A 72,089-nucleotide genomic window follows, 5' to 3' on the forward strand; every position below is an offset into this window, starting at 1 on the left:
GCTCCCAGTGTCAATCTGCTCCCAGTGTCTATCTGCTCGCACCATCCATCTGCTCCCAATGTCCATCTGCTCCCAGTGACCATCCGCTCCCAGTGTTCATCTGTTCCCAGTGTCCATCTGCTCCCACCGTCCATCTGCTCCCAGTGTCCATCTGCTCCCAGAGTCCATCTGCTCCCACCATCCATCTACTCCAACCGTCCATCTGCTCCCAGTGTCCATCTGCTCCCCATGTCCCCCTGCACCCAGTGTACATCTGCTCCCAGTGTCCATCTGCTCCCACCGTTCATCTTCTCCCAGTGTCCATGTGCTCCCAGTGACCATCTGCTCCCACCGTCAATCTGCTCCCAATGTCCATCTGCTCCCACCGTCCATCTGCTCCCACCATCCATCTGCTCCCAGTGTCCATCTGCTCCCAGTGTCCATCTGCTCCCAGTGTCCGTCTGTTCCCACCGTCCATCTGCTCCCACCATCCATCTGCTCCCACCGTCCATCTTCTCCCAGTGTCCATGTGCTCCCACCGTCCATCTGCTCCCAGTGTCGATCTGCCTCCGCCGTCCATCAGCTCACGACATCCATCTGCTCCCAGTGTCCATCTGCTCTCACCATCCATCTGCTCCCACCGTCCATCTACTCCCAGTGTCCATCAGCTCCCAGTGTCCATCTGCTCCCACCATCCATCTGCTCCCACTGTCCATCTGCTCCCAGTGTCCATCCGCTCCCAGTGTCCATCTGTTCCCATTCCCCGTCTGCTCCCACCGTCCATCTGCTCCCACCGTCCATCTGCTCCCAGTGTCCACCTGCTCCAGGTGTCCATCTGCTCCAGGTGTCCATCTGCTCCGACCATCTATCTGCTCCCAGTGTCCATCTGATCTCAGTGTCGATCTGCTCCCAGTGTCCATCTGCACCCAGTCTCCATCTGCTCCCAGTGTCAACCTGCTCCCAGTGTCCATCTGCTCCCACCATCCATCTTCTCCCACCTTCCATCTTCTCCCGCCGTCCATTTGCTTCCAGTGTCCATTTGCTCCCGCTGTCCATCTGCTCCCACCGTCCATCTGCTCCCAGTGTCCATCTGCTCCCACCATCCATCTGCTCCCAGTGTCCATCTGCTCCCAGTGTCCAGCTGCTCCCACCGTCCATCTGGTCACAGTGTCCATCTGCTCCCAGTGTCGATCTGCTCCTAGAATCCATCTGCTCCCTGTCTCTATCAGTTCCCAGGATCGATCTGCTTCCGCCGTCCATCTGCTCCCGCCGTCCATCTGCTCCCAGTGTCTCTCTGCTCCCAGTCCCCATCTGCTCCCACCATCCATCTGCTCCCACCGTCTATCTGCTCCCAGTGTCCATCTGCTCCAATTGTCCACCTTCTCCCAGTGTCCATCTGCTCCCAGTGTCCATCTGCTCCCACCGTCCATCTGCTCCAAGTGTCCATCTGCTCCCAGTGTGCATCTGCTCCCACCATCCATCTGCTCCCACTGTCCATCTGCTCCCAGTGTCCATCGGCACCCAGTGTCCACCTGCTCCCAGTGTCCATCTGCTCCCAGTGTCCATCTGCTCCCACCGTCCATCTGCTCCCAGTGTCCATCTGCTCCCACCGTCCATCTGCTCCCAATGTCCATCTGCTCCCACTGTCCATCTGCTCCCAGTGTCCATCTGCTCCCAGTGTCCATCTGCTCCCAGTGTCCATCTGCTCCCACCGTCCATCTGCTCCCATCATCCATCTGCTCCCACCATCCATCTGCTCCCACCATCCATCTGTCTATCTACTCCCAGTGTCGACCTGCTCCAAGGGTCCATCTGCTCCCAGTGTCCATCTGCTCCCACCATCCATCTACTCCCACCTTCCATCTTCTCCCGCCGTCCATCTGCTCCCAGTGTCCATTTGCTCCCGCTGTCCATCTGCTCCCACCGTACATCAGCACCCAGTGTCCATCTGTTCCCACCACCCATCTGCTCCCAGTGTCCATCTTCTCCCAGTGTCCATCTGCGCCCAGTGTGCATCTGCCAAACCCTCTATCTGCTCCCACCATCCTTCAGCTCCCAGTGTCCATCTGCTCCCAGTGTCCATCTGCTCCCATTGTCCATCTGTTCCCACCGTCCATCTGCTCCCACCATCCATCTGCTCCCACCGTCGATCTTCTCCCAGTGTCCATGTGCGCCCACCGTCCATCTGCTCCCAGTGTCGATCTGCCTCCGCCGTCCAACTGCTCCCGACATCCATCTGCTCTCAGTGTCCATCTGCTCTCACCATCCATCTGCTCCCACCGTCCATCTACTCCCAGTGTCCATCAGCTCCCAGTATCTACCTGCTCCCACCATCCATCTGCTCCCACTGTCCACCTGCTCCCAGTGTCCATCTGCTCCCACCGTCCTTCTGTTACCAGTGTCCACCTGCTCCAGGTGTCCATCTGCTCCCACCGTCAATCTGCTCCCAATGTCCATCTGCTCCCACCGTCCATCTGCTCCCACCATCCATCTGCTCCCTGTGTCCATCTGCTCCCAGTGTCCATCTGCTCCCAGTGTCCGTCTGTTCCCACCGTCCATCTGCTCCCACCATCCATCTGCTCCCACCGTCCATCTTCTCCCAGTGTCCATGTGCTCCCACCGTCCATCTGCTCCCAGTGTCGATCTGCCTCCGCCGTCCATCAGCTCACGACATCCATCTGTTCCCAGTGTCCATCTGCTCTCACCATCCATCTGCTCCCACCGTCCATCTACTCCCAGTGTCCATCAGCTCCCAGTGTCCATCTGCTCCCACCATCCATCTGCTCCCACTGTCCATCTGCTCCCAGTGTCCATCCGCTCCCAGTGTCCATCTGTTCCCATTCCCCGTCTGCTCCCACCGTCCATCTGCTCCCACCGTCCATCTGCTCCCAGTGTCCACCTGCTCCAGGTGTCCATCTGCTCCAGGTGTCCATCTGCTCCGACCATCTATCTGCTCCCAGTGTCCATCTGATCTCAGTGTCGATCTGCTCCCAGTGTCCATCTGCACCCAGTCTCCATCTGCTCCCAGTGTCAACCTGCTCCCAGTGTCCATCTGCTCCCACCATCCATCTTCTCCCACCTTCTCCCGCCGTCCATTTGCTTCCAGTGTCCATTTGCTCCCGCTGTCCATCTGCTCCCACCATCCATCTGCTCCCAGTGTCCATCTGCTCCCAGTGTCCAGCTGCTCCCACCGTCCATCTGGTCACAGTGTCCATCTGCTCCCAGTGTCGATCTGCTTCTAGAATCCATCTGCTCCCTGTCTCTATCAGTTCCCAGGATCGATCTGCTTCCGCCGTACATCTGCTCCCGCCGTCCATCTGCTCCCAGTGTCTCTCTGCTCCCAGTCCCCATCTGCTCCCACCATCCATCTGCTCCCACCGTCTATCTGCTCCCAGTGTCCATCTGCTCCCAATGTCCACCTTCTCCCAGTGTCCATCTGCTCCCAGTGTCCATCTGCTCCCACCGTCCATCTGCTCCAAGTGTCCATCTGCTCCCAGTGTGCATCTGCTCCCACCATCCATCTGCTCCCACTGTCCATCTGCTCCCAGTGTCCATCGGCACCCAGTGTCCACCTGCTCCCAGTGTCCATCTGCTCCCAGTGTCCATCTGCTCCCACCGTCCATCTGCTCCCAGTGTCCATCTGCTCCCACCGTCCATCTGCTCCCAATGTCCATCTGCTCCCACTGTCCATCTGCTCCCAGTGTCCATCTGCTCCCAGTGTCCATCTGCTCCCAGTGTCCATCTGCTCCCACCGTCCATCTGCTCCCATCATCCATCTGCTCCCACCATCCATCTGCTCCCACCATCCATCTGTCTATCTACTCCCAGTGTCGACCTGCTCCAAGGGTCCATCTGCTCCCAGTGTCCATCTGCTCCCACCATCCATCTACTCCCACCTTCCATCTTCTCCCGCCGTCCATCTGCTCCCAGTGTCCATTTGCTCCCGCTGTCCATCTGCTCCCACCGTACATCTGCACCCAGTGTCCATCTGTTCCCACCATCCATCTGCTCCCAGTGTCCATCTTCTCCCAGTGTCCATCTGCGCCCAGTGTGCATCTGCCAAACCCTCCATCTGCTCCCACCATCCATCAGCTCCCAGTGTCCATCTGCTCCCAGTGTCCATCTGCTCCCATTGTCCATCTGTTCCCACCGTCCATCTGCTCCCACCATCCATCTGCTCCCACCGTCGATCTTCTCCCAGTGTCCATGTGCGCCCACCGTCCATCTGCTCCCAGTGTCGATCTGCCTCCGCCATCCAACTGCTCCCGACATCCATCTGCTCTCAGTGTCCATCTGCTCTCACCATCCATCTGCTCCCACCGTCCATCTACTCCCAGTGTCCATCAGCTCCCAGTATCTCCCTGCTCCCACCATCCATCTGCTCCCACTGTCCACCTGCTCCCAGTGTCCATCTGCTCCCACCGTCCTTCTGTTCCCAGTGTCCACCTGCTCCAGGTGTCCATCTGCTCCAGGTGTCCATCTGCTACCACCGTCTATCTGCTCCCAGTGTCCATCTGATCCAAGTGTTGATCTGCTCCCAGAGTCCATCTGCTCCCAGTCTCCATCTGCTCCCACCTTCCATCTTCGCCCACCGTCCATCTGCTCCCAGTGTCCATTTGCTCCCGCTGTCCATCTGCTCCCACCGTCCATCTTCTCCCAGTGTCCATCTGCTCCCACCATCCATCTGCTCCCAGTGTCCATCTGCTCCCAGTGTCCATCTGCTCCCAGTGTGCATCTGCCAAACCCTCCATCTGCTCCCACCGTCCATCTGCTCCCAATGTCCATCTGCTCCCACCGTCCATTTGCTCCCAGTGTCCATCTGCTCCCAGTGTCCATTAGCTCCCCCCGGCCATCTGTTCCCCGTGTCCATCTGCTCCCAGTGTCCATCTGTTCCCACCGTCCATCTGCTCCCACCATCCATCTGCTCCCAGTGTCGATCTGCTCCCACTGTCCATCTGCTCCCACCGTCCATCTGCTCCCAATGTCCATCTGCTCGTACCGGCCATCTGTTCCCAGCGTCCATCTGCTCCCAACGGCCATCTGCTCCCACCGTCCACCTGCTCCCTGTGTCCATCTACTCCTACCGTCCATCTGCTCCAAGTGTCGATCTGCTCCCAGTGTTCAACTGCTCCCACCGTCCATCTGCTCCCAGTGTCCATCTGCTCCCACCGTCCATCTGCTCCCACCGTCCATCTGCTCCCAGTGTCCATCCGCTCCCACTGTCGATCTGCACCCAGTGTCGATCTGCTCCCAGTGTCCATCTGCTCCCAGTATCCATCTGCTCCCAGGATCGATCTGCCTCCGCCGTCCATCTGCTCCTGACATCCATCACGAGGGCAGCACGGTAGCCTTGTGGATAGCACAATTGCTTCACAGCTCCAGGGTCCCAGGTTCGATTCCGGCTTGGGTCACTGTCTGTGCGGAGTCTGCACATCCTCCCCGTGTGTGCGTGGGTTTCCTCCGGGTGCTCCGGTTTCCTCCCACAGTCCAAAGATGTGCGGGTTAGGTGGATTGGCCATGATAAATTGCCCTTAGTGTTCAAAATTACCCTTAGTGTTGGGTGGGGTTACTGGGTTATGGGGATAGGGTGGAGGTGTTGACCTTGGGTATGGTGCTCTTTCCAGGAGCCGGTGCAGACTCGATGGGCCGAATGGCCTCCTTCTGCACTGTAAATTCTATGAAACTATCTGCTCCCAGTGTCAATCTGCTCCCAGTGTCTATCTGCTCTCACCATCCATCTGCTCCCACTGTCCATCTGCTCCCAGTGTCCATCCGCTCCCAGTGTCCATCTGTTCCCTGTCAGGCAGGGAAGAGATGGTCGAGTGAGGGAACCATGGTTGACAAGAGAGGTTGAATGTCTTGTTAAGAGAAAAAAGGAGACTTATGTAAGGCTGAGGAAACAAGGTTCAGACAGGGCATTGGAGGGATACAAGATAGCCAGGAGGGAACTGAAGAAAGGGATTAGGAGAGCTAAGAGAGGGCATGAACAATCTTTGGCGGGTAGGTTCAAGGAAAACCCCAAGGCCTTTTACACATATGTGAGAAATATGAGAATGACTAGAGCGAGGGTAGGTCCGATCAAGGACAGTAGCGGGAGATTGTGTATTGAGTCTGAAGAGATAGGAGAGGTCTTGAATGAGTACTTTTCTTCTGTATTTACAAATGAGAGGGGCGATATTGTTGGAGAGGACAGTGTGAAACAGATTGGTAAGCTCGAGGAAATACTTGTTAGGAAGGAAGATGTGTTGGGCATTTTGAAAAACTTGAGGATAGACAAGTCCCCCGGGCCTGACGGGATATATCCAAGGATTCTATGGGAAGCAAGAGATGAAATTGCAGAGCCGTTGGCAATGATCTTTTCGTCCTCACTGTCAACAGGGGTGGTACCAGGGGATTGGAGAGTGGCGAATGTCGTGCCCCTGTTCAAAAAAGGAACTAGGGATAACCCTGGGAATTACAGGCCAGTTAGTCTTACTTCGGTGGTAGGCAAAGTAATGGAAAGGGTACTGAAGGATAGGATTGCTGAGCATCTGGAAAGACACTGCTTGATTAGGGATAGTCAGCACGGATTTGTGAGGGGTAGGTCTTGCCTTACAAATCTTATTGAATTCTTTGAGGAGGTGACCAAGCATGTGGATGAAGGTAAAGCAGTGGATGTAGTGTACATGGATTTTAGTAAGGCATTTGATAAAGTTCCCCATGGTAGGCTTCTGCACAAAGTAAGGAGGCATGGGATAGTGGGAAATTTGGCCAGTTGGATAACGAACTGGCTAACCGATAGAAGTCAGAGAGTGGTGGTGGATGGTAAATATTCAGCCTGGATCCCAGTTACCAGTGGCGTACCGCAGGGATCAGTTCTGGGTCCTCTGCTGTTTGTGATTTTCATTAATGACTTGGATGAGGGAGTTGAAGGGTGGCTCAGTAAATTTGCAGACGATACGAAGATTGGTGGAGTTGTGGATAGTGAGGAGGGCTGTTGTCGGCTGCAAAGAGACATAGATAGGATGCAGAGCTGGGCTGAGAAGTGGCAGATGGAGTTTAACCCTGAAAAGTGTGAGGTTGTCCATTTTGGAAGGACAAATATGAATGCGGAATACAGGGTTAATGGTAGAGTTCTTGGCAATGTGGAGGAGCAGAGAGATCTTGGGGTCTATGTTCATACATCTTTGAAAGTTGCCACTCAAGTGGATAGAGCTGTGAAGAAGGCCTATGGTGTGCTCGCGTTCATTAACAGAGGGATTGAATCCACCACCACTCTTCTGACTTCTATTTAAGAGCCGTGAGGTGATGATGCAGCTGTACAAAACTTTGGTAAGGCCACATTTGGAGTACTGTGTACAGTTCTGGTCGCCTCATTTTAGGAAGGATGTGGAAGCTTTGGAAAAGGTGCAAAGAAGATTTACCAGGATGTTGCCTGGAATGGAGAGTAGGTCTTACCAGGAAAGGTTGAGGGTGCTAGGCCTTTTCTCATTAGAACGGAGAAGGATGAGGGGCGACTTGATAGAGGTTTATAAGATGATCAGGGGAATAGATAGAGTAGACAGTCAGAGACTTTTTCCCCGGGTGGGACAAACCATTACAAGGGGACATAAATTTAAGGTGAAAGGTGGAAGATATAGGAGGGATATCAGAGGTAAGTTCTTTACCCAGAGAGTAGTGGGGGCATGGAATGCACTGCCTGTGGAAGTAGTTGAGTCGGAAACATTAGGGACCTTCAAGCAGCTATTGGATAGGTACATGGATTACGGTAAAATTATATAGTGTCGATTTATTTGTTCTTAAGGGCAGCACGGTAGCATTGTGGATAGCACAATGCTTCACAGCTCCAGGGTCCCAGGTTCGATTCCGGCTTGGGTCACTGTCTGTGCGGAGTCTGCACGTCCTCCCCGTGTCTGCGTGGGTTTCCTCCGGGTGCTCCGGTTTCCTCCCACAGTCCAAAGATGTGCAGTTTAGGTGAATTGGCCAATGATAAATTGCCCTTAATGTCCAAAACTGCCCTTTGTGTTGGGTGGAGGTGTTGAGTTTGGGTAGGGTGCTCTTTCCAGGAGCCAGTGCAGACTCAGGGGGCCTTCTGCACTGTAAATTCAATGATAATCTATGATTAATCTAGGACAAAGGTTCGGCACAACATCGTGGGCCGAAGGGCCTGTTCTGTGCTGTATTTTCTATGTTCTATCCTCACTATGTGCTGAGTGCATATAGTGCACGATCTAACATCGTGTTAACCCACAGTGAAAATATGTTTAACAGTTTCTAACTTAATAAAATAGTGTTGCACCGGCCGCGGGCCGCTCTACGCGGCTGGCCCGCCGATTCTCCGGATGGGCCGAGTGGCCGTAGGAAAAGAGCCGCATCCCGCCGGCGCCGTTCTAACCTGCTCTGGGCCGGCAGGACCTCAGCGTGTAAGGGTCGGGTGGCGGCCTGTGGGGAGGGAGGGGTCCGACCCTGGGGGGGGCTCTCCGATGTGGCCTGGCCCGCGAACGAGACCCACCGATCGGCGGGCCGGTCTCTGTGGCTGGGGGCCTCCTTTCCTACACGTCGGTCCCTGTAGCCCTGCGCCGTGTTGCGTCGGTGCCGACACATTGAAGGAGGCCACTGCGCATGCACTTGTTGGCGCCGGCGCCACTGCGCATGTCCTCGTCGGCACCGGTGCAACTGCGCATTCGCGGATCCCACGGTGCACAGTACGCGGCAGGATCTGCAGCTGGAGCGGCGCGAACCGCTCCAGCGCCGTGCAGACGTAAGAGCGGCCCATTCAAGCCGTCGTAAAACGTGACGCGTTTACGACGGCGTGGACACTCTGCCGCGGCATTGGAGAATCCCGCCCCACGCCTTTATTTTTATATTTTGCGAGACAAGGGGCAGAGTCTCTGTCCCGCCGCGCCAGGTTTCTGGTTCAGCGCACCGGCGGAATGCTCCGTTTCACCGGCTGGTCAATGGGGTTTCCCATTGTGGGGCAGCCCCATGCCGTCAGGAAACCCCCGGGCTGCCGGCAAAATGGAGCATCCCGCCGGTGGAGAATTCAGCCCAAGCTGTCGAGCCTTTTCATAAATTTACAAGTACATCTAATTCATACATGCAGCCAGTTAATTTAATATTTAATTTCTTTCAGATTAGAAACATTTGTGAATATGCAAATTGTTTCGAAAAATCTTTAGCTTCTTCATCAAACGGGTATCCAGGGCTGATGTGAAAAGCCAGATGAGGAAGAAGTGGACGAAGAAGCAAAAGAATTGAAACCTTTATTTTTCTTTTTAAAATTTTCTTATGTTTGTGAAGGACACCCTCCTTGAACAATTACTTCACGGCGTTTTAAATGTATGGCATGCTCTCAGCTGGTTAAGAGTGGAGCTTCCTGGGATTGGGGTAATGATTGTGGAGAGTTGTGCTGAACTCAGAATCAAATCATATGAATTTGCTGATGGCCTCCATTATCTGCAGTGCAGTTTAACAGTCTCCTACCGCCACTGCGTCGGGGGTGTCGGGGGGCGGGGGGGGGGGGGGGGGGGGGGTGGGGAGACACATCTCTGTGGGAGAACTACTAGAGTCACTGGGGTTCGCAGTTACTTACTTGGGTAGCTGATACACTACAACAACAGACCTTACTCTCATCAATTCACATTTCGTCTACCACTGCCTCCATTCTCTCCAACTGCTCCTCAACAGGGGTCCAAACTCATCTGTATAGGCGAGGGAAAGCCGGCCTCACTGTCAGCCTCCACAATGTCCCAACTGCGATAGTCACAGCCATAGTGACCCAGACAGTTATAATTAAACCAACACACTGAGACACTCCTTCCTGGATCGTGCAGATTTCTGGGCAGGCAATTGTCCTTCACCATTCCCTGCACCACCTCTGTCTGGCCTTAGCCTGTTTTATGTGTCCACACACTGGCACTGCCTCATTGAATAAGAGGCGGAGCAGAGACACAAGTAGTCTTCACTATATTTTTCTCGCAAAGGTCTAGCTTTGGGGACAGCAGCCATGAGTGTCCGTTGTTGACAAATTCATGCCTGAAGCTTTGATTTGAGCTGCACAGGGGGAATGGTCTTTCTTTGAACATAAGAACATTAGGACTAGGAGCAGGAGGAGGCAATTTAGCCCCTCGAGCCTGATCCACTGTTGAATCCGATTATGGCTTATCTCATCATGGCCTCATCTTCACCGTCCTGCCCGTAATCCTTCAACCCATTAATAATTAAAAGTCCATCTAAGTCCTCCTTAAATTTACTCAAGGTCCCAGCATCCACTGCACTCTCAGGTAGTGAATTTGACAGATTCACGACCCTTTGGTAGAAGTACTTACTCCTTCCTATAGTGACTCCTATGAACAGCACCTTGTATAGATTGGTAGAGTATGCGCCACACCCATCTTTACATCGACAGTGCAATCAGGTGGACCTCACAAAACAGCAGATATCTCCCACTGTTATCTAGGTAGGCTTGAATTGCCCTCCCATCCTGCAAGAGCACTTCTCCCACCACCCATCCATTCCCCAAAGTGACACAAGGGACCTACTGTTTTCTCACAGTAGGATACATTTGTTATTTATGTTTTCTACATTTTCTTAACTTTGCAATATTAATGTGCATTTTTGTCACCATTGGAAGGGGTCACAAGTTCAATGCAACTCTTCAGCGGGTCATCTATGTCACTCTAGAACAAAACAAAAAGGCCTTTTGAGATTATCTTAGCTTCAAACTCAATCGGCATGACTTGTGAAATTAGGAAAGGTCTGATGAAGATATGCTTGTTTATCAGTCTTGTAAAATTAAATTTGCTGCACTTATCAAGCTGAGAGTCTAAAATACAGGACCAGCGAGAGAGATCACATGCCCTGATGCTTCATGTCTTTCCAGGTCCCTTATTCTCCACAACCCTCCCACCATCGCCACACACACACTTGTCGCCTCTATGATGCATTGTCTGCCCCAGACAAGGACCGATCCGGTTCCCTGTTGAAGTCTTTGAGAAACAGAATTGTGCATATGCCAGCAAGAGGATCAATTCTCCTTCCTGAAGGATATTAGTGATTCAGTCTGGCAGATTGCATAATTGTTTCAATTGAGTTCTATTGAGCAATTGGGCATACTGGATTTGTACGCCTGACTTGGGGTTATTAGCCTTGTATAATCAGTAGTCAGGACAGTATGACCATTCTGCGCCTAATTTGCCAACCTAATCCCTCCCTCACACCCAATGCATGCTCCACATTGTTGTCTCCATGATCATCATTTGTTTCTGATAGGCTAACAAAATGTAAGCTCCTGGCAATGTTTTGTGTGGGGCAATAGGTAAATAAATTGATTCAAAGTGTGTGCGGAGACACTTCGTGGCAAGTGTACTTTGAGCGGATACATGGCATTTGAAATAGTTTTTTTCTGGTTTTTGTTTGAGAACTTTTACTGGAAACCAGTTACTCATTATCAACTTTTGTGACGTCCAGAGAATATTGAACGGTTGCAGTTCAGGAAAGTGAAACTTAAGGGTATGAAGGAAATGAGTGAAAGGTGAATGAGGCAGTATTTTCAACCCTCCAGTAACGGCTGGAAAATCAGTACAAAATCCTTGAAAATAGCAAATTGTTATAGCCGTTCAGTGACAGCATTTATCTGAAGACTCACCATCCACCAATTTCTGTCCATTGTGTTTGAGTAAGATGCTCCTTTTGTTTAGATTCATATTTTTAGGAATTGTAAAAACACAATTTCTGCTTTGACAAATGATCCTACATGGTGCTTGATTTTCATTGGATAGAAACATGGAAAATAGGAGCAGGAAGAGGCTGTTTGATCCTTCGAGCCTGCTCTGCCATTCATTATCACAACTAATCATTCAACTCAATAGCCTAATCCTGTCTTCCCCCCATATCCTTTGCTCCCCTTACTCCCAAGTGATATATCTAACTACTTCTTGAAAACATGCAGGGTGCAATTTAACCACCACGTTGCACCCGGCACGGTTCTGGGTGGGCCAGTTAAATAGCGGGAGATACCAAAATCGAGGTCCGTGTCAGGCGCGAATCAGTTCACTATCGAACCGGCCCGCTCCTAGTGGTGGGTTCCGGATTCCGCCCAATCATCGCAAGAAGATCAGAGACTCAAATTAGCACCAATCTCTATCTCATTAGCGAGATAGAAGTCCAATGTAACCTTTTCCCGGGAATTAACCGGCTCCCAGAGAGAGGTTATGCGACCGTCAATTAGCACTCGCTTTTAAAACGTGAAGCTGGCGCAATGGCTGCTGAGGGGGACTGAAGTGATGAGGAGCCATTTCCATGCAGCTCAAGGCCATTGGAGATGATGCCACAGTGCTCAGGTGGGAGGGGGGGGACGCCCGGGGGTGATTGGTCTGGTCGGGGAGGGTTGGCCGTCTTAGGTCGAGGGTCAGCATCCTCCATCATTGTGTATACCCATAACAGGGGCAACTACAGCTGCTGCCTGTCTGTCTCACCAAACACTTCCAAGACGGAGCCCTGCTCTTGGTTATATGTTGCAGGCCACTTTAACTCCCTCTGACTGTGAGCAGCCTCTAGTTCCACAGCTGAAGGCTATTTAACCACTATTTAAAGGGGAATTGGCCTTATTAGTTATGTGGGCACTTCACAGCTCTCAAGTGTATTCTCCCCAAGCCACCTCGAGGAAATGCCCTCCGTGCCCTTTCGCACTGCACGGAGGACTTTCCTGTTTGGGCTGCTCCTGCACACCTTTCACCTCCTCGCCCTCGCCCATTGCCAGGCCTTGGCATGCCGGTCCCTCTAAGGAAGAGTCATTCCCCTCAATCTTGGAAAACTGGGGTCGAGGGTGTTGTATGCAGCAGTACCATGAAACCGTCATTGGCACGGTTCACGGACTCTGCTGATGCCTGCCCTTTTTGTGGTCTTGCAGCATCCGTGGACCATGCCTATGTTAAATGTTTTAGGCTGCACCTTTTTAGTTTCCTATCAAAACTTTTACTGAAGTTTGGTTTGCATTTCAGCCCCACACTTCTAATCTGTGGGCACCCGGTGAGGAGCGGACAAGGAGGAGGTCCTCCTTGTGAACCTATTCCTGGGCTTGATGAAACTCACCATAAACAGGTCCAGGCCTCGAGCAGTCGAGGGGGTCGTCCAGCCCGACTGCCTGCCCCTCTTCCGTGGCTTCCTTCATGGCCAGGTGTCCCTCGAGAGGGAGCATGTGATGTCCACTGGCACCATGACGGCCTTGCGTGCTCAGTGGGCATCGCAGGACCTGGGGTGCTGAATTGATCCTTTTACCCACATTTTGATTTGAGTTTTTAAGCCTCCATTGCTGGTTGTTGTAGTTTGGACAGCACCCCTATCAGGGGTGCCCTCTTTTTCTTTGTCCCTTTTTTTTTTTACTTTTGTTTACTTGGTTGAGCTTCATGTGCATCTGCAGGTGGCCCCAGGCTATCCTTGCTGCTTGCTCCTGCTGTTAGCTGCCACTGCCTGGAGGTCGCATGCTTATTTGCTGCCACCTCTTCGGCTCTGTGACCGGGAGTGCGGTTCTCAAAGATATGGGCTGACCTGCTTCCAGTGCTGGACTCGGACTTGACTGAGCACCTTGATTTAGATTTGGATTTATTTTCACGTGTACAAAGGTACAGTAAAAAATATTGCTCTGCTTACAGTCCAGACAGATCAAGCTTACGGAGTGTGGTGCTATTCAATAAAGATATGTGGAGAGATCAGTTCAGTCCATAAGAGGGTCATTCATGAGTCTGGTAACAGCGGGTCCAGGTGGTCCAGGGCGAAGAGAGTCTGTGAATGGGAGGGTAATCAAGTGCGGATCTACCAGGACATCGGCGCGGAGGTGGTGTGCGGGCTGCAACAAGGCCAAGGTGGTGTTGTACTGACGGCAGATTCGGTTTGGGGTGTTGTACCCAGCCAAACTCTAGGTAACACATGATGGCTGGGAGTAATATTTAGAGACGCCGGAGGAGACGAATGACTTTAGAAGGGACCATCGGCTTAGGGAAAGCTGTGGGGTGGTAAGGAATGGAGTAGTTAAATCTGCATAAGTTGGGAGTTGCGGTTATTTTGGGTTGCCGATTGGGGGGGGGGGATGGAATTTCAGAAGTTTGAAGTTTGCAAGGGGGCGATCGATTCCCCCTCCCGCCTTTTTGTTTTTTGGGAGCAGGTTATTTGTGAATTTTGTATCTTTTTCATGTAAGGGGCGTGTCCGAAGGGGGCGTTTGCGTTGTGTTGATGGTTGGTCATTATTTAGAGTGGTTGGGGGCCTGTTCGGCAGGCTAAGGTGGGGTTGGTGGGGGAGTGGTGGGAGTGTGAGTAAGGGGGCCTTCGGGTGGGAGAGGCCACGCTAGCAGGCAATGCTAGTGAATGGGTGTGTGGTGGGGGATGAAGGCCGTGAGAGTTGGCCAGATTGAGGGGGGGGGGGTTTGATGTGCGACGTGGATGGTTGGGAGGATGAGCGAGGTCTTGGGCGCGGGGGGGGGGGGGTGGGGGGGGTGGGGGGGGGGAGGGGTGGGGGGTGGGGGGGGGGCACCTAGGATGGGCCCGGTTCAGAGTAGGTTTGGATGAAGCAGAATCAAAAGGAGACGATGGCGCATGACAGAAGGTGGTGGAGGCGTAAGCCTTTAGTAGGAATTCTGAGATGGAATGTCCGCAGGATAAACAGACCGGTTAGGCGGTCCCAGGCTTTTACACATCTGAGGGGTTTGAGAGAGGGCATGATTTTTGTGCAGGAGACACATTTCTGGGTGAAGGATCAGGTTAGACTGAGGAAGGGATGGGTGGGACAAGTATTTCACTCGGGGTTTGACTCGAAGTCGAAGGGAGTTGCCATTTGGCTGAGCAGGAAAATGGGGTTATGGGGGCCAGGGAGGTGCGGGATCTGGGTGGGGGGGGGGTGGGGGGTGGGGTAGGTTTGCGATAATGAGTGGGGTGTTAGAGGGGACACCGGTAGTGTTAGTCAATGTTTATGAACCTAATTGGGACGATGCGGGGTTTGTCAAGAGGGTACTAGTGGCGATTCCGGACTTGGATTCATACCAGCTGATCATGGACGGGGATGCTGTGTGATGGAGCCGAAGGTAGACAGGTTCAGCCCCAAGTCGATCGGAAGGTCGAGCATGGCGAGAGAGCTGGAAGGGTTTCCGGACAGATGGGGGTCGTAGATCCCTGGAACCCGGGAAGGAGGGAGCATTCTTTCTTCTTGCACGTGTGCAAGGTGTACTCTAGAATTGATTTTTTTTGTGGTGTGTCGGGCGGTACTGAGACAGGCATTTGAGGAGCCACTGGGGCTGAGGGAGATGATGGATAGTATCAGGAGGGGTGGAGTCGGGGAAGGCCCCAGAACTGGACGGCTTTCCGGCAGAGTTTTTTAAGCAGTTTGCGACAAGGTTGGCCCCACACCTGTTGGGGATGTTTAGTGAGGCAGTGGAGTGGGGGAAGTTGCCAGCGACGGGGAAGGACCCACTAGAGTGTGTGTCCTACAGGCCCAGCTCTTTGTTGAACATGGATGTGAAAGTTCAGGCGAAGGTGTTGCCGTGTAGGTTGGAAGGGTGCGTGCCAGAGGTGGTCTTAGAGGAATAAACAGGTTTTGTAAAGGGTAGGCAGCTCTCCAGCAACATTAGGAGGTCCCCCTGGCTGGAGAAGATTAATTTCAAGTTGAGGGGGTCAGAAAAGGATTTTGAGGTGGGGTGGAGGCCGTACATGACTGTATGTCAGGAGCTGCTCATCGCGGGAAGGGGGGTTTAAAGGGGAAAAACTGCACAGACTATTAAATATGCTTTGATGGACTGTGTATTTTGTAGATGTTGTGTATGTTTGGAATATCTTTTTAAAAATGTACTTATGCGCTGGTTGGGAGTGAGTTGTGAGGGAACATTTAAAAGACATTCCCCATTGTTAGCAGAGAGCTGCTGTGCCACAAGCCCAGCGAATCAGATGGCGAGACAGCCAGTAATGACGTGAACCTCGTGGGCATTAATTTTCGGCACAAAGTGCCGTTAAATATGGGCCACGATCTCATGAATGCAGTCGCCGGGAAACACCCGGCAAATCATGCCAAAAATGACACTTAGACCTTTTCCCGTTAAATCGCACCCACAGTGTTTTGGCCTCAGCTACGTTCCGTGGTAACAAATTCACCACTCTCTTGGTGAAGACATTTCTCCTCATCTCTGTCATAGAACATACAGTGCAGAAGAAGGCCATTCGGCCCATCGATTCTGCACCGGCCCACTTAAGCCCTCACTTCCACCCTATCCCCGTAACCCAATAACCCCTCCTAACCTTTTTGGTCACTAAGGGCAATTTATCACGGCCAATCCACCTAACCTCCACGTCTTTGGACTGTGGGAGGAAACCGGAGCACCCGGAGGAAACCCATGCAGACATGGGGAGAACGTCCTAAATGGTCTGCCCCGTTTCCTCAGACTGTGACCTCCAAGAATTTGCCCAATGACTGGAAAGCTGTTCAGTGTCACTATTCACTCCCAGTTTAAATGTGAAACTGAAGCAGCAGTAACCAGCCACTCTGGACTAAGGTGTTGACAGTGCGAGAGCTTCATTGATAAACTCTCCTCCATCAAGGACGCGGTGCAGGTAAGGAGCAAGAAATCAAACAACAAACCTAGTAAAGTTGTCAAAATTATGAGGGTGAATCAGATTCAACAAGTTTAAACAAAATCACAGCTCAAACTTAAATGTTGCTCCAAGTGTTTACCTCATTGTCTCAATCTCGTTTTCCTCTTCAATTTAGGAATTATGCATTGAAAATACATCTACCTAAAAGTGAGGAGTTACATATTCAGGGTTCTACCAGGTGAAAATGAAACTGTTATAAGAGAGATAAACTTCAGGAAATTAAAATTGACCAGATTGGGGAGTGGAATCCATCACGGGAATGGTTGTGGAAATTGTTGGTTATCAGTAGAAGTGCGATGTTAGTCAGAAGATGAAATTGAACTGTTTGGTCTTTTTTCTAAGTATTCACAATGAGAACAAATCGCTGAATGTTTTGTCTCTCCTCTGCAGGTCTTTAAAAAAAAAAATTTTAAGTACCCAATTCTCTTTTTATTCCCAATTAAGGGACAATTTAGCGTGGCCAATTCACCTAACCTGCACATCTTTGGGTTGTGGGGGTGAGACCCACGCAGACATGGGGGGGAATGTGCAATCTCCACACGGACAGTGACCCGGGGCCAGGATTGAACTCAGGTCTTCGGCACCTTGAGACAGCCACTGCACCTCTGTGCTTCCCTTCGCCTCTGCAGGTCTAATTAAAAACTGGGAATGAATAAGAAATAACTGTTTCATATCACTGCAAGAGAGGGCAGTCTGGTGTCTGTTAGTTTAAGAGCTAAAAGTGAAAAGAAGATATTGGACAGCCAGACCTTCACTTGCTCCAGCAGTGGTACGGGCTCCCCTGGTTTAATTTAGCTGGCCTGGGGACTGCCTGTGTTCCTAGTTAAAACTCGAAAGAAGCATTTCGTTAGCCATACTTTGGTCAAGTGCCCAAAGACAAGTTTCCGTGCCTGGCTTAATACCCTGTGTCCTTTCTGGCTCTTTGGTTACATGGGGCATCTCCCTCACTATTTCTTTCCCTGAGTCAGGGGTGATAACATGGCTAGGATAGGACGGCATGCTGGCTCAGTGGTTAGCACTGCTGCCTTACAGCTCCAGGGACCTTGGTTCAATTCCGGCCTCGGGTGACTGTGTGGAGTTTGCGCGTTCTCCCCGTGTCTGCGTGGGTTTGCTGCGGTTTCCCCCCACAGTCCAAAAATGTGCAGGTTAGGTGGATTGGCTAAATTGTCCCTTCGTGCACAGATTATTAGATGAGGTTACGGGAAATGGGCAGCTGAGTGGGCCTGGGTAGAGTACAAAGGTCGATGCAGACTTGATGGGCCAAATGGCCCCCTTCTGCACTGTAGGGCTTCTATAACTGCTTGAGGACTTTTCTGCTCCCTCTTCAGCTTGAGGATGTTTGGACAATCTATTTCAGATTCTCGGGGCCTGCTCTGGATCCCATTTGTTTTACTGACCTTGCTTTGGTAATGTGAGCAGCTCTTGCCCGAGGTCCACTCTTTTGTGCTTCTTGATCTTTTCCAGCTTTCTGCTCTTCTGCAGATTTCTGCTGCTTCGCATGAGCCTCTTTCATATTTTTCTGGCTGAATCACAGACTTTTAAAATCTAGAAAACTTTTTTTCTAGAGGCAGTGCCTCTGAGCTATCTGCAGCCGCCTACGACACAGCAGAGTTTTGCTGAAACTTTTAGTTTGCTCAGCCTTTCCGGATTGTTCTGGCTTGTCGGGGCACAGTGCTTGGGAACTCACCGAAGCATGCCCCTGCTGTTTAGCGATTTCCCTCTTCTCTTCTTGGCATTCCCACTCTGCTCATTGAGCTTTTCATCTTATCACCTGGATCTTGTGTTGCTGCGCACATTCTCTCTCTCTTGCCCCCTCTTGAAATTCTTGCTGGAGACTGAACTTCCCTCGCTCAACATTGGCTTTGGGAGGGGATCGGGAGGACATGATTGATCTTTTGCTCTGATTGTTCTACTGGTAACATTGAATCCACACATCCTCCCAATGTCAGGATTAGTTTATTTTGTTTGATTTCATTGAGCAATTTGAACTGCAATTCCCTAGCCTGAGCTGCCAATTGAACGGTCAGGTAGAGAGGGAGAATGGTACGGTCTGGAAGACCGTCCTACTGGCCCTACGGTCCAGAAATCTCCCAGTTTCCCGGTGGCAGGAAGTCCTCCCGGATGCCCTCCACTCCATCCGGTCGCTGCTGTGTACCACCACTAACCAAACGCCTCACGAGCGCCTCCCTGTCTTCCCTAGGAAGTCCTCCTCCGGAACGTCGCTGCCGACCTGGCTGGCAGCCCCAGGACCCACCTTGCTCCGAAAGCGTGTGCGGGCGCACAAATCGGACCCATTGGTCGAGAGGGTTCACCTTCTCCACGCAAACCCCCAGTACGCCTACGTGGTGTACCCCGACAGCCGACAGGACATGGTCTCCCTGCGGGACCTGTCGCCCGCCGGAAGCACACACACACTCCCAACACCGATAACCCCCTCCATGCCACAGGCGCACCCCACGACCGCTCCCTTCCCGGGTGGATCGGTCCTCCTCCCGTGCCTGCCCAGGAGTAAAGAAACAGGGACGAACAGCGCAACGCTCCCAGAGACGACAGTGCCCGAGCCAGCACCTGCACCGCCACCGGGGCTGAGGCGATCGACAAGGATGACCAGGGCACCCGCTCGACTCGTGGAATCCGCGTGACACAATTTTAAAAAAAAACTTGTAAATAATTCTGACAAAACCTGTACATTGTTAACTGTTGGGATAAATGCATAGCCACTGTACGAAATTAGTTCCAGGACCAGCCTTGTAAACCCCTACCACCATGTGAACCACCACCCCGCCGGGTTCTTTTTTAACAAGGGGTGAATGTGGTGGTATGTATTAGGGGTAGTACGGTACCTGTGAAGCCGAGAGGCTATTGGCTGACAGGTCCCGGGTCCTGGTTGGATCTGCTGCCTGCTGGCTCCACCCAGCAGGTGGAATATCAGGGCTCGAATTCTCCCAGCAGCCGCATTCTGTAATTGAGCTGCTGGGGAACAAGTCTTGCTTAATAAAGCCTCGATTGACTTAATCACTTCTCGACTTGAGTGAGCAATTGTTGCGCTACAATCTGTAATTCTATGAAGGAAGCTCAGCCAGAAGGTGGTGGGGTTTCTCCCTCTCGCTCTCTCTTTGCCAAATGATTTTAAGAGGCATTCCAGCAAAATCTGTGGAGAGTTTCTTGTTTAAAAAGCACAGACAGCCATCAGAACTGGGAAAGAGATCTCCTGAATGTGAAAGTGCCAGCTGTTTTTTTGCAGGTAAGTAACACTCTTATGTCTCTGTCTGAAGGGCGGGGAAGAGCTCAAAATTGAAGCTTATGGATGGGCATTATTCTCTGACCCCCCAGAGGGTCGGAGAATGGCCGTTGGCCGCCGTCAATTCCGCCCCCGCCGCCCGCCGAAGTCTCCGAAGGGAGAAAGGTCGGCGGGGCGTCAATGGCGCCGCAGACCTCGGAGAATGGCACGGGTGGGCGCAAGGCAATCGATTTTGGGCCTGTCGATATTCTCCCGTCCGGATGGGCCGAAGTCCCGTCGACGTGATGACGGGTCACGTCGGCGTAAATCAAACCTCCTTTTCATCGGCGTCAACCTGTGCTCCAGGTTCACGCTGACCAGCGTGGAGGTGGGTGACGGCCTGGGGGGTGGGGGTTGGCCGTTGGACAGGCGATGGCGTGGCCACAGTCTGAATGTGTGGGGGAGAGGTGTGTGTAGGGTTTTGTGTGTGTGTGTGCGGTGGGGGGAGTGGTTAGAGTGGGCTGGGCTCCGGGGGAGTGCCGGGAGGGGGGTTGAGTGCAGGGGACGGGAGGATGGGGGGGTCCGTGCCGGGGAGGAGGATGGGGGGGACGGGGGGGTCCGTGCCGGGGAGGGGGATGGGGTCCGTGCCGGGGAGGAGGATGGGGGGGGATCCATGCCGGGGAGGGGGACGGGGTCCGTGCCGGGGAGGGGGAAGGGGGGGGCCGTGCCTGGGAGGGGAACGGGGTCCATGCCGGGGAGGAGGATGGGGGGGGTTCCGTGCCGGGGAGGAGGAGGGGGTCCGTGCCGGGAGGGGGATGGGGGGACGGGGTCTGTGCCGGGGAAGAGGATGGGGGGTGATCCATGCCGGGGAGGGGGACGGGGTCCGTGCCGGGGAGGGGGAAGGGGGGGGCCGTGCCTGGGAGGGGAACGGGGTCCATGCCGGGGAGGAGGATGGGGGGGGTTCCGTGCCGGGGAGGAGGAGGGGGTCCGTGCCGGGAGGGGGATGGGGGGACGGGGTCCGTGCCGGGGAGGAGGATGGGGGGGGGGGTCCGTGCCGGGGAGGGGTATGGGGGGGGGGGTCCGTGCCGGGGAGGGGGAAGGGGTTCGTGCCAGGGAGGGGGATGGGAGACGGGGTCCGTGAAGGGGAGGAGGATGGGGGGGGGGGTCTGTGCCGGGGAGGAGGATGGGGGGGGGTCCGTGCCGGGGAGGAGGATGGGGGGGGGTCCGTGCCGGGGAGTGGGGGTGCGAGGGCAAGTGAGTTAGTCCACCTGGCCAGGTGCCAGCCTCCAACAGTTCGACCCATGCGGTCCAGGCCACCTGGCTGGTGGGAGGAGGGGGTATGGGCAATGATGACATGTCGTCGTTCCCCCCCCCCCCCCCCCCCACCAGGCTGTCATGTTTTCCGATCAGCCTGCGATGTTGGCCGCCGTAGCGGCAGCCGCTAATGTCTATGTTGCCCTGGATGAGGACGAGGAGGGGGAGGAGGACGTCGCGGCCCCACGGCAACAGAGGCACCCGAGGGTAGGGGCCCCAGCAGTCATACCAGGACCTCACGGACCGGGAATGCAGGAGGAGACTCCGGATGAGCCGGGAAGCCGTGGCACACATCTGCCACCTGCTGGCACACCTGTCACCGCGTGGCACTGGCGGGGGACACCCTCTCCCCGTGTCCGTCAAGGTTACGGTGGCCCTGAACTTTTATGCAACGGGGTCATTCCAGGCACCGAGTGGGGACCTGTCTGGCATATCGCAGACATCGGTGCACCGGTGCATCCGGACATTGACAGACGCCGTATATGCCATGGCGCACCGCTACATCCGCTTCCCGGTGGACCGGGCCAGCCAAGATGCCCGGGCCGTGGGCTTCTCTGCCGTGGCTGGGTTCCCAATGGTCCAGGGCGCGAGTGATCTGATGCACGTCGCCGTGCGGCCACCTGCAGATAACAGGGCCGTGTTCACCAATAGGAAGGGGACCTATTCGATGAACATACAGGTGGTCTGCGACCACCGCATGATGATCCTGCATGTCTGCGCCCGTCACCCAGGCAGTGTACACGACTCATACGTGTTGTCACGGTCATACATCACCGGCATGTACGAGGGATGCCATCCCCGGCTGAGGGGCTGGTTGCTGGGCGACAGGGGCTACCCATTGCGATCGTGGCTGATGACGCCTATACAGAGGCCACGCAATGAGGCAGAGAACCGCTTCAATGATGCCCATGTAGCGACAAGGGGAGTGATAGAGGTGCTTTGGCGTGCTGAAGATGCGTTTCAGGTGCCTGGACCTCTCTGGGGGCGTCCTCCAGTATCGGTCAGATAGGGTCGGCCGCATCATTGTGGTGTGCTGCGTCCTGCACAACATAGCCCAGCAGAGGGGCGATGTGCCGCAGGCAGAGGAGGGTGGAGTGGAGGAGCAGCAGGAAGAGGCGCAGTCCTCCCCAGATGAGGGGGATAGGGACAATGGTCAGGGCAGACGGGCTGGACACGGGCGGGTGGTTGTCCACCGTTACCGGCTGGGCCAGCGGGCACGGGACAGGCTGATAGCCGCCCGCTTCACTGATTAGATGGGCGTGGGAATCGGGTAGCATGGCCACAGACCGCACACCATGGAAACACCCAACCACTCCCACCCCCCACCCATCCACCCACCCAGCACCCTCACCCCCACTCCCCAACCCCACCCACCCCACCCGCATGCACACCACCACTCCCCCCCCCCCATTGCCGATCCACCTGCGGCACAACGGCCGGGCTCACACAGTTGCGGGTGGACGCGTGTCTATCGCAGGCCATGGAGGATGATGACAACCCGCCCAGCGGTGAGCTCCTGGCTCCACATCGTTGGACTATGTCTGACCCATGGCCACAGTACCACCATCCACCCGGACCATCCCTGCATGCGGCTGTGACACTGCAGCGCATGGTCCCGTCCTCTGCCCGGGGGCATGTTGATGGCGGGGAAGGGGGCAGACTCACCTGGGGCTGAGGTAAGACCACCCCTCACACACACACTTGCGCTCAACGTACATGACACCCCCGCATGCTTTGGACAGAGCACAAAGGCAGCTTCTGTAGGTGTAACATTGACTTTAATAACGAACGGAGTTCATGCACGTGCCCTAGCCCCTAAAACTCATCTGTGCCCTGCACCCGTGCCAACTTACTCAGTGTCTAGTTGTTTGGCCTTACGGACCCTTTGACTACGTCTACGTGGTTCCCCAGACGGTACAGCAGAACTGGAGGTGGACTCCTGTGATTCCTGCCCTCTGACACGGGATCCCTTTGGCGGCCGTATCCTGGGGCGTCCTGGCCTAGATGGGCCAGGCTGTGGCCCGGGCGACTGGGATGGCGAGCTGCCAGCCTGTCCTGCCCGTTGCCCACCCAATGCACCTGGGTCGAATGGGGGGGGGGAGTCCGAGGTGTCGTGGTGTTCTGGGACCTCCCCTACAGGGGGAGCCGGGACGGACCACACCACCTCCTCCTCCCTCGGGGTGCCTGATGGCCCCCAGGCCTCTACATGGGTGGGGGATGCGAACGGACTGGCCATCCGACGCCCCCCCCGACATCTGGCGCTGCCACTCCTGGAGGCCCGTGCTGGTATCGACAGGGATCTGCAAGTTTGCAGCCATGGAGCCCAGGGGGTTGGCAAACCCTGTCTGTGACAGTGCGACGCCGGCTCACACATGGCCACTGGCGCCGATGCCCTCAGCGATGGCCTGCAGAGACTGGGCCATGGCCTGCAGAGACTGGGCCATGGCCTGCAGAGACTGGGCCATGGCCTGCAGACACAGGGCTATGGACTGCTGAGACTGGGCCATGACGTTGAGCGCCTCTGCCATCTGCCACTGGCACTGGTTCATGGCCTCCTGTGAGAGGGCAGCCATGTCCTGGGCCACAGACGCTGCCTGCACGGAAAGCCCCAGGCCTCGCAAACCGTTCCCCATGTCTGACACCGTCGCACCCATTGCCTCCACCGCGGACGCCACCCGTGCGGTGTTGGTCTGGGTGACACATATGACCGGCACCACTCCCAGCTCCTGGACGTGGGTGGACTCCTCCACCTGCGACTGCAGCCGCCGCAAGCCTGCCGTCACTCTCTTCGCCCGTCTCCGGGTCGGTGGTTGCATCGGATCTATGTGTGGGTGTGGTAACTCCAGGAACACGGGATCCATCTGGGCGGCAGATGTTCGCTTGGGCTGGGCTGCCCTCCGACCGCCCGGCCCCTCTGCTGCTCCTACCTCCGCCTGCTGTACCGGGACGGCTGTGTTGTGCACACCAGTGAGTGTACCAGACGCCTCATCACTAAAGTGCCCAACCGAGGTGAGTGTTTCTGCGATGGTGGAGGGTGTTGGTGACAGCAGTGGCGTTGTGTCGTGCTCTTCGTCCCACTCTGAGTCCATGGCACTTTGGGGTGGCGGTTCGTCTCCACCCATCCAATCTGTGTCACTGTCCAGTATTTCGTTTTCCTGGGTAGTGCTGTCCCGGGTAGGGGAGTCCTGGGTAGGGGTGTCCTGGGTAGTGGTGTCCTGGGAGGGGGTGTCCTGGGTAGTGGTGTCCTGTGTAGTGGTGTCCTGGCTCAGCTGTGACGGGGGCCTGTGGCTGCCCCTCTCGTCGCTGGGTGGCACACGCCTGCGTCGTCGCACCCGCACGAGACGGGGTCGTCTTCTCCCTGTTGCTCCAGGTCTCTCCGTCTCCAGTGGTCTCCAAGGGACATCCTGCGGGCGTCGCATGCCGGAGGGTCCGGGTCTCTTCGTCTCCAGTGGTGTGCGAGGGGCATCCTGCGGGCGTCGCATGCCGGAGGGTCCGGGTCTCTCCGTCTCCTGTGGTGTGCGAGGGGCATCCTGCAGGCGTCGCATGCCAGAGGGTCCGGGTCTCTCCGTCTCCTGTGGTGTGCGAGGGGCATCCTGCAGGCGTCGCATGCCGGAGGGTCCGGGTCTCTCCGTCTCCCGTGGCCTCCGAGGGGCATCATGCGGGCGGTCTGCATCTGCGGGGATGGGTGCCTCGACGTTTGCTCCTGCGATACACAATGAAGCATGCATGGTTAGACACACAGGCAGTGATCAGGTGATATGGGGGAGGGGGGATATGGGGACGGGCTGTCGGTGGCTCACTTGCTGGTGGGCCCCCGACCTCTGCATCAGCAACCTCCCGGTCCTCAGGTCCGCCAGCCAGTTCCAGGGCCCTTCCCTCATGTTCGGTCAGTGGCCTCTCATCAGCTGGGCCTCCTCCAGTCCTCACATGCTCCCTGGTGTTGTGTGCGCGCTTCTCCTGTGGGGGGTGGTGGCAGGGGTAAAAGGCAACAGTGTTAGACAGGTATATGAATGCACGCCATCGGTTGCGCGTGTATTGCAGATGTTAAGGTTAGGGCTGGATTCACTTGGGGAAATGGGAGAAGGCGGATATGGGGGAGAGGGGATATGGGGGATATGGGGGAGGGGATATGGGGAATATGCGGGAGGGGGGATATGGGGGAGGGGGGATATGGGGAGGGGGATATGGGGGCTATGGGGGAGGGGGGATATGGGGGAGGGGGGATATGGGGCATATGGGGGCTATGGGGGAGGGGAGATATGGGGGAGGGGGGATATGGTGGATATGGGGAGGAGGGATATGGGGAGGGGCATATGGGGGATCTGGGGGAAAAGGGGAGGGGGGATCTGGGGGATGTGGGGGAGGGGGGATATGGGGGATATGGATATCCGGCAGGGGGGGAGGCTCACCCTGGCTGCTCTGACGAGGTCATTCACCTTCTTGTGGCACTGGGTGCCTGTCCGTGATGTCAGGGCCACAGCGCTGGCGGCCTCTGCCACCTCCCTCCACAGACGCCGGCTGTGGCGTGGGGCAACTCTGCGGCCGTGCCCGGGATACAGGGCGTCCCTCCTCTGCTCCACTGCATCCAGGAGCGCCTCCACATCCCGTGACTGGAACCTCGGGGCTGAGCGGCGGGCGGCCATCCGGTCGGGTGTTCCGGTCGGGTGGGGGGGAGCAGCGCGTCCTGATGAGCCGTCACGCCGAGCGGCGTGTGTGACGCCGCACGGCGTGAAGCATGTGAGCAAGCGCGGATCCCGTCACGTCGCTGCTAGCCGGAGACTTTGCGACGTTTGGGGCGGTGTGATGAAGGTCGGATTTGTGCCGTTTTTGGCGCTGATCGGCGGACTTTGCGCCGATAACGGAGAATTTCGCCCATGGTGAGAGCATTCATGATAACACAGCCAGAGTCCTGTATAGAAATCAGGCAACGGAAAATCTGCTCATTCCAGAGTTAAAGCCCAGTAATTTCACAGAGAGACGAATGCTCCATCTGATGGTACATGAGCAGAATTACACTGATCTGAAAATCTTGTACATAGCACCATCTGGTGGCTGGCGATTAGAATTGCACTGACCTTAACATCCTGTACCTCGCTCCATCTGATGGTGAAAAGATGGAATTGCGGCAACTTGAATTTCTTGAGTAAATCCATTCCCAGAGGCTGCAACCACAACAGTGAAGACTCAGCTGAAACCTATTTTCCATTTTCTTTTAATCCTCTCCTACCCTTACCGTGCATATGTCTTGTATATGTCTGGGTGAAGGGTGGGATAAGGTTGTAGAGTAGGTACACTGGTAGACCATTGTCCTGTTATTCCTTTCTGTTGTCGGTAACTCATTGGAGCAGGCGAGGGTTAAAGATTACAGAAAAACACGAAGGCTAATTCACTTATGTTGGGACTCCAGCGTCTGTGGGGCTAGAACTGACTGCGCACTCACCCAGGGTGTCATAACTATTTGCAAATCAACTATGTAACAGTACACATATCACACTAACCATCAAACAACAAGGAAACATCACCGTTCCATATTGGTACTAAAACAAAATATAGATCATGGATTATCATAGATTATCATAGGATTTACAGTGCAGAAGGAGGCCATTCAGCCCATCGAGTCTGCACTGGCTCTTGGATAGAGCACCCTACCCAAGGTCAACACCCCATAACCCAGTAACCCCACCCAACACTAAGGGCAATTTATCATGGCCAATCCACCTAACCTGCACATCTTTGGACTGTGGGAGGAAACCGGAGCACCCGGAGGAAACCCACGCACACACCGGGAGGATGTGCAGACTCCGGACAACAGCTCATTTTCACAAAAAAGTCAAACAGACAGTATCACCCTTATAGATTCCTCAACAGAAATGGAAGATAAGTCTGAGAATGCATTGTCATGGCCAGAACATTGCGCTGGAAATGATCTGTCCATCAATGTATTGCTTGCTAGTTGTTCAATGTATTACTGCCATTCTCCGTTCAGGAGCCGCAGCTGTGCAGGCCCCCTCTAGATGGCCCAATCTCACCAGGACCAATTTCTGGCATCCACATATTCCACTGGCGCTCAAGTTGCAATTGAACATCCTTGACTTCCAGCATGTTTGACCTGCAGTGACGTGTCAGTTATATGCAGCACTCACCACACCAGCAACCGGCAAAAGCATTTCTACAATGGCATTATCAGGTGGCCCATTTGGATCAATGTCAATGGATGCGAGGCAGGTTTGTGTGATGGACTGGGCGGTGTTCATGACTCTCTGAAGTTTCTTGCGGTCCTGGGCCGAGCAGTTACTGTACCAGGCTGTGATGCAGCCCGATAGGATGCTTTCTATGGTGCCTCTGTAAAAGTTGGTAAGTGTTAATGTGGACATGCCGAATTTCCTTTGTTTTTTTGAGCAAGTATAGGCGCTGTTGTGCTTTCTTGATGGTAGCGTCGACATGGGTGGACCAGGACAGATTTTTGGAGATGTGTACCCCTAGGAATTTGAAACTGCTAACCATCTCCACCTCGGCCCCGTTGATGCTGACAGGGGCTTGTACAGTAATTTGGTTTCTGAAGTCAATGACCAGCTCTTTAGTTTTGCTAGCATTGAGGGAGAGATTGTTGTCGCTGCACCACTCCACTAGGTTCTCAATCTCCCTTCTGTATTCTGACTCGTCTTTGTTCAAGATCCGGCCCACTATGGTCGTATCGTCAGAAAATTTGTAGATGGAGTTGTAACCAAAGTTTGCCATGCAGTCGTGTGTGTACAGGGAGTAGAGTAGGGGCTAAGTACGCAGCCTTGCTGGGCCCCGGTATTGAGGACTATTGTGTGGGAGGTGTTGTTATTTATTCTTACTGATTGTATCTATGGGTCAGAAAGTTGAGGAGCCAGTTTCAGAGTGAGGAGCCAATACCTAGTTTTGGAGCTTTGATATGAGCTTGGCTGGGATTATGTTGTTCAAGGCCGAGCTGTAGTCAATAAATAGGAATCTGGTGTAGGAGTCCTTGTTGTCGAGATGTTCTAGGGGTGAGTGTAGTGCCAGGCTTCAAATCGCATTGCCTTCTGGCTTCATGTCCCTCTGAGCTCCAGGTCTCGGGTATCTTTGAAAAAAATGTCCTTCTTTCCAGATACAGAAAAAGAATGAAACAACAACAGCAGCCTCCAGGCATTTGCAACTACCAGCAGGAGAAAGCAACAAACACAAAGCTATAACAGAACATTTGTACAAAGAAAACCATACACACTTTAAACATTAAACAGTCAACAATACAATAAAGTGACCAGCAATCTTCCCCTCCAGCAACTCGCAGCAGTAGATTCTCAACAGTGGAAAGTCGCACCAGAAAGTCATACCGATGCAGAACATGCCAGAAGAGGGAAAGAGCATCCCTTCCCGTTCACCGGCACGAGTAGCATGTAACCTTACATCCTTCATTTTCTCAGCCCAGGCCACAGAAACAAAAGAGGTGGCAGCAAACAAAGATGCAGCTTCCAGGCATTAAACATTAAACAGTCAACAGCACAATAAAGCCACCATAAATCTGCAAAAGCATTTCTTCACCATGTTCATCAAGTTGCTCGTTTGGGTCAATCCGCCTGTCTCCCCCTCTCGCAGCTCCCAGGCAGTGGACTCTCAACAGTGGAAAGTCAAACCGCAAGGTCACATCGACGCAGAACATGCCAGAAGAGAGATAGAGCACCCCTTCCTTTTTCCAGCACTGGCAGTAGGTCATTTTACATCCTCCCTTTCCTTACTCCAGGCTACAGAAGCTAAAGAGGCAGCAGCAAGCAACACACATGGCCTTCAGGCATTTTCAGCCACGAGCAGGAGCAAGCAGCAAACACAATCTGCAGCCACTTGAGAATATTTTATTTATTAATGGTCAACAGTACCTTTATACAAAAGGATTTTAAAAAACTTAACAGTCCACACATCACATTAACCATAAACTGACAAGGAAAAGTACTGTGCCATACACACAGGTACATACTCACTGCAAAATATCAGTACAAATTCAAATCCACAACAGCTTCGTTACACAAAGAAACCAAATACACATAAAACATGAAACGGTCAACAGTACAAATAAGTTACCAGTATCCAAAACAACACGCCGCCCTGTCGACGTATCTCAGCCCCCAGCAGCAGGTTAACTGGAAAGTCAAACTAACACAGAGCATGATGGAACAGCGAGATAACCCCCCTTTCCAGTCTCATGCTGCAGATAAAGGGGGCTGCAGCAGACAAACACACGGCCGCCAGACATGAAATAACAAAGAGGCGGTACAATGAAGTTGCCAGCATCCGAATCAACATGCTCCTCTTTCCCCCTCTGGCAGCTCCCAGCAACAGACTTGCATCAGTCAAAAGTTCTCTGTTGATAATGCAACAATACACCAGAAAGCCACACGGGGCAGCATGGCAGCACAATGGGTAGCACAGTTGCTTCACAGCTCCAGGGTCCCAGGTTTGATTCCCGGCTTGGGTCACTGTCTGTGTGGTGTCTGCATGTTCTCTCCGTGTCTGCGTGGGTTTCCTCCGGGTGCTCCGGTTTCCTCCCACAAGTAATGAAATGAAATGAAAAATGAAATGAAAATCGCTTATTGTCACAAGTAGGCTTCAAATGAAGTTACTGCAAAATGCCCCTAGTCACCACATTCCAGCGCCTGTTCGGTGAGGCTGTTATGGGAATCGAACCGTGCTGCTGGCCTGCCTTGGTCTGCTTTCAAAGCCAGCGATTTAGCCCTGTGCTAAACAGCCCCAAAAGTCCCGAAAGATGTGCTGTTAGGTGAATTTACATAGAATATAGAACATAGAACTGTACAGCACAGTACAGGATCTTCAGCCCACGATGTTGTGCCGAACTAGTCTGATACTAAGATCAAATCAACCTACTCCCAATCATTCTAGTGCACTCCATATGCCTATCCAATAACCGCTTGAAAGTTCCTGAAGTGTCCCACTCAGCTACCATAGCTGGGAGTGCGTTCCACGCCCCAACCACTCTCTGAGTAAAGAACCTACCTCTGACATCCCTCCTATATCTTCCACCATGAATCTTATAGTTATGCCCCCTTGTAACAGCCACATCCACCCGAGAAAAAAGTTGCTGAACATCCACTCTATCTAATCCTCTCATCATCTTATACACTTCAATTAAGTCACCTCTCATCCTCCTTCGCTCCAATGAGAAAGCCCTAGCTCCCTCAACCTTTCCTCATAAGACCTACCCTCCAATCCAGGCAGCATCCTGGTAAATCTCCTTTGCACCCTTTCCAATGCTTCCACATCCTTCCTACAATGAGGTGACCAGAACTGCACACAATACTCCAAATGTGGTCTAATCAAGGTCTTGTACAGTTGCAGCTTAACCTCACAGCTCTTAAACTCAATCCCCCTGTTAATAAACGCTAACACACTATATGCTTTCTTCACGGCTCTATCCACTTGGGTGGCAACTTTCAGAGATCTATGGACATGAACTCTGAGATCTCTCTGCTCCTCCACATTCTTCAGAACCCTGCCGTTAACCATGTAATCCGCATTCAAATTTGTCCTACCAAAGTGAATCACTTCACACTTATCAGGGTTAAACTCCATCTGCCACTTTTCAGCCCTTACTCCATCTGCCACTTTTCAGCCCAGCTCTGCATCCTATCAATGTCTCTTTGCAGCCTACAACAGCCCTCCACATTATCCACTACTCCACCAATCTTGGTGTCATCAGCAAATTTACAAACCCAACCTTCAACTCCATCATCCAAGTCATTGGTAAAAATCACAAATAGCAGAGGACCCAGCACTGATCCCTGTGGTACACCGCTGGTGACTGGGCTCCAGGATGAAAATTTACCATCTGCCACCACCCTCTGTCTTCTATGTGATAGCGAGTTACTGATCCCATCAGCCAAATTTCCCTCTGTGCCATGACTCCTTACTTTCTGCATGAGCCGACCATGGGACACCTTATCAAATGCCTTACTAAAATGCATGTATACGACATCAACTGCTCTATCTTCATCTATGTACTTAGTTACCTCCTCAAAAAATACAATCAAACTTGTGAGGCAAGACTTACCCCTCACAAATCTGTGCTGACTATCCTAGACTAAGCTATATCTTTCCAAATGATCATAAATCCTATCCCTCAGGACCCTTTCCAATAATGTACCTATGACCAAAGTGAGACTAACCGGCCTACAATTCCCAGGGTTATACCTGTACCCTTTCTTGATCAAGGGGACAACATTCGCCTCTCTCCAGTCTTCTGGCACTATTCCTGTAGACAGTGAGGACATAAAGATCAAAGCCAAAGGCCCTGCAATCTCATCCCTTGCCTCCCAAAGAATCCTAGGACATATCCCATCAGGCCCAGGGGACTTATCTATCCTCAGGTTTCTCAAAATTTCTAACACATCTTCCTTCTGAATATCTACCTCCTCCAGCCTACCAGCCTGTATCGCACTATCCTCCTCAACAACATGGCCCCTGTCCTTTGTGAACACTGAAGAAAAGTATTCATTTAGGGCCTCTCCTATATTTTCAGACTCCATGCACACGTTCCCACTACTGTCCTTGACTGGCCCTAACTTCACCTTGGTCATTCTTTTATTCCTCACATCAGTGTAAAAAGCCTTGGGGTTTTCCTTGATCCTACCCGCCAAGGACTATCTTGTATCCCTCAAGTGCCCTGACTGAACCTTATTTTCTCATCCTTACATAAGTCCCCGAGTGTAGAAGCAGGGATGTGTTGCTGCAATTGTACAGGGCCTTGGTGAGGCCACACCTGGAGTATTGTGTGCAGTTTTGGTCTCCTTCTCTGCGGAAGGATGTTCTTGCTCTCGAGGGAGTGCAGCAAAGGTTTACCAGACTGATTCCAGGGGTGGCGGGACTGTCATATGAGGAGAGATTGACTAGGTTGGGATTATTCTCGCTGGAGCTCAGAAGAATGAGGCTGGGATCTAATAGAGACTTATAAAATTTTAATGGGACTAGACAGGGGAGATGTAGGGAAGATGTTACCAATGATGGGTGCGTCCAGAAGCAGGGATCACAGTCTGAGGACTCAGGGTAAACCATTTTGGACAGATATAAGGAGAAAGTTCTTCACACAAAGAGTAGTGAGCCTGTGGAATTCATTACCACAGGAAATAGTTGATGCTAAAACTTTGAATATATTCCAGAGGTGGCTGGATATAGCACTTGGGGAGAATGGGATCAAATGCTACGGGGAGAAAGCAGGATTAGGCTATTGAGTTGGATGATCAGCCATGATCGTGATGAATGGCGGAGCAGGCTCGAAAGGCCAAAAGGCCTCCTCCTGCTCCTATCTTCTATGTATCTATATATGTATCAAAGACAACAAAGTATTTGTGGCTGCACTGTGAGTGGTGCCTGGTTAAACGAGAGAGCGCTTTAGGAATTGGGTGAAAATAGGGAGTTAATAATAATTTTTATCATTGTCACAAGTAGGCTTACATTAACACTGCAATAAAGCTACTGTCAAAAGCCCCTATTCGCCCCACTCCAGTGCCTGTTCGGGAGAACAGAGGGAGAATTCAGAATGTCCAATTCACCTAACAAGCACGTCTTTCGGGATTTGTGGGAGGAAACCGGAGCACCCGGAGGAAACCCACGCAGACACGAGGAGAACGTACAGACTCCGCACAGACAGTGACCAAAGCCGGGAATCGAACCTGGGACCCTGGCGCTGTGAAGCAACAGTTAGATGAAACCGGGAGACGGTGAAGCTAAAAACACTGAGAGCGGAGCTCAGTCTCAGTCCAGGCAGGAGCGCGGCTTAGCTGAGCTTCATGAATACAAAGGTCAGATTCCTATTCACATTAACCTCGCAGTCAGTGTCACAGTGAAGCAGTCGTGAGTTTGAAAAGTTTTTTTTTGAAAGAAGGGATTAACTGAGATACAACACAAATAAGTGAAAGTCAGTTTGTTATAATAAAGTAATGTAATTAAAGTAGGGTAAAGGAAGTGAAGTTAGCATAAGGGCGATATGTTAATAGTATTCCTATACAAGTATAATTCTTTGTTACAAACGGGAGTAAATAAGGGGCTTAAGCGTAGTCATGGCAGGAGAGTTCACACCAGTGAAAAGCTCCTGCTGTGGTATGTGGCAAATCATGGAAGCTTCAGTTGTCCCTGCTGTGCAGGAAGCATGTCCAACTGTAACTCCTGGCTAACAGCATTTTTGAACAGGAACTGAAGCTGGATTCACTGCGGAGTTTCCTCGGTTCTGAGCACGTCATGGATAGCACATTCAGTGAGGCGGTCACAGCACAGGTGAAGATTAAACAGGCAGAAAAGACATGGGTGACCACCAGGCAGAGTAGAGGAAGGCAGGTTGTGCAAGAGTCCCCTATGGTCATCTCCCTCTCTAACAGATATGCCGTATTGGATACTGTTGTGGATGACTGTGTTGGAGAAAGCAGTGACAGCCGATTTCATGGCACCATGTTTTGGTCTGCTGCACAAGATGGGAGGAGGAAGAATGGCAGGTCTATTGAGGTCAGGGATTCAATTGTAAGGGAAACAGGTAGACATTTCTATGGCTGCAAAAGAGACTCCATGATGGTATGTTGCCTCCCTGGCGTCAGGGTCAGGGATGTCACTGACGGCTGCAGGGAATACTGAAAGGGAGGGGAAATGGAGAGATAGCGTGGTACACATTGGTCCCAACGATATGAGCACAAAAAGATATGAGATCCTGCAAGTAGAATTTAGGGAGCTAGGAAGTCAATTAACAAACAGGATGTAGGAAGTAGTTCTAGATTACTTCTGGTACCATGTGCTAGAGAATGCAGAATAAGAGGTAAGTCCAGATGAATGCATTGTTGAAAAAATGGTGGGTGAGGGGGAGGAGGGCGCTTTAGATTTCAGGGATATTGGCGTTGATGGGACCTGTACAAGGTGGACGGGTTGTACCTGAACTGAAATGGAACCAGTGTCCTTGCAGGGAGGTTTGAGAGTGCTGTTGGGGAGGGTTTAAACTAACTTCATAAGGTTCAGCAGGGAGCGATGCACAGCCAAAATTAGAAGAGGCATCAAGTGAATCAGAAAGGCATAGAATTTCTAGACCAGTTAAATCACAAGAGAGTTTGGCAAGATTGGATGGTGTTTATTTTAATGCAAGGATTCTGACGAACTAGACAGATTAGTTGAGGGCAAAAAGTAAAACATGATGATATGATATCATTGCTGTCACTGAGGCATGGTTGAGAGAGGGGCAGGATTGAAAGCTCAATAATCCAGGCTAGAGGATCTTCAGTCGACACAGGGAAAGAAGTAAAAGACGAGGGGTGTCGCAATTTTGATCAGGGAATCAATTACAGCAGTAAGAAGGGACAGCACCTTAGAAGGCGCTTCAAACAGAACCATATGGATAGAACCTAAAAAGTAAAAGGGGCAAGGATATTGCTGGGAGTGTTCTACAGGTCCCCGAACAGTCCGAGAGAAATATAAGAAAATATAAGTATCGGCAAATTTCAGAGAAGTATAAAGGTAACTTTGGGGGATTTCAACTTCCCCAACTGTAGCTGGGATAGTCATAGTGTGAAAGGTTTAGAGGAAGCAGAAAATGCATCCAGGAGAACGTTTAAAGCCAGTACATAAAAGATCCTACAAGAGACGAGGGGATGGTGGGGGCAGTCCTGGATTTAACTTTAGGTAACAAAGCCAAGCAAGTGTTTGAAGTATGACTGGGGGAGTATTTTTCAGACAGCGAAAATAACCCATTTAGATTCAAGATACTTATGAACCTGAAATAAAAGTTCTAAACTGGGGGAAGGCCCATCTGAATAAGATCAGAAATGATTTGGCCCGACTGGACTAGGGGCAGACACCTTTAGGTAAATCTGTGACAGAACAGTAGAATGCATTCAAGAAGGAAATAGGGAGAGTGCAGGGCTAACATGTTTGAATCAAGAAAAAGAGTGGGATCAACAAATCCAGTGAACACTGAATGTCGAGGGATATACAGCATTGGTAAGCAGCAGAAGGAAGGCTAATGGCAGATATCGAGGGCTTAAAACAGCAAAAGCCCGAGAGGCGTATAGAATGTGCAAGAGGAACTTAGAAAGGAAATTAATAGAACAAAAAGGAGACATGAAACAATACTGGCATGTGAAATAAATGACAATCCAAAGCTGTTTCACAAGCACATTAAGGGTAAAAGGATAACCGAGGGAAAGAGTCAGGTTAATCTCAGTGTTGGGGAAACTATTGGAAGCAATTCTGAGAGACAGAATTAATCTGCATTTTTAGAAGCAGGGATTAATCAAGAACAGTCAGCATGGTTTGGTGAAGTGTAGGTCATGTCCATAAGACCATAAGACATGGGAGCAGAATTAGGCCACTTGGCCCATCGAGTCTGCTCTGCCATTCAATCATGGCTGATATTTTCTGATCCCATTCTCCTGCCTTCTCCCCATAACCCCTGATCCCTTGTCTGACCAACTTGATTGATCTTTTCAAAAAGGTGACCAGGAGGTGTGTAGTTGAGGGCAATGCATTTGATGTGGTCTAGTTGGACTTCAGCAAGGCTTGTGATGAGGTCCCACATGGGAGACTGATAGCGAAGTTAAGCGCCCATGGGATCCAAGGAAGTTTGGCAAATTGGATACAGAATTGGCTGAGTGACAGGAAGCAGAAGATGATGGTTGAGAAGTTATGGGAAACCTGTGTCCTGTGGGGTCCCACAAGGATCAGTGTTGGGGCCCTTGCTGTTTGTGGTTGATAGAAATTATTTAGACAGGAGGGGTGATTGGATTACGGGGATAACGTGGAAGTGAGGGCTTGAGTGGGTTGGTGCAGACTCAATGGGCCGAAGGGCCTCCTTCTGCACTGTATGTTTACCAATGTAGGAGAGTTGATCACTAAGTTTGCGGATGATACGAAAATTGGTGAGGTGGTAAATAGTGAGGAGGATAGCCTTAGATTACAGGAGGATATAGATGGGCTGGTCAGTTGGGCTGATCAGCGGCAAATGGAATTCAATCCGGATAAGTGTGAGGTGATGCACTTGGGCAGGACAAACAAGACAAGGGAATACATGATAAACAGCAGGACCTTGGGAAGCACCGAGAATCAGAGGTGTGCATATGCTCCGGTCCCTTAAGGTAGCAGGACAGGTGAATTAAGAAGGCAAATGGTATACTTGCTTTAATTAGCTGAGTCATAGAGTTTAAGAGCAGGGAAGTTATGCTGGAACTGTATAAAACGTTGGTTAGGCCACAGCTAGAGTATTTTGCTCAGTTCTGGAATCCACATAATAATAATCTTTTATTAGTGTCACAAATAGGCTTAGATTAACACTGCAATGAAGTTACTGTGAAAATTATAGGAGAGATGTGATAGCATTGGAAAGGGTGCAGAACAGATTTACCAGGATGTTGCCTGGGATATAGAGTTTTAGTTATGAAGAGAGATTGGATAGGCTGGGATTGTTGTCCTTGGAGCAGAGAAGACTGAGGAGGGACATGGTTTAGATGTACAACATTATGAGATAGATAGAATAGAGAAAAATAAACGTTTCCCCTTGGTGGAGGGATCAATGATCAGGGGAGGATTAGAGAGAATGTGATGAAAAACCTTTTCACCCAGAGGGTGGTGGGTGGCTGGAACTCACTGCCTGAAAGGGTGGTGGAGGCAGAGACCTTCATTACATTTAAGAAATAATTAGCTATGTACTTGGGGTGCCAAGGCATATAAGGCTGTGTGCCAACTGCTGGAAAATGTGATTAGAATAGTTACGTGATTGTTTTTGACTGGCACAGACAGGATGGGCCGAAAGGCCATTTCTGTGCTGTCCACATCTATATCTCGATGACTCTAAGTGGCAGGGGAGGAGGAACCACAATCCTCTGTCCTCTCCCATTTTCTGAGGAGGAAACTCTGGAATCGCTGGGCAGTCACATGGGGAAAGCAGTAAGAGATAGAGAAGCAGGATGAAAGGAGCCAGCTTCAGTCTGCAGAATTTAAGCAGTCAGCAGAACAGACCTTAAAAAGGGAAACAACGGTCAGACAAGGATTTAAAAGAGGTTCCTTACATAAGGGGTGAGGAGAAACCTGGGGTGGTAGAGAAGTCTGGAATTGCCACTATCTGCAGGGACAGGAGATGATTTATATTTTGCTGTTGTACCTCTGGATCCAGATTGAAGGAGTCCTTCATTTTAAGGAAAGTTGTTTGTCTTCAAGAAAAGACAAATCAGCTTACCATTCATTCCATTGGTCATTCTGGGACCTTGCTGTAAATTAATTGATTGTCACATTTACCAGATAATTACAGTGATTGCATTTTTAAAATAATTAGTTAGGTGTGAAGTGTGTTCTGAGAATATGACAAAGTGCTATATAAATGCATGTTCTTCTGCCTGCTACAAAACATCTTGTAAAATGTTTTTTTTCAGAGATCAGATGGCTCATTCATCAAATTCTTCATTCTTCAGTCTGGAAGAGATCAGTAAACTGAAGTCATCCTTTGAAATGGATGGGCTGATGAGGGCTACTCCACAGATACAGAAGAAGCTAAATGAGCTGGACAACACCGAGCTTAACATCGCAGTGACAGGGGAATCAGGCTCCGGGAAATCTTCTTTCATCAATGCGATGAGAAGTCTTCAGAGCGATGATGAGGGAGCCGCTCAAACTGGAACCACAGAAACCACAATGGAGCCAACCGGATACAGACACCCCAGCCTGCCCAATGTTTGTTTTTGGGATCTGCCAGGAATTGGGACAATAATATTCCCAACCGAAAATTACTCAAAGGAAATGCAATTCAATAAATATGATTTATTCATCATCATCTCCGCCTGCCGATTTAGTGAAAATGATGTAAAACTCACCAAAGAGATTAAGCGGCTAGGAAAGAATTTCTACTTCATTCGAACTAAAATTGACAATGATCTCAGGTCAATGAGAAAGAGAGGAAGGAAATTTAATGAAGAAGAAGAACTGGAAAAGATCAGGAATTATTGTGTCAGAAGCCTGCAAAAGGCTGGGATCCCATCACCCCATGTTTTCCTGATATCAAACTTTGATCTGAATCTGTATGATTTTGATCTGTTAAGTAAAACTCTTGACGTTGATCTTCCCAATATAAAGAGAAGTATTTACACCTTGGCCCTTCCAAATTTAAACTTGGAAATTGTAGAGAGGAAAAGGGAAGAGCTAAGGGAACAAGTCTGGATGATGGCAACACTTTCTGGAGCAGTAGGAGCAGTGCCTGTTCCTGGAGTTTCCCTTGCTTGTGACATTGGGATAGTGCTTAAAGGAATAGTACATTTCCGTAAATGTCTGGGTCTGGATGATGCCTCTCTTCAAAGACTGGCCAACGAGGTAAGGAAACCTGTGGAGGATCTGAAAGCCGTGGTGAAAACTCCCCTGGTGGGTGAAATAACTCCCGATATAATAACGGGATTACATTGGGGTCTTGCCTCTGCCACCATTTCAGCAGTTGAGCTTGCTTTCAATAACATACCAATTATTGGATCCATCTTTGGAGCAGGATCGTCATTTCTTGTGACCTACAAACTGCTGACTGGTGCCCTGGATGATCTTACAGAGAATGCAAAGAGAGTGGTGAAGGCTGCACTTGGGATTGATAAAAATGCTCCAGAGCAAAATCAGTCCATGAGTTAATGCTGATACATTAAAGATGCGTGCGTCACCCTTACATTGGCAAGAATTCGACTGACCAACATTGCACTTTTGCTGAAATCATTCTGAAAACATTTCTCCTACGGGATTCTCCATCGGCGGGATCCTTTGTTTCACCAGTAGCGCACACACACCCATGGATTTCCTGATGGCGTGGGATGGCCACAATGGGAATCCCCATTGACCGGCTGCCAGAACGGAGGATCTCGCTGCCAGTGAGGGGCGCAGGAAAACGGGGCTGGCGGGATGGAGAATCCCACCCCTCATGTATTTCAGGGAAGGATGAGTGTTTCCAGAAAGGACTTTTCCCCACCCACTGTTGCTGCCAGAGCTCTCAACCGTGTGCGACCCATCTCCTTCACCTCTGCTCTCAATCATTGCCCTCTCTTCCAGAACCAGGGTCCTTCTTGCCTTTGTACCAACCCCATCAGCCACCATATTCAAAGGATTAAAATCCGCTAGTTTTGTCAATTCTAGCATGATGCCATGCCAAACACATCTTTCCCTCACTCCCTCTATCAACATTCAGCAGGGCCCATTCACTCCGGGACACCATGGTCCACTCCATCACCTCCAACAACTCATGGAACCTTCCCAGAATTGCAGGAGGTGTAACACCTGCCTCGCTACCTCCGGCCTGCTCACCATTCCAGGCCCCAAACACTCTGTACAAGTGTGTACAAGACGCTTCACCTGCAACTCCTTCAATCTGGTTTATTGCATTCGCTGCTCAAAATGCAGTGTACTCTACATTGGAGAGACTAAATGCAGACTGGTTGATCGCTTTGCAGAACATCTTCGGTCCGTCCGCAAGCAGGACCCAGATCTTCCTGTCGCTTGCCATTTCAACTCACCATCCTGCTCTCATGTCCACGTGTCCATCTTGGCCTGCTGCAATGTACCAGTGAAGCCCAGCGCAAGCAGAAGGAACAGCACCTCATCTTCCGATTGCATGGCATGTTATAGTCTTTGGACAATGAGTCCAACAACATCAGACTGCCAATCTCTCCTCCACCTTTACCCCATTGTTATCTCTGTCATTTATTTCAATTTCTTCCATCAATCCCTTTTTCCTCACCACTGTCTCCCCCTCCCCATCCCACCCGACCTCACTAGGGCCATCCCTGAGGTTGTCCTTTGACACACTGCTTACCTTTGTCCTGCCATTAACACATTCTGATCTCTTAGTCATCATCGCCACAATTTACATTCCCTTTGTCTTTTTATCCACCGCATCTTTGTTAATGCCCACCTATCACTGGCCCTATCCAGCCCCACTGCTCCACACACACCCACAACAGTATAAATCTAATTTATTTCCAATTCTCCCTAGAATCATCATAGAATCGTAGAATTTACAGTGCAGGAGGAGGCCATTCAGCCCATTGAGTCTGCACCAGCCCTTGGAAAGAGCGCCTTACCTCAGCCCACATCCCACACCTTATCCCCGTAACCCCGTAAACACTAGCTCCGTTCTCTCCACAGATGCTGTCAGACCTGCTGAGATTATACAGCATTTTCTGTTTTTGGTTTGGGAATAGGTTTCTCTGGCTGTTATGTGAGGAGAGAAATGAGGGTGAGAATTTTAAAAGAGCTCACCCAGTATTACACACACACACTGCAGCCAGACAACTCAATTAAATTAAACACAAGCAAATCGGACTGACTACGAGAATCATTCAAAGATCACAGACTGTTGCCATTCCACCCATCGTGCCTGTGTTCTCAGTGATTGTGATGGATTCAGTTCCCATGCCCAGCTCCTTCTCTGTGATGGTCTTGATTTGGTTCATAACAAGAGCATCAACACTGAAATGGATGCACACAGGTTTACATGAGAGACAAACCCACTTAACTGTGGAATTGGCTCGCTGATCCGTAATTTTCACATTAGCTTCTATGTCACCCGCATATATGTCATTCACACAAGCTTTATTCACAATAGATGATTAAGTCACAATGGAAACTTATTGCCAGTGAACTCCAACCACAATATCATATCAAGCTACGAGCTGCTTTCTAATGCTATTAAAACTTTTCACCCCCTTCACTAATGCTCCTCCACACATTGGCTTTCGATCACTGCTGCATCATACACTATCTGTATTTTGAATTGTTCCCAGCTCTGTGAGTTCTTCTGCGCGATTCTCCATCAGCGGGACCCTCCGCTTCACCAGAAGCACCACCCACACCTGTGGGTTTCCTGATGGTCTGGGATGGTCACAATGGGAAACCCCATTGGCCGGCTGCGGGAACGGAGGATCCCACTGCTGGTGGGTTGCACAGCGCGGGAAAACAGGGCTGGTGGGACAGAGAATCCCGCTCCTTATTTTTAGGCAAGCTGTGGTCACAGATAAAGAGACTACAGAGATCGGGGTCCAGGATCAGCCCAGTACTAATGCAAAATACTATAATGCTTGAAATCTGAAATAAAAACAGAAAATGCTGGAAACACTCAGCCGATCAAGCAGAAACCGTGAAGAGAGAAACAGGGGGCGCAATCCAATGGCCACGCTGAACCAGAAAAGAGCTCGCCGCGACGCAGCATGCCATTGAAATCCGGGAGAACCTGCTCCCGGGATCTACCTGGCTCTCAATGCCTCGTGAGATTCAACGCAATTTTGCAAGATGTGATGTGCTGGTTTAGCTCAGTGGGCTAGACAGCTGATTTGTAATGCAGAACAAGGCCAGCAACGCGGGTTCAATTCCCGTACCAGCTCACCTGAACAGGCGCCGGAATGTGGCGACTAGGGGCTTTTCACAGTAACTTTATACTTGTGACAATAAAAGATTATTGTTATGTAACTCCCGCCCATAATGGGCGGGATCATTTTTGAGCAAATCTGCCTATTAGAGCGAGGTAGTAAGCCTCACCCTAATGTGCAGATTCCCGAGGTACCTGAGGCTTTAGAATTCACCCCCTTTGCCTCGGAGACCTCGGCGAGCACAGTTCAGCACTGGTCCCCACAAATGGGACTCATGGGGATCTCCCAAGGGATTTAAGGCCCCCAGCTGCATGTGCTTTGGGCAGGGTGGTGCACAGGCACTTCTGGTGCCAGCTGGGTACCCTGGCAGTGCCAGTTGGGAGTCAGCCTGGCACTACCAAGGTGCCCAGGTGTCACTGCCAACTGGGATCCGCACTGCCAAGGTGACAAGCTGGCATTTTGTGCACATGTGCAATCAGGCCAGGGTTGCCCAGAATAGGTGTTGGGGGGGCTAGGAACCCTCCCATTTTTGCATTCGGGCTGGGGGAGAGGTCAGGGATTGTTTCGGGGGCCTCGGAGATTGGGACACCATTTAAAAGTGGCGTCCCGATCTGTCACTACAATGTACAAAATGGAGCCATGTGCAGCCTCGACCGCATGTTCCACGTTCAGGCCCCTTATTCAACATGAGTCATGTTGAATATCCATTTGTTTCTCGGCAATGCAAATTCTCGCTGGGAGACTGTTCCCTTTTGGCTTCCTAGTCAGCAGTGGGAGTCGGAGCATTGCGATCAGAAAATCTGGAAAGCAGCCGAAAGTCTGCTGCCTTGGGGCAGGAATTTCCAGGAACAGGAAATCCCACCAAAGTTTCAGGCTGATGACCATTCGTCAGAAATATGGCAGACAAACACAGTCATTTCAGCAGCATTGAGGAGCAAGGCTTTACGAGGCTCTGTCTAGCCATCGATGCCGTGGCTTAGGTCTGTATCCTGGGCGTCATTCTCCGAACCCCCGCCGGGTCGAAGAATGGACGTTGGCCGCCGTGAATCCCGCCCCCGTCCCCTCCGAAGTCTCCGGTACCGGAGATTGGGCGGGGGCGGGAATCGGGTCGCGCCGGTTGGCGGGACCCCACGCTCAATTCTCCGGCCCGGATGGGCCGAAGTCCCGCCCAGAAATTGCCTGTCCCGCCGGCGTAAATCAAAGCTGGTATTTACCGGCGGGACCAGGCGCCATGGGTGGGCTCCGGGGTCCTGGGGGGGGCGCGGGGCGATCTGACCCCGGGGGGTGCCCCCACGGTGGCCTGGCCCGCGATCGGGGCCCACCGATCCGCGGGCGGGCCTGTGCCGTGGGGGCACTCTTTCCCTTCCGCCTCCGCCACGGCCTTCACCATGGCGGAGGCGGAAGAGACTCTCCCCACTGCGCATGCGCGGGAAACTGTCAGCGGCTGCTGACACTCCCGCGCATGCGCCGCATTTCCGCGCCAGCTGGCGGGGCAACAAACGCCATTTCCGCCAGCTGGCGGGGCGGAAATCCCTCCGGCGCTGGCCTAGCCCCTCAATGTTGGGGCTCGGCCCCCAAAGATGCGCCGTTTTTGGCGCCAGTCGGCGGACATCGCGCCGTTGGGAGAGAATTTTGCGTGTCTCACAGGGGCAACACCATCACGGCAGAGAGAGTTACAAAAACAGGCAGTACCTTCCAGCTACCCACTGGTGATATCATTACCCGTCATTATGTGGGCAACACATTGATCAGGAGAGTGAGTGAAACTTGCTGTCAGAATGATTGCTGACACGTTAGTTCCAGCTGGCTGAGAAGAGGGAGAGGAAAATATTCTGGAATAGCAGCAGAAGATTAGTTCCTGCACGGGGAGAGGTGTGGGAGTGTGTTACACCAATTAAGGAACCTCGTATGCTGCTACATCAGTAACATGGACAATGGGTTGAGGTTAATGATGTGAAATATTGTATTTTTAATCTAAAATTGGCTTGATGTGATCAAACTTAATTAACATTTATCCAAATATATTAGTTGTTGTTTAGCAATAATTGTAACTTGGAATATTTTTATGCTAATCGCACAATATAAATGCAAACACTTTGCTGTATTAACTTTGAACTCATGCTTATCTGTCATTATCAAGATAGTAATCTGATCAAGTGATGAACAATCTGATTTGACCCCAGCATATTGTGCGATGTTTGCCCCGATGAATTGTATTGTTTTTTGCTGCTTTAGAAAACAAATGTTGCGAGAAATTCTGCAATGGATCAAATTCTACAGTGTGGACATTACTGCTGAAACAATACTGTACCAACTTGGATTGAAAATCTCCACACACCATGTAATGATCCAATAAATGTTCAAAATCTCGTCTTAAACCTTGTGTTGAGTATTTATCACGAGCTGCATTGAATCAAAAATGTAGAAGTAGACAAGCATAGATGATGCTCGAAGAATTGAACAAGAGTGGGCGGCACGGTAGCACAGTGGTTAGCACAGTTGCTTCACAGCTCCAGGGTCCCAGGTTCGATTCCCGGCTTCGGTCATTGTCTGTGTGGAGTCTGTAGGTTCTCCTCATGTCTGCGTGGGTTTCCTATGGGTGCTCTGGTTTTATCCCACAGTCCAAAGATATGCAGGTTAGGTGGATTGGCCATGCCAAATTGCCCTTGGTGTCCAAAAAGGTTAGGGGGGGTGGGGGGAGGGCGTTACTGGGTTATGGGGATAAGGTGGAGGTGTGGGCTTAGGTAGGGTGGGCTTTCCAAGGGCTGGTGCAGACTCGATGGGCCGAATGGCCTCTTTGTGCACTGTAAATTCTATGAGTAGGAGAAGGTGATTTAGACATGGGACTGAATTTAACATTCTCCTGCAGGTGAGTTTGCAGGTGAGGGGGGTGGGGGTTGGCCTGTAAAATTCCTCGCTTGGTCTTCCCACTGGGTTCTCGCCCACTCTGCAATTCTACGGTGGAATGGGCAATGCTTGGGCTGGCCCACCCACCCATGTACCAACTGAATTCCTGAGCAATGGAGGGCCACTTCATGCCTGAGTTTTCAGGTTGGTTGGAGCAGTTCAAGGGAGGCTGGAGGGGCATGCCTGAAACGTGACCCTGATCAGCCCTCGGATGGCAAAGGGAGGAGCCTATTTCAAAGGCCTCTTTTCAACATGGCCCCCTCTCCAAGATTTAGCCCCTGCAGGTCATCACTCTGCCAATGGCTTCATCACCAACACCTATTAATGCTATTTTCCCAACCCCCTGGATGCAACTTCTCCATCCCTACATTTGACTGCCACACATCTTGACTGGACTCTCGGGACTTAGACTCTGGGGAATGCCTGCAGTCCTTTACACAGCAACATGTGACATTTCTGGGACTAGAGAGCTGTCTGACAACCAGAACCCTTTAGGTGGGACGTCCTTCCGAATGAAGGGAGGAAATTCCATCTCCAGCCAATTAGAGTGGGAAATGACTACAGGGCAGCCAATATCGGCAAGGATGTGTTTGCTGAAGACTCCTCGGATGGGCAGGAAGGCAAAAACCATCATCATGAAAATCCTGGTTACGTTGTGGATGTGATTGGAGAACTTCTGAACACAGGATAGATTTTCCATTCCGGGCACTCAATGCACTGGAGAGTGGGTTTCTTGGCTCATTTCTTGCTGGGCAGTGGGCAGGAAAGCATGCCCGGTCTCTAGTTCTGAAATTCATTAATGAAACATTGTCGAATCATTCTCCAAATTACAAGGAAGGGCGGGCACTGATTTATCCTCCCTGCCATTACCTAATGGGTAGAAGATCTGGGTACTATATTTAAATGCTACCTGAACGCACACATATAACTCTCAGCAGACCAGCACTTTGCATACACCTCTTGATATCATAGAATCCCTACAGTGCATAAGAAAGGCCATTCAGCCCATCAAGTCTGCACCAACCCATCGAAAGACCACCCTACCTAGGCCCAATCCCCCACCTTATCCCTGTATTCCGGCTCCAACCTTTGGACACGTAGGGGCAATTTAGCATGGTCAATCCACCTAGCCTACACATCTTTGAACTGTGGGAGGAAACCGGAGCACCCGGAGGAAACCCACGCACACACGGGGAGAATGTAGAAAATCCACACAGATGGTAACCCGAGGTCGGAATTGAACCCGAGTCCCTGGTGCTGTGAGGCAGCAGTGAGAACCACTGTGCCACCATGCCGCTCCACTGTGCCACGCCACCAAAGAAAAAAGCTGCTCCCAGGCTCAGCAATGGTCGAATTTAGGCCCTCATCCATGGAGTTCACGAGCACCAGGATATCCTCTACACAAAGGATAACCAGGGTGTTCACCTCACTGGCCTGGGAGGCAAGGGAGGCCAGCTTGTTGGGAAACCATCCAAGAAATGCCATTTTGTGCAGGAAGAGGGTGAATGATCTCTTCCACTCCGTTAGAGTAAGTCACCCTTCAGCCCACTCCTATCTCAAACTCTCATATTGGCCTCATGCACCTGTTTACACTGCTCAGGAATCTCACACAATATTTGTAGGGACGTCATCATCACTGATTGTTCACAGACACTTGAACATCACCATCAGCTCATCTATCATCACGGTGGCACCGCTTGGAAGTTCCTAAAGTGTCCGACTCCACTATCACAGCAGGCAGTCCATTCCACACCCTAACCACTCTCTGAGTAAAGACCCTACCTCGGACATCCCTCCTATATCTCCCACCCTGAATCTTATAGTTATGCCCCCTTGTAACAGCTACATCCACCCGAGGAAATAGTCTCTGAATGTCCACTCTATCTATCCCCCTCATCATCTTATAAACCTCTATTAAGTCGCCTCTCATCCTCCTCTGCTCCAAAGAGTAAAGCCCGAGCTCCCCCTACCTTTCCTCATAAAACCTACGCTCCAATCCAGGCAGCATCCTGGTAAATCTCCTTTCCACCCTTTCCAATGCTTCCCCATCCTTCCTATAGTGAGGTGACCAGAACTGCACACAATACTCCAAATGTGGTCTCACCAGTTGCAGCATAACCACGGCTCTTAAACTCAAGCCCCCTGTTAATAAACGCTATCACACTATAGGCCTTCTTCATGGCTCTATCCACTTGAGAGCCAACCTTCAGAGATCTATGGACATGAACCCAAGATCTCTCTGTTCCTCCACATTCCTCAGAAGCCTGCCGTTGACCCTGTAATCCGCATTCAAATGTTTCCTACCAAAATGAATCACCTCGCACTTATCAGGATTAAATTCCATCTGCCATTTTTCGGCCCAGCTCTGCATCCTGTCAATGTCTCTTTGCAGCCTACAACAGCCCTCCACCTCATCCACTACTCCACCAATCTTGGTGTCATCAGCAAATTTACAGACCCACCCTTCAGCCCCCTCCTCCAATTCATTGATAAAAATCACAAATAGCAGAGGACCCAGCACTGATCCCTGTGGTACACCGCTGGTAACTTGTCTCCAGTCTGAAAAATTTCCATCCACCACCACCCTCTGTCTTCTATGTGATAGCCAGTTACTTATCCAATTGGTCAAATTTCCCTCTATCCCACACCTCCTTACTTTCTTCATGAGCCAACCATGGGGAACTTTATCAAACGCCTTACTAAAATCCATGTATACGACATCAACTGCTCTACCTTCATCTACACACTTAGTTTCCTCCTCAAAGAATTCAATCAAATTTGTGAGGCAAGACTTACCCTTCACGAATCCGTGTTGACTATCCCAGATTAAGCTGCATCTTTCCAAATGGTCATAAATCCTATCCTTCAAGATCTTTTCCATTAACGTACTGTTATAACCTGCCTACTTACGATTGGCTGGGGACTAATGACTATCCCACAATCCTGTGGGAGTATGAGCTTCCCCAATGAGGGGGGCGGAGAAACTCCTAGTATAAATAAGCTGGCCAGTTCAGGAACCAGCAGGAAAGAGAAGGTAGCAAGGGAAGTTACTGCTACTGTTATGTATATATGTTATAGTAAATAAATGTTATTATTTTGTATCCTTAAAACTCGTGCTGGATTCTTCGTGGCCCTTACAAAACTGGCGACGAAGGTAAAAGTGAATAGCTGTCTACACTGCTGAAGCCACCTCCCTGGATTTTTGTTGGATACAGGTTGGAAGTTGTTTTCTATTATACCATGCCTCTGTACGGACGTTTGGATGTTTTTGATGATGAGCTGGAAAGCTGGAACCAGTACACACAACGGATGCGTTACTATTTCCGGGCAAACAATATCACTGAAAACGAGCGCCAGGTGGTCATATTGCTCACTGCCTGCGGCCCGCATACGTTTGGGGTGATTAGGAGCCTTACGTACCCAGCTGCGCCGGACACCAAAACGTTTGATGAACTTGTGAATATAGTGGGGCAACACCTTAACCCAACCCCGTCCACGATAGTCCAGCGTTACCGGTTTAATACCGCTGAGAGGACCCCTGGAGAATCCCTTGCCGATTTTTTATCTAGGCTACGCGGGATTGCGGAATACTGTGACTATGGTGAGACCTTGTCAGAAATGTTACGCGACCGTTTGGTTTGCGGTATTAACAATGCAGCAACCCAGAGCAAGTTGTTAGCGGAGCCAACATTGACTTTTCAACAGGCCATTCAAATAGTCTTGTCCCGAGAGAGCGCAGAGCGAGGAGTACAGGAGCTACAGGGAATGGAAGTGCATGCCTTGGGGCGCAACCCTTTCCGCCCAAAAACGTCCCCCCGCACTCCTGCGGTACCTTGGGCGAGGCAACATCCGGACCGACGCCAGTGGCCATTGGACATTCCTCCCCGAAGGGAGCCTTCTCCAGAGCCAATGGATGAGGAGCCATGTCCGTGTCAGACTTGTAGGCGCCGACCCCGTCGCGGACGGCGGTCCTGGGGACGCCAGAGGCGCCGTCGTTCCGACCGAAACTGGGACCAGCCCAGGGGCTGTAACTGGGACCAGCCCAGAGGCCGTACCTTCCATGTGGATGAACCTGTGGCGACTACTCCTGAGGACGTGGAGATGGAGGACGACTGCCTGCAGCTGCATTGTGTGGCAGCTCCCCGTGTGGCACCCATTAAGGTGACAGTACGGGTCAATGGCCACCCGCTTGAGATGGAGTTGGATACTGGCGCAGCGGTCTCCGTGATCGCCCAGAGGACATTCAACCGCATCAAGCAGGGTATACAGACCCTTACATTAACTGACTCACAGGCCAGGTTGGCCACCTACACGGGGGAACCACTGGACATTGCAGGAACTACAATGACCCCTGTTGTCTATGGACACCAGGAGGGGCGTTTCCCACTTATCGTGGTGCGTGGCCATGGGCCCAGCCTGTTGGGTCGGGACTGGTTGCGCCATTTGCGGTTGCAATGGCAGCACATCCTCCAAACCGTTTCTGAAGGGTTGACTGAGGTGCTAGGACGATACCCAGACGTATTCCAGCCTGGTTTGGGGAAAATAAAAGGGGCCGTAGCCCGTATCCAAGTTGAACCAGGAGCCACGCCGTGCTATTTCCGGGCGTGCCCAGTGCCTTACGCCTTGCTCGAGAAGGTAGAAGGGGAGCTCACTCGTTTGGAGAGTTTGGGGGTTATCAGGCCCGTCCGTTTTGCTGACTGGGCAGCACCAATTGTACCTGTAATGAAGCCAGATGCCACAGTTCGCGTATGTGGCGACTATAAACTTACAGTGAATACAGTTTCCCGACTCGACCGATATCCAATGCCTCACATAGAGGATCTCTACGCGAAACGTGCAGGTGGACTCTCATTCATAAAATTAGATATGAGTCACGCCTACCTGCAGTTGGAGCTGGACCCTGCCTCCCGACCATATGTAACAATTAATACACACCGGGGCCTGTATGAATATACACGGTTGCCTTTTGGAGTATCCTCTGCCTGCGCAATTTTTCAACGTGTTATGGAGGGCATTTTGAGAGGTTTACCACGTGTGGCTGTCTACCTAGATGACGTTTTGATTACAGGGACGTCGGAGCAAGAACATTTGGAAAATCTGGAGGCTGTCCTTAGACGCCTTTCGGAGGCTGGAGTCCGTTTACGTCGCACAAAGTGCGTATTTCAGGCAAAAGAAGTAGTCTACCTAGGTTATCGGGTGGACCGCGAGGGTCTGCACCCCGTCGCAGAGAAGGTGCGTGCAATTCAACATGCCCCCACCCCGACTGACACTTCGCATCTTCGTTCTTTTCTCGGTCTCGTAAACTATCACGGGAAGTTCCTCCCCAATCTGGCAACTACGCTGGCCCCTTTGCACCTGCTGCTAAAGAAAAATCACACCTGGGTTTGGGGTCAGCCGCAAGAAACCGCTTTCCGGCGGGTAAAGCAAGAATTGTCGTCGTCTGGGTTACTAACCCACTATGATCCGGGAAAGCCTTTGCTCGTCACATGTGATGCATCCCCGTATGGTATTGGGGCCGTCCTGTCCCACAAGATGGAGAACGGGGCCGAGCGACCGATAGCTTTCGCCTCCCGCACATTGACTGCAGCGGAGAAAAAGTACGCGCAGATCGAGAAGGAGGGCCTGGCAGTGGTTTTCGCGGTAAAACGCTTCCACCAGTATGTGTACGGCCGCCATTTCACCATCGTGACTGATCATAAGCCCCTGCTGGGACTTTTCAGAGAGGAGAAGCCAATACCGCCCATTGCTTCTGCACGGATCCAGCGCTGGGCTTTGTTGCTTGCCGCATACGAGTATTCTCTGGAGCACAAACCAGGTACGCAGATAGCAAATGCCGACACACTGAGCCGATTGCCTTTATCGACCGGCCCCATGTCGACCCCCACGACCGGTGAGGTGGTTGTAACCCTAAATTTTATGGACACCTTGCCTGTCACGGCATCACAGATCCGTGAGTGGACCCAGACGGAGCCAGTCTTGTCAAAGGTTCGGCACATAGTCCTGTATGGTGGGCAGCATAGATAGCTCCCAGGCGAGTTGCAGGCATATTCCTCCAAGCTGTCAGAGTTCAGCGTGGAAGACGGCATCCTCTTGTGGGGGACGCGTGTGATTGTCCCGGAAAAAGGCCAGGAGCTGATATTATCAGACTTGCACAATGGGCATCCAGCCGTGACCAAGATGAAAATGTTGGCCCGGAGTTATGTCTGGTGGCCAGGCCTCAACACCGACATTGAGAAGGTGGCCCAAAACTGCTCCATTTGCCAGGAGCATCAGAAGCTTCCGCCGGCCGCGCCCCTACATCACTGGGAATGGCCAGCGCGGCCTTGGGCACGCTTGCATGCAGATTTCGCAGGCCCTTTTCAAGGATCCATGTTCCTTCTACTAATTGACGCCCAGTCCAAATGGCTGGAGGTGCATAAGATGCAGAGGACAACGTCCGGCGCAACAATTGAAAAGATGCGTTTATCGTTTAGTACGCATGGCCTCCCCGAGGTGCTGGTCACGGATAATGGCACTCCATTCACGAGTGAGGAGTTTGCTAGGTTTACAAAGATGAACGGCATCCGCCATATCCGCACCGCCCCTTACCACCCGGCTTCAAATCGGTTGGCAGAGCGTGCAGTGCAGACATTCAAAAGAGGCCTAAAGAAGCAGTCTTCCGGATCAATGGACACGAGACTGGCTCGCTTTTTGTTTACGTACAGGACCACCCCCCATGCAGTGACTGGGGTAGCTCCCGCAGAACTCCTAATGGGCCGGAGACTTCTCACCCGCCTTAGTATGGTTTTCCCGGACATTGGCGCAAAAGTATGCCTCACACAAGAACGGCAGGGACAGGGATTGTCTCGGCACCGTCCGATTCGGCAGTTTGCGCCCGGTGACCCAGTATTCGTGCGGAATTTTGCTGGTGGTGCCCAATGGGTTCCTGGTGTAATCTTGCGCCAAACGGGCCCTATATCTTACCAAGTGCAAGCCTAGGCTCGTCTCCAGCGAAAACATGTAGACCACGTCCGGTCAAGAAGATCATCCCCTCAAAAGATTCCCCGCCCCCGGAGCTCATTTCAGCAGCCGCAAAGACCAGATACAAGGGAAGGTAGTCCTCAATCTTCCACTGGTGCCTCACTCAAAGCCTGCGCAGGTCGTTACGGGGCCGAATTGAGATAGAGACGCTGACATGACGGAGGCAGCAGACTCTGACTCCGAGATGGAGACACAGGATGCATCAGAGGGGGAATCCTCGGGTCCACGGGCCGTGGATGTACAACCGCGCCGTTCATCACGGAAGCGCCGGTCTCCATCTCGTTACACGCCGCCTGATCCAGCGCCGCGTGCAAATGGCGTCCGGCCTGCGGCCAAACGAGTCCGACGCCTTCCTTCGCCAGGGTCTTCGGTGGATTCCTTGGACTTTGGGTGGGAGGGATGTTATAACCTGCCTACTTACGATTGGCTGGGGACTAATGACTATCCCACAATCCTGTGGGAGTATGAGCTTCCCCAATGAGGGGGGGCGGAGAAACTCCGAGTATAAATAAGCTGGCCAGTTCAGGAACCAGCAGGAAGGAGAAGGTAGCAAGGGAAGTTACTGCTACTGTTATGTATATATGTTATAGTAAATAAATGTTATTATTCTGTATCCTTAAAACTCGTGCTGGATTCTTCGTGGCCCTTACAAAACGTACCAACCACCGAACTAAGTCTAACAGGCCTATAATTACCAGGGTCATTCCTATTCCCTGTCTTGAACAAAGGAACAACATTCGCCACTCTCCAGTCCTCTGGCACTATCCCCATGGACAGTGAGGACCCAAAGAGTAAAGCCAAAGGCTCTGCAATCTCATCCCTTGCCTCCCAAAGAATCCTAGGATATATCCCATCTGACCCAGGGGACTTGTCGACCCTAAGGTTTTTCAAAATTGCTAATACATCCTCCTTCAGAACATCTACCTCCTCCAGCTACCCACCTGTATCACACTCTCATCCTCAAAAACATGGCCCCTCTCATAGAATTTACAGTGCAGAAGGAGACCATTCGGCCCATCGAGTCTGCACCGGCTCGTGGAAAGAGCACTCTACCCAAGGTCCACACCTCCACCCTATCCCCATAACCAGTAACCCCACCCAAAACTAAGGGCAATTTATCATGGCCAATCCACCTAACCTGCACATCTTTGGACTGTGGGAGGGCTTGGACAGTGACCCAAGCAGGAATTGAACCTGGGACTCTGGAGCTGTGAAGCAATTGTGCTATCCAAATGCTACCATGCTGCCCTCAATAGCATAGAAGAAACATTGGTGAACTCCTTGGTGAACACTGAAGAAAAGTATTCATTCAACGCCTCTCCTATCTCTTCTGACTCCATGCACAAGTTCCCACTACTCTCCTTGACCGGCCCTAACCTCACCCTGGTCATTCTTTTATTTCTCACATAAGAGTAAAATGCCTTGGGGATTTCCTTGATCCGACCCGCCAAGGACTTCTCATGCCCCCTCCCAGCTCTCCTAAGCCCTTTTTTTAAGCTCATTCCTTGCTACCTTGTAACCCTCAAGCGACCCAACTGAACCTTGTTTTCTCATCCTTACATACGCTTCCTTTTTCTTCTTGACAAGACATTCAACCTCTTTTGTGAACCATGGTTCCCTCACATGGCCATTTCCTCCCTGCCTGACAGGGACATACCTATCAAGGACACACAGTATTTGTTCCTTGAACAAGCTCCACTTTTCATTTGTTCCTTTCCCTGACAGTTTCTGTTCCCATCTTATGCTCCCTAATTCTTGCCTAATCGCATCATAATTACCCCTCCCCCAATTATAAACCTTGCCCTGCCGAATGGCCCTCTCCCTCTCCATTGCAATAGTGAAAGACACCGAATTGTGGTCACTATCTCCAAAGTGCTCTCCCATAAAGAAATCTAACACTTGGCCCGGTTCATTACCCAGTACCAATTCCAATGTGGCCCCACAACACAAGTGAATTCACCATTAATTCTTATAAAAATACGAACTACGCAGTAAATGCAGCTACTTAATGACAAGTTCATCCATGACTCTGTTGGAACTGCCCCACCCTCTATCCACACAGTACCAGACAGACAAACACAGATGGGTGCAAATGGGTAAAAATAATAAGGTTGAAGGTCAAAAGGTAAGAATTTGTGCTTCAAATGTGGTTCAACAGTCTGCTGTCTTCGCAGTATGCTTGTGGATTAAAGTCTTTGGTTTACAGCCTGTAATGATCTTCCTTGAAGTTTAGCAATATCTTACTCACAGATTTTCCAGGAGAGGCCCCTTTGCTTCACCACAAACATTGCTTCGAGGCCTCTGCCATATCTGGAGAAATGGTTGGTCGGTTCACCTCAGCCTTTTCGGACGAGAGAGAGTTATCAGATTCTAAACCTTTCCTACACAGCCTGAAGTGATTCACCTGTAACCAGATTCATCCAGGCTTTCTGCCAGTTCAGAAGTACAGGGCTGGATTCTCTGATTGGTGAACTGTGTTATCCTGCCAGAGCTGAATTGCATCAGTTTTACGATTCGCTTGGGGTCGATAAGTGGGATGCAATTAAATGCAAATTTATGCACGGCGTGGAATACAATGGATTCCAGGGAATCCTGCTATGGGGCCGCCATCTTGAGCCCTCACAGGAACCCGTATAATAGGGAGACCTCCCCACAGTGACCCCTATATTAGTGATATCCCCCAGATTCCTTTAATCGGGTGAACGCTTCACAGGGACCTCTATCTATACCTCCCGCTGCCTGGGGAAAGCGGGTAGCATAATCAAAGACCCCCTCCCACCCGGCTTCCTCACTCTTCCAACTTCTTCCATTGGGCAGGATTAAAGAACAGCTTCTTCCCCGCTGTTACCAGACTCCTAAATAACCCTCTTATGAACTGACCGGATGATGCATGTCCCCCTACCAGCACCGGCCCATGACAGGCCGGTCTTCACAAAACTCGATGGCCGTGCAGCTGGTGTGTGACCATGAGGTGCATCATGGCCCATGCCTACCTCCAATGACTGCCCATCCACGCCCCCACCCGCAGCACCCCCTCTGCGGCCAGTCCAGACCAGCCCATCCCTCACACCCTTCTGACAGAGCACCGAGGCAGGTTGTAACATTGTGAACATGTGTTTGTTGTGAACAAGTCAACATATATATATAGCTTTGTGCCCTAGCCCCTATCACTATCCTATGTGCTGCATTCATGCCAAATTAACTGGCGTCTACCTTTCTGGCCTTAAGGGCCCTCACGCTACACCTAGGTGGATCCCCAGGCGGTACATCAGGAATGGAGGCGGCCTGCTGCGATTCCCGTCCTGTGACCTGGTCCCCTTTTGTGGCCGTCTTCTGGGGCAACCGGGACTCAATGGGCTCAGCTGCTGCTCGGGTGTCCTAGGTGGCGTGGTGCCCATTGGATGCACCAGGTACAAGAGGGGGTGGGGGTGGTGGGGGCCGAGGCACTGTGGTGTTCCGGCACCTCCCCTGCAGGAGTCACCAGCATAGGACCCAGCACCTCTTTCTGCCTCGGGATGCCCGATGGCCCCTGGGCTCCTACATAGAACATAGAACATAGAAAAATACAGCACAGAACAGGCCCTTCGGCCCACGATGTTGTGCCGAACCTTTGACCTAGATTAATCATAGATTATCATTGAATTTACAGTGCAGAAGGAGGCCATTCGGCCCATCGAGTCCGCACCGGCTCCTGGAAAGAGCACCCCACCCATAGCCAACACCTCCACCCAACACCAAGGGCAATTTTGGACACCAAGGGCAATCCATCATGGCCAATCCACCCAACCTGCACATCCCTGGACCGTGGGAGGAAACCGGAGCACCCGGAGGAAACCCACACAGAACGGGGAGGATGTGCAGACTCCACACAGACAGTGACCCAAGCCGGAATCGAACCTGGGACCCTGGAGCTGTGAAGCAACCGTGCCATCCACAATGCTACCGTGCTGCCCTTAAGAACAAATAAATCTACACTATATCATTTTACCGTAATCCATGTACCTATCCAATAGCTGCTTGAAGGTCCCTAATGTTTCCGACTCAACTACTTCCACAGGCAGTGCATTCCATGCCCCCACTACTCTCTGGGTAAAGAACCTACCTCTGACATCCCCCCTATATCTTCCACCCTTCACCTTAAATTTATGTCCCCTTGTAATGGTTTGTTCCACACGGGGAAAAAGTCTCTGACTGTCTACTCTATCTATTCCCCTGATCATCTTATAAACCTCTATCAAGTCGCCCCTCATCCTTCTCCGTTCTAATGAGAAAAGGCCTAGCACCCTCAACCTTTCCTCGTCAGACCTACTCTCCATTCCAGGCAACATCCTGGTAAATCTCCTTTGCACCTTTTCCAAAGCTTCCACATCCTTCCTAAAATTAGGCAACCAGAACTGTACACAGTACTCCAAATGTGGCCTCACCAAAGTTTTGTACAGCTGTATCATCACCTCTCGGTTCTTAAATTCAATCCCTCTGTTAATGAACGCTAGCACACCATAGGACTTCTTTGCAGCTCTATCCACTTGAGTGGCAACTTTCAAAGATGTATGAACATAGACCCCAAGATCTCTCTGCTCCTCCACATTGCCAAGAACTCTACCGTTAACCCTGTATTCCGCATTCATATTTGTCCTTCCAAAATGGACAACCACACACTTTTCAGGGTTAAACTCCATCTGCCACTTCTCAGCCCAGCTCTGCATCCTATGTCTCTTTGCAGCCGACAACAGCCCTCCTGACTATCCACAATGCCACCAATCTTCGTATCATCTGCAAATTTACTGACCCACCCTTCAACTCCCTCATCCAAGTCATTAATGAAAATCACAAACAGCAGAGGACCCAGAACTGATCCCTGCGGTATGCCACTGGTACCTGGGATCCAAGCTGAATATTCGCCATCTACCACCACTCTCTGACTTCTATCGGTTAGCCAGTTTGTTATCCAACTGGCCAAATTTCCCACTATCCCATGCCTCCTTACTTTCTGCAGAAGTCTACCATGGGGAACCTTATCAAATGCCTTACTAAAATCCATGTACACTACATCCACTGCTTTACCTTCATCCACATGCTTGGTCACCTCCTCAAAGAATTCAATAAGACTTGGAAGGCAAGACGTACCCCTCACAAATCCGTGCTGACTATCCCTAATCAAGCAGTGTCTTTCCAGATGCTCAGAAATCCTATCCTTCAGTATCCTTTCCATGACTTTGCCTACCACCGAAGTAAGACTAACTGGCCTGTAATTCCCAGGGTTATCCCTATTCCCTTTTTTGAACAGGGGCACGACATTCGCCACTCTCCAATCCCTTGGTGCCACCCCTGTTGACAGTGAGGATGAAAAGATCATTGCCAACGGCTCTGCAATTTCATCTCTTGCTTCCCATAGAATCCTTGGATATATCCCGTCCGGCCCGGGGGACTTGTCTATCCTCAAGTTTTTCAAAATGCCCAACACATCTTCCTTCCTAACAAGTATTTCCTCGAGCTTACCTGTCTGTTTCACACTGTCCTCTCCAACAATATGGCCCCTCTCATTTGTAAATACAGAAGAAAAGTACTCGTTCAAGACCTCTCCTATCTCTTCAGACTCCATACACAATCTCCCGCTACTGTCCTTGATCGGACCTACCCTCGCTCTAGTCATTCTCATATTTCTCACATATGTGTAAAAGGCTTTGGGGTTTTCCTTGATCCTACCCGCCAAAGATTGTTCATGCCCTCTCTTAGCTCTCCTAATCCCTTTCTTCAGTTCCCTCCTGGCTATCTTGTATCCCTCCAACGCCCTGTCTGAACCTTGTTTCCTCAGCCTTACATAAGTCTCCTTTTACCTCTTAACAAGACATTCAACCTCTCTTGTCAACCATGGTTCCTTCACTCGACCATCTCTTCCCTGCCTGACAGGGACATACATATCAAGGACACGTAGCACCTGTTCCTTGAACAAGTTCCACATTTCACTTGTGTCCTTCCCTGCCAGCCTATGTTCCCAACTTATGCACTTCAATTCTTGTCTGCCAACATCGTATTTACCCTTCCCCCAATTGTAAACCTTGCCCTGTTGCACGCACCTATCCCTCTCCATTACTAAAGTGAAAGTCACAAAATTGTGGTCACTATCTCCAAAATGCTCCCCCACTAACAAATCTATCACTTGCCCTGGTTCATTACCAAGTACTAAATCCAATATTGTCCCTCCTCTGGTAGGACAATCTACATACTGTGTTAGAAAAGCTTCCTGGACACACTGCACAAACACCACCCCATCCAAACTATTTCATCGAAAGAGTTTCCACTCAATGTTTGGGAAGTTAAAGTCAGCTGCAGCTGCCAGTCCTGGAGGCCTGCTCCCATCTCAACCAGGGACTCAATGCTCGTGGCCTTTGAGCACAAGGGGTGAACCACCTCCCTCTGGGACTGCGCCACATCACACTGTGACTGTGCCACCACCTTCTGGGTATGTGCCATGTCGGCCAGAACCCATGCAATGCTGCCAATACCCTCAGTCATGGCCCGCTGTGACTGGGCCACGCTTTGGAGCACCCGGTAATAGGACAGCCCTTTGCTGGACCTCGGCCACTGCCAATATATGTGCCAAGGGGAAACGCAACTCAGCGGGGTATCACTTGATCGCCCATTGTCGACCTCCTTCTCGGTTACTGCCTTCTCTCCAGGCCCATGGATCTAGGGCTGGATTCTCTGCCCCACCACATTTCTGTTTCACCCCACCGGTGGGATGCTCCGTTACGCCGACTAGTCAATGGGGTTTCCCATTGTGGGGCAGCCCCATGCTGTCGGGAAACCCCCGGGCTGCCGGCAAAATGGAGCATCCCGCTGGCGGAGAACCCAGCCCCAGATCCAGTGCCCATTGCACTGCTGTCAGGGGCCGCAGGTCTGGCGGCCACCCCCCCGCACCCCTCCCCGGGCCTTTCTCTCACCCGGTGGTTGGGGGTTGCCTTCTCCTGGCGGGGAGGGCATGGTGGGGGGGGGGAATGCACAGTGTTTGACAGTTGGACACATGCACAGAAGCTGGGTAGCTGGTGGTCTTCATAGCCAGGGCACCCGGCCATGGCAGCCTGTATGGGTGCTGACAGGTGGTTCAAGATGGGAGTCCGGTTGCCCTACGTATGGGGGGGAAGGGAAGGTTTACAGGTCTGCTGATTGGGGGTTAGTGCCAGGGGCATAATCCTGCTACTCACCTTGGCCGCCCTGAGGAGTTTGTGCAGGTTTTTACGGCACTCCTGGCCGGTCCTGGTGGTCTTGCCTAAGGCGCTCACGGCCTCTCCCACCTGCGCCCAAGCCTGGTGCATGGTGGCGAGTGGCAACCTCCTGACCACCCCAGGCTACAGAGTGGCCCACCTCTCCTATAATGCGTCCAGCAGTGTCTCCAGTTCACCATCTTCGAACCGGGTTGCCGTTATTCTTGCTGCCATCTTGTTGGCTTGGATGAGTTTGTGGGGGTAGCGGAGTGCTTGTACGCGGCTGCATCTTGTCAGCCTCTCATGTGTCAATTACGACCCTGGTGAATTGAATACAATTTTCCATTGGAATTGACCGTGTTCCACGTGTCGCCCTTGCTTGTCCGTTGACGGTTGGTGAATTGTTCTGGGAATAGCCCCAATTTTGTTGTCGTAGAAGTCCACCAATTCAAACTTGGTGTCAGCAAGTGGAGAGTCCCACCGTCTACCTTTAAATCTAGCCAGAGAAAAACTTCCCCTCCAGCTCTCTGCTTCAACTCAACCAGGAGACCAAAGGGCCCCCTGGGTGGTACCCACAATTCCCAACCCTCTCTGTTCATCTCTGGAACACTGGTCAGGTGGCCAGAGGAAAAGATCTAATTTTTGACATGTTGACCAACATCTGGCTGTGCAGTGAGGAACAAAGCAAGTTACAGCTCCCCCATACCCATCTGAACATGTTTTCAATACCTGTGGTGATCAGGGATTGGCTACTCACTGAACGTTCAGCTCAACAAGTGGTCATGGGTGACGCCATCCCTGAGTGACAGAGTTCCCCATGAACTGTTTCAAAATGCCCTTACTGACCGATACAAAACCCAGAAACAGACCAGAGCATTCCATTCTTGATAAGCATCACTATTTGAAGGTTTCTCACTATAACTGGAATAATGACTCATGCCTGCAGAAGAAGTTACAAGGCTCTATTAATGAGGTCTATCCTGATAAGGTTTTGATAATCATCGGTATTGGCACCATTAAAATTACTGTAAAAAGAAACCAGAATATTGATGCACGATCAATAACCACTAAAGCGAGGTTGTAGTCCAACTGAAGGCTTTAATAAGCTAGATGTTTCCCCCAGCAGCTCAGGTACAGAATGAAGGCTGCTGGAGGGGGGGGGGGGGGGGGGGGGCGGGGGCACGGGCTCTTATACCCTGCCTAGCAGGGCGGAGCTACCAGACATCCTAACCAATAGAAAGCATACAGTTTCCACCAATGTTGTTCCAGCCTATCAGGTACCGTCATACCTCTAATATTCACCCCCTGTTAAAAAAGAGTCCGGCGGGGGTGGTGGCCTGATACTACAAACATGGCAACGTGGTAGAATTAGTTATGGAGGTACTGTAATACCTCCGTACAGTGTTTTGTAACTATTTACAATTCTGATAGCTATGTACATTTGATGATTTACATTTACAGTTTACAGTTTACAATTTAAAATGAAACAATCAGTCGATCGGGGGCCCTGGTCATCCTCTGTGATCGTCGGAGCCTCGGTGGTGACTCCGGTGGAGACTCGGGCGCCTGTGACTCCGGGGGCGTGGCTTTGATCTCCATGGCAGCTTCGGCACCCCTAGACGGCGCTGGTGGGGAAAACGGTTGACCTGGAAAGGGAGCGCCTGCGGGGAGCGTCGGTGGGTGGGGGCCTAGACGAGGCCGGCGGAATGATCTATCCACCTGTAAGGTGCCCCGGTGGAGGGGAGAATGGGACTGGTGGCTGGGGTGTGCCTGGGGCTCCGGCGGGTGCCAGGTCTCGTAGGGAGACCGTATCTTGTCGGCCGTCGGGGTACGCCACGTAGGCGTACTGGGGGTTAGCATGGAGCAGGTGGACCCTCGCGACCAACGGATCCGACTTGAGCGCCCGCACGTGTTTTCGGAGCAGGATGGGTCCGGGTGCTGCCAGCCAGGTCGGGAGCGAGGTCCCAGAGGAGGACTTCCTAGGGAAGACAAGGAGACATTTGTGAGGTGCCTGGTTGGTGGTGGTACAAAGCAGTAACCGGATGGAGTGGAGGACATCCGGGAGGACCTCCTGCCAGCGGGAGACTGGGAGGTTCCTGGACCATAGGGCCAGTAGGACGGTCTTCCAGACCGTTCCGTTCTCCCTCTACCTGTCCGTTACCCCAGGGGTTGTAACTGGTCGTCCTGCTCGAGGCGATGCCCTTGCTGAGCAGGAATTGACGCCCTTTGTCGCTCATAAAGGAGGACCCCCTATCACTGTGTATGTTAGCGGGAAACCCGAACAGTGCAAAAATGCTATGGAGGGCCTTGATGAAGATGGTTGCGGTCATGTCGGGGCAGGGGATGGCGAATGGGAACTGGGAGTACTCATCAATCATGTTCAGGAAATACGTGTTGCGGTCGGTGGAGGGGACGGGGCCTTTGAAGTCCATGCTGAGGCGTTCAAAGGGATGGGAAGCCTTTATCAGGTGCTCTTTCTCTGGCCGGTGGAAGTGCGGTTTGCACTCCGCGCAGATTTGGCAGTCCCTGGTGACTGTCCTGACCTCCTCGATGGAGTAGGGCAGGTTGCGGGTCTTGACAAAATGGAAAATGCGAGTGACCCCCGGGTGGCAGAGGTCCTCATGGAGGGCTCGGAGGCGGCCCACTTGTGCGGTGGCACATGTGCCGCGGGACAGGGCGTCAGGAGGCTCATTTAGCTTCCCAGGACGATACAAAATCTCGTAGTTGTAGGTGGAGAGTTCGATCCTCCACTGCAAGATCTTGTCGTTTTTTATCTTGCCCCGCTGTGCATTATCAAACATGAAAGCAACCGACCATTGGTCAGTGAGCAGAGTGAATCTCCTGCCGGCCAGGTAATGCCTCCAATGTCGCACTGCTTCTAATATGGCCTGGGCCTCTATTTCGACTGAGGAGTGGCGGATTTCGGAAGCATGGAGGTGAGAAGAAGGCCACTAGTCTGCCCGCTTGGTTGAGGGTGGCCGCCAGAGCTACGTCAGACGCATCGCTCTCGACCTGGAAGGGGAGGGACCCGTCGATGGCTTGCTTCGTGGCCTTTGCAATGTCTGCTTTGATGCGGTTGAAGGCCTGGCGGGCCTCTATCGACAGGGGAAAAGCTGTGGATTGGATCAGGGGACGTGCCTTGTCCGCATAGTAGGGGACCCACTGGGCGTAGTAGCTGAAAAACCCTAGGCTTCAGGGCCTTGGAGCAGTGAGGGAGGGGGAACTCCATAAGGGGGCAGATGCGTTCAGGGTCGGGGCCTATAACTCCATTTTGCACTACGTGGCCGAGAATGGTTATGGCAGTCGGTGCTAAACAGGCATTTATCCTTGTTGTATGTAAGGTTAAGGATTTTTGCGGTCTGGAGGAATTTTCGGAGGTTGGTGTTGTGGTCCTGCTGGTCGTGGCCGCAGATGGTGACATTATCGAGATACGGGAATGTTGCCCGTAAACCGTACCAGTCAACCATTCAGTCCATCTCGCGCCGGAAGACCGAGACCCCATTGGTGACACCGAAGGGAACCCTTAAGAAGTGGGAGAGCCGCCCATCTGCCTTGAAGGCAGTGTATTTGCGGTCACTAGTGCGGATGGGGAGCTGGTGGTAGGCGGACTTGTGATCCACCGTGGAGAAGACCTTATAATGCACGATCCTGTTTACCAGGTCGGATATGCGGGGGAGAGGGTACGCGTCCAGCTGCGTAAACCTGTTGATGGTCTGACTGTAGTCGATGACCATCCTATGATTCTCCCCGGTCTTTACCACCACTACTTGAGCTCACCTGGGGCTGTTACTGGCTTCAATGACCCCTTCCCTCAGTAGCCTTTGGACCTCTGACCTAATAAAGATCCGGTCCTGGGCACTGTAGCATCTGCTCCTGGTGGTGACGGGTTTACAATCCGGGGTGAGGTTCACAAACAGGGAAGGCAGGTCGACCTTAAGGGTCGCGAGGCCGCAGACAGTAAGGGGGGTATAGGGCCGCCAAATCTGTAGGTTAGACTTTGGAGGTTACACTGGAAGTCTAAACCCAGGAGTGTAGCCGCGCAGAGGTGTGGAAGGACGTAGAGACGGAAACTTTTGAACTCCCTTCCCTGGACTGTGAGGTTTGCTACACAAAACCCCTTTATCTCCACTGAGTGTGAACCGGAGAGCAGGGAGATTTTTGTTTAACGGGGTGGATGAGGAGAGAACAGCGCCTTACCGCGTCAGGGTGTATGAAGCTCTCCGTGCTCCCAGAGTCGATTAGGCAGGATGTCTCGTGTCCGTTGATGAATACAGTCGTTGTAGCAGTTGAGAGTGTTCGAGGCTGGGACTGATCCAGGGTCACTGAGGCTAATCGCAGCAGTTGAGAGTTCTCTTCGGGCAGTGCGTGGTCAGCCGAGCTGGGGTCCTGGGGGTTGATCCAAGATGGCGGCTCCAATTGGTCGCACATGGTTGGTGGTGCACAAAATGGCGGCGCCCATCCCTCTAACGTGGCGTCCGCGGGACAAGATGGCGGTTCCCGGGGTCCGCACGTGGCCCTAGAATAGGAAGATGGCGGCGACCGCTGGCCGCACGGGGACCATGGAGAAGTTTGTGGTGGTGGTCCGCATTTGCCGCCGGAGACCGCGGCAACCGCACGGGCCTGGCATACCCCCACGAAATGGCCCTTTTTGCCGCATCCCCTGCAGGTGGTTGTGCGGGCCGGGCAGCGCTGGCGGGGGTGCTTGGCCTGCCCACAAAAGTAGCAGCGGTGCCCCCCGGGGTTGGGGCCGCCTTGCAGCGCAGGCTGTGGGACGATGGGGGATGTCTCGGGGGCTACATAGATCTACATAGCTTGCACATCTTTGGGTTGTGAGGGCGCGATCCACGCAAACACGGGCAGAATGTGCAAACTCCACACGGACAGTGACCCAGAGCCGGGATCGAACCTGGGACCTCGGTGCCGTGAGGCAGCAGGGCTAATCCACTGTGTTGCCCCTGTAGTTCCCTCGGGGAGGCGAGGAAAGCTTGGAACCTGCCTTCGTACAAAGTCCTGGACCTGAAGGTATTGAAACCCATTCATGTCCGGTCGCTCAAACCCCTCCTCTAGTGCCTTCAAGGTCGGAAAGCCCTCCTGGATAAATAATTCCCTAAATCTCTTGATCCCTGCCTGCTGCCATCTCCTGAAGCGCCCATCCATCCTCCCCGGGACAAACCAGTGATTGTTACAAATCGGAGACCACACTCCAATCCCATGTGCTGCCTCCATGGCCCCCACACCCTTGGGGCTGCCACCACCACAGGGCTTGTAGAGTACCGAGCCGGCGAGAACGGCAGGGGCGCCATTAGTAAAGCCTCCAACCCCATACTCTTGCAGGATGCCGCTTTCACTCGCTCCCAGGCCGACCCCTCCCCCACTACCCACTTCCTGACCATCGATACGTTGGCCGCCCAGTAATAATTAATAAAGCTCGGGAGGGCCAGGCCCCTCTCTCCACAACCCCGCTCCAGGAGTGCCCTCTTTACTCTAGGGGTTTTCCCCGCCCACACAAAATCTGTAATCGCCACGTTTATTTTTCTAAAAAAAGCCTTTGGGACAAAAATCGGAAGGCATTGAAAAAAGAAAAGCACTCTTGGGCGGACTGTCATCATCATCACCGTCTGGACCCTTCCCACTAGCGTCAGTGGGAGCATGTCCCAGCTGTGGAAATCCCTTTTCATTTGGTCGACTGCTGTGCGCAGATTTAACTTGTGGAGCTGCCCCCACTCTTTAGCCCCTTGAATCCCTAAATATCTAAAACTCTCTGCCACCACTTTAAAAGTTAACTCCCTCAGTCTCCTTTCCTGCCCCCGTGCCTGGATCACAAACATCTCGCTCTTTCCCATATTTAATTTGTAGTCTGAAAATCACCCAAATTCTCCTAGTACCTCCATGATTTTGGCCATCCCCCCCCACCGGGTCTGTGGCATAAAGCAGCAAGTCATCCGCATCGAGAGAAACCCTGGGCGGGATTCTCCGAACCCCACGCCGGGCCAGAGAATCGCCACAACCACGCCCTGCCGCCCCAACGCCGGCACGCGATTCTCCGAGGAGCGGAGAATCGCCGCCATTTGCGCCAGCGCGTTTGGCGCGGCACCGGTCGCTGTCCTGGTCATATCCGGCGGGAACTCTGTGCGCAGGGTCGGGGGGTGTCCTCTTGGCGGCGGGGCCTTCAATGGGGTCTGGTCCATGATCGGGGTCCACCGATCGGCGGGCTGGCCTCTCCCTCCCCGGGCCTACTTGTTGCGTGCACTGGACCCTGAGCCCCCGCAGCATGTTGCGTCGGGGCCGGCGCGTTCAGCAAGGCCACTGCGCATGCGCGGGTTGGCACGGCGCCACTGTGCATGTACGGGTTGGCGCGCCGCCACTGCGCATGTGCAGGTTGGCACGCCGCCCAGTTGACGCATGGATGGGAGGCTGGAGCAGCGTGAACCGCTCCAGTGCCGTGCTGGCACCCTGTGGGGGCCAGAATCGGTAGTGCCCACGGCCATTTCACCCCCTGTGCTCCACCCGCCCCCCCCCCCCGCCCCCCCCCCGCCCCCTCACTATACCCGCCACACACTTGATGCTCTAAGGGCCATTGCTGAAGGCTCTATGGCCAGGGTAAACAGTAATGGGGAGAGCGGGCCTGCCTTGTCCCTCTCCCAAGATTAAAATATTCTGACCGGGTTCGGTTGGTTCTCACATTTGCCACCGGGGCCTGATATCACAGTTGGACCCAGTTTACAAATCCCTGCCCGAACCCAAACCTGTCTAAAATATCCCATAGGTACTTCCACTCTACCCGGTCGAAAGCATCCTCCGCGTCCATGGCCACTACCACCTCAGCCTCACGCCCCTCGGCTGGCATCATTATAACAATAAGAAGCTGTCTAATAGCCTAAAAGCCCTTCACAAATCCCATCTGACCCTCCCCTATTACCTCCGGGACACAATCCTCTATCCTGGTGGCCAAGGTCTTTGCCAGTAATTTAGCATCTACATTTAAAAGGGAAATTGGTCTGTACGATCCACAGCTCTCCGGGTCCTTGTCTCACTTCAGGATGAGAGAGATTGATGCCTGTGATAGCATTAGGGCAAGCATTCCTAACTCCTTGGATTCAACTTCTTAACTAACAGCGGTCCCACTAGCCCCAAAAACATTTTATAAAATTCCACTGGGAATCCGTCAGGTCCCGGGGCCTTACCTGATTGCATTGCCCCCAGTCCGTCTATCACTTGACTGAGCCCAAGTGACCCCCCCAAGACATCCACCAGCCCCTCATCTACCTTCGGGAACTCTAGCCTCTCCAGGAATTGGTTCATTCCCTCCTCCCCCACAGGTGGTTCCGACTCATATAAACGACCATAGAATTCACGGAACTCATCATTAACCGCCCCCAGGTCCCTCACTGCTTTCCCGCTCACATCCTTAATTTTCCCTATTTCTCTCGCCGCCTCCTGCTTCCTCAGCTGATGGGCCAACATCCTGCTAGCTTTCTCCCCGTATTAATGTACTGCCTCTTTTACCCTCCTCAGCTGTCCCTCCACCTTGCTGTGGAAAGGATCCCAAAATCTATTTGAAGTCTCTGCCACTCCTTCAGGAGCTCCTCATTCGGAGACTCCGCATATTTCCTATCCACATGTACGATTTCTCCTATTAGCCTGTCCAGCTCTGCCCGTTCAGCCCTCTCCCTATGGGCCCGAATCAAAATATATTCCCCTCTGATGACCGTTTTCAATGCCTCCCACACACCCCAGCCGCACCCCGAATGGCCTCCCTCACTCGCTCATGTATCTTGTCGTCTGCGAACCGCCCAGCATCTAGCCTCCACTATGGGCGCTGAGAATTTCCCGTGTTCACCTGTAGGTCTAGCCAATATGGCGCATGGTCCGTCACTACGATTGCTGAATACTCTTGTCCACCACCCCCGCTAACAATGTTTTGTCCAGTATAGAAAAATCGATCCTGGAGTACGCATTGTGCACATGAGTGGAATGAATATTTCTTGCTCCTTGGCCTCACAAATCTCCATGGATCAACACCCACCATGTGCTCCATGAACCCCCGCAGCTCTTTCCCCATTGCTGATACTTTCCCCGACCTAGTTCTTGACCGGTCCATCCTAGGATCCAGGACCGTGTTAAAATCACCCCCCATAACCAACCGGTGCGAATCGAGGTCCGGGATTTTTCCCAGCAGCTTCCTAAAAAACGCGACGTCATCCCAGTTTGGGGCATATATACACCACTGGCATTCCCTCCAGTTGTCCGCTAACCATAATAAATCTGCCTCCCGGATCTGTCTCTATTTTCCCCAACTCAAACGCCACCCTTTTGTTAATCAGGATGGCCACGCCCCTTGTTTTAAAGTCCAATCCTGAATGGAACACCTATCCGACCCATCCCTTTTTCAGTCTAAATGGATCACCCAGCTTCAAGTGTGTCTCTTGTAACCTGGCCACGTCCGCCTTTAACTGTTTCAAGTGTGCGAACACACTCTCTTGACCGGCCCATTCAGGCCACGAACATTGCACGTAACCAGTCTGGTCGGAGGGGCTCTTGCCCCCCTCCCCTGTCGATCAGCCATGACCTTTCCGAGGCCAGCCCATGGCCCGCACCACCCCAGATCCACCCCTCGGCAGCAACCGCCATCTAGTCTCCTTATCCAGCTTCCTGGAAGTCCCCTAATCAGCAGCAGTTCCCCCCCTCCTCCCCCCCCTCCCCCTACCCCGTCACTTTTCAGCTCACCCTCCACTTCGCTCCCGTGAACCAGCTTTACCAGCTAGCCTCGCAGATCGCACCCCTGGAACTTTACCCCCTAACTCTTAACATAAATTTTCAAAACAATAGCATCAAACACAGAAAGCAAACAAACCATCCACTTAAGATCTAGGCTCAACGGCCCACCCCTCCCCCTTTACAACATCTTATCAATCTCATCACCTTCAAACAGAGCCCCAAACAATGGAAGTGAAACCAAACAGGATAAATGGAAAGACGGAAAAAATATGCTTGCAAAAACTCAGACAGGTGTCTTTCCTTCCTTGAACATCTCAATTTGAGAACTTTTCTTCATCCCGCTCCATTTTTTCTTTTTTCTTTTTTACAAACACAAAAAAAAAGGAAGAAACTCTCCCTTGGGACATACACTAAAAGGTCAAAGTTAGATAACTCAGGAGAAATCATTCTCTTCCCGATTATCGCAACTCAAGTTACAGTGCACCACAGAACGTTTTGATTCAAATCGCTACCGACCAGTTTTTTAATGGGTCCCCCAGGTTGTTATCTTTCATAAAGACCGCCACTTCTTCCGGCGAACCAAAATATAGCTCCCGGTCCTCGTAAGTTACCCAAAGACGGGCCAGGTAGAGCAGTCCAAATTTTATTCCCTTTGCATACAAGGCCGCTTTAACTTTATTAAAACTCACCCTCCTCTTAGCAAGTTCTGCTCCCAAGTCTTGGTAAACCCGGAGCTTGGCTGCTTCCCATACGAACCGTTTCGTCTGCCTAGCCCATCTCATGATGCGTGCCTTGTCCAGGAATTGATGCAGCCTCACCACCATCACCCTCGGGGGGCTCACGACCCTGGGGCTTGCGCATAAGTGCCCTGTGAGCCCGTCCACCTCCAACCGCCTGTTGAACGCCTGTGCCCCCATTATTTTCTCGAACAACTTCACAACATACGCACCAGCATCCGATCCTTCATTTGCCTCTGGCAGACTGATGATCCGAATGTTCTGCCTGCGGGAATGATTCTCCAGGTCTTCCACCTTTTCCAGCAGCCGCTTTTGCCGATCCTGTAAAATGTCAATTTGCAGTGCCATCCCAGTGGACTGCTCCTCTTGTTCCGTCGCCTGCTCCTGTAGCTTTTGGATCAAATGGCCCTTGGCTGTCACTGTCACCTCCATCCGGTCGACAGCCTCCTTAATTGAGGCTACCACCTTGGTCAGGTCCTCTGCACACTTTTACGGTGCTGGGCGAACTTCTCATCCAGGTATGTAACCAACCGATCCATCGACCATTGAGCCGGTGGGGCCGACCTAGCTTCTCTGCCATTGCAGCCACCAAGCTCAGATCCTCACTTCCAACCAGCTTTTGATTCCTTCTTTTGAGGTTACTTTTTGAGGGTAGTTCCATAGGATAGGAGTCGCCTTCTCCTCCTCTCACTTTTATCTACTTACGTTAGAAAAAATTTCCGTGAAAATCCAGCTTAAAAGCCGTTAAAAAAAACACCAAGAGTGGGAGCTGCTAAATGTGCGACCGTTCACAGCATGGTCGCCACCGGAAGTGCCTCCCTCCTTTCTTAAACAGCGGTATTACATTGGTCACTTTCCAGTCCTCTGGACCCTTCCTGCCTCCGGTGATTCCTGGAAGATCACCATTAACGCCTCCAGAACCTCCTCAGCTATCTCTTTTAGAGCACGGGGATGTAGTCCATCCAGTCCAGGTGACCTTTCAGTTTCTTCAGAACCTTCTCTTTAGTGATGGTCACTGCATTCACCTCGGTCCCCTGATTCTCCTGGAGCTCTGGCATCCCACTAGTGTCTTCACCGTGAAGATTGATGGAAAGTAACTATTCAGTTCATCTGCCATTTCTTTGCTTCCTATTATTAATTCTCCGGCCACGTTTTCCAGTGGTCCAAAGTCTATTTTTGCATCTCTCTTTCCTTTTATATATTGAAAAAAGCTCTTCCTATCTTCTTTTATATGACTAGTGTTAAGGGAAATTTACATTAGAGGTTATTCATTTAATTTCTTTATTTTATTATGTTTAATATTAGCTTATGCCTGCAATAGTGTGGACTGCTGAGTCATTCGATACTAGCTTATGCCTGTAATAGTGTAACTGACAACCACGGCAATCTAATTCTGCAATGACCTTATAAGTAGAGTTTGTGGCGAGTCATTCTCTAACTGACCTACTAACACATCTGCAATGTTGCGATTAATTGCTGAGTCATTTTGTAACTGACAAACTGACCGTTAACTATTGACACACCTGTTCTCCTTGCAATTGTGAACAAGGAGTTGTGAGCATTAGATAACGGATGGTCTCAGAGGAATGTGATTGGAAGCTAATCGTTGCCAGGGGGGCCTAATTGGTCGCTTATGTAACCCCCCAAGCTAATTAGGAACTAACCCATGTACATGTATAAAAGAGACTAAAGCCATTGTACAATTGAGAAGGTGACCACAAGCACTGCAGTGTGCCTGGCTTTCTCCCCAAAGCTTTTGCCAATAAATTGACTTGACTCATATCTTTGGTGTGAATAAGTTATTTATCACTTCACTAGCTAATTGCACTCATATTTTGTTCTTTCATCTTCTCTCCCCTTATTGCTTTTTTAGTAGTCCTCTGCTCACTTTTAAAGGATTCCCAATCCTCTGACTTCCCACTAATCCTCACCACTTTGTATGCCTTTTCTTTTGCTTTTTTGCTGTCCTTGACTTCCCTCGTCAGCCATGGATGCCTTGTCCTCCCCTTAGTATGTTTCCTCCTCATTGGGATGAATTTCTGTTGTGCCTCCTGAATAACCCCCAAAACCTCCTGTTCCACTGTCTTCCTGCTACGCTCTTTTCCAATCAACTCTGGCAAGCTCCTCCCTCATATCTTTGTAGTTACCCTTATTTAATTGTAATGCCATTATATCTGATTCCAGCTTCTCCCTTTCAAATTGCAGGGTAAATTCGACCATATTATGGTCACTGCTCCCTAAGGGTTCCTTCACCTTAAGTTCCTTAATCAAGTCTGCCTCATTACACATCACCAAATCCAGAATTGCCTGTTCCCAAGTAGGCTCTGTCACAAGCTGCTCCAAAAAACCATCTCTTAGACATCCCACAAATTCCTTTTCTTGGGATCCACTAGTCTTTGGGACGTGCAGCCTAGATATCAAGCATCACACCGTTAGCGAAATTCATATTCCACATTATTCTTTTGTGTAACAGACAAAATGTCTTTCTCGCTTGATGGCAGCCTCCTGTTAGTGGAGAATACCACGCGTGTTGCTACTTCATGATGGCAGTGCAAAACAGCCAGCTTAAGCTGTTGCTGAAATGATTTAAGACACCTTCTCCTTCCAAGGAAGAGGTAGACTGGACACTTTTCAGGACTGAAAGTGGTGTGTATTAGTCCATTCTTAATTGCGATATGCAGCGATCAATGATCTGAATTGGGTAGCCATTATACCACATGATGACTTTGATGTGCCCAATTTCAGCATCAGGCTCACACGGAGAACAAATGACTCAGGCTCTATTTACAAAGCTCTGATAATCGTATATTGTAGTAATTCCAATGTGTACATTGATCAGTGTAGGTGGGCTTCCTGTAGACAATAGTGGAAAACTCATTGGGGGATATCTCAACTTGCACATCAAGGAAAGGGAACTCCTTGGCTGTTCCATTTCAGATAGGAGGGAGCCCACTAAGGTGTCGGAAATTCTTGAATGCAGCTGTGAGTCAAATATCATAAATATAAGTCCTCCAATGTGTCTGCTCCCCCTGTACTGAGCGGCAAAACATTAGGAAGATATGACTGCAGAAATTCAGAAATTGAGGATAATACAATAGCGACCGTAACCTTTCACACTCCATGTCGATATGAAACACAGACCTCTCTCCGGAATGGCATTGTGTGCTGTCCTCCATTCAGAAGTCACAATAGTCAGAGCCTTGGAGATGTCGAGAGAAGCCATCCTGCACCCTCTCCCATGTCATGATCTCTCTGAAGCCGAGAGGAACCAGCACAATCCCTGCTTTCTCCCCCCCCAGGTGGCGAAGGTTGGGGAGGAGGAGCTCTGATATCTAATAATTTAATTAAACGGTGGGAGCGGAGTGGTTAATTAGATACTGGTTCAATCTGGTTCCTGTTCAGTTTTCTTTAAATTTTGCTCATTCAGTGCAACCTCAGCAAGTTGAGTGCAGCAAGAAACTGAGTGTGAACTTGGAGTTTGGTAAGCGCGGGAGTTCGGTGAAGGGGCGGTAGGAGGTGCTTGCTTCCCTTCACTTTATCTGTCTTTCTCACCTTTTAGGATTGGCTCTTACTCTGCTACAAGAAAAGGATCTAGCTGTTTGGAGATTATCTGATAAGTGGTAAGTTCTACTCTATCCGATAGTTGCTTGCGGTTCCTACCGACACAGGAACCACAAGCAAGGCAACAAATCCTCCATCCACACAACGACCAGAATGAAAAACCTCATTGGACACAATTATTCCCTTAACACTTCCCTTCACCGTCTCCCAAACTCGAAAAGAAGCAGTCACTCCAGGAAGCGTGGAAAACGTGCAGGCCCGCAGGTGAGAGTGAAGCAACATGGCCCCAAAGCCCCTCTGCCTAGCTTACTCCTAGCTAATGTCTAATCTCTAGAAAACAAGCTAGACGAACTTAAAGCCAGACTCACTTTTCAAAGAGACTAAGGGACTGCTGTATACTGTTTCATGGACACATGGCTCACTCCTGCTTCACCAGACTCTGCCTACAACC

At 51.4% G+C, this 72,089-nt stretch overlaps 1 protein-coding gene across 1 annotated transcript; it reads left to right on the forward strand.

Moving 5' to 3' along the window:
- Nucleotides 1–16,492: 16,492 nt before the first annotated feature.
- Nucleotides 16,493–42,744, forward strand: LOC140420886 (interferon-inducible GTPase 5-like). The gene is made up of 2 exons (XM_072505000.1): nt 16,493–16,548; nt 37,534–42,744. The coding sequence occupies exon 2, from the start codon at nt 37,541–37,543 to the stop codon at nt 38,765–38,767; it is 1,227 nt and encodes a 408-aa protein (XP_072361101.1). The 5' UTR covers nt 16,493–16,548; nt 37,534–37,540; the 3' UTR covers nt 38,768–42,744.
- Nucleotides 42,745–72,089: the final 29,345 nt, after the last annotated feature.

The sequence above is a fragment of the Scyliorhinus torazame genome, chromosome 5, assembly GCF_047496885.1.
Source record: "Scyliorhinus torazame isolate Kashiwa2021f chromosome 5, sScyTor2.1, whole genome shotgun sequence".
Taxonomy (NCBI): domain Eukaryota; kingdom Metazoa; phylum Chordata; class Chondrichthyes; order Carcharhiniformes; family Scyliorhinidae; genus Scyliorhinus; species Scyliorhinus torazame.

What these genes read in the sequence shown, in the direction of transcription:
- LOC140420886 (XM_072505000.1), top strand. Translation starts at nt 37,541, where the DNA reads ATGGCTCATTCATCAAATTCTTCATTCTTCAGTCTGGAAGAGATCAGT.